General features: G+C 44.5%; 5 protein-coding genes across 7 annotated transcripts; 2 read left to right on the forward strand and 3 right to left on the reverse strand.

Annotated features, from left to right (window-relative positions):
* Positions 1-4,555: 4,555 nt before the first annotated feature.
* Positions 4,556-13,701, reverse strand: LOC137785691 (E3 ubiquitin-protein ligase pellino homolog 2). 2 transcript variants are annotated; one of them, XM_068577138.1, is made up of 7 exons: positions 13,371-13,701; positions 9,431-9,560; positions 8,912-9,013; positions 8,281-8,478; positions 8,000-8,185; positions 7,712-7,917; positions 4,556-6,977 (listed from the first exon to the last, which is right to left on the reverse strand). In XM_068577138.1, exons 1-7 carry the CDS (start codon positions 13,448-13,450, stop codon positions 6,593-6,595), a joined length of 1,287 nt encoding a protein of 428 aa, XP_068433239.1. In that variant the 5' UTR covers positions 13,451-13,701; the 3' UTR covers positions 4,556-6,592. The 2 variants fall into 2 exon arrangements, with proteins under 2 accessions (XP_068433239.1, XP_068433238.1); XM_068577137.1 differs by having other exon boundaries at positions 7,706-7,917.
* Positions 13,702-23,342: 9,641 nt separating this feature from the next.
* Positions 23,343-26,197, reverse strand: arf6a (ADP-ribosylation factor 6a). The gene is made up of 2 exons (XM_068576955.1): positions 26,014-26,197; positions 23,343-25,873 (listed from the first exon to the last, which is right to left on the reverse strand). Exon 2 carries the CDS (start codon positions 25,100-25,102, stop codon positions 24,575-24,577), a length of 528 nt encoding a protein of 175 aa, XP_068433056.1. The 5' UTR covers positions 25,103-25,873; positions 26,014-26,197; the 3' UTR covers positions 23,343-24,574.
* A 1,861-nt stretch (positions 26,198-28,058) lies between these two features.
* prpf39 (PRP39 pre-mRNA processing factor 39 homolog (yeast)) lies at positions 28,059-35,276 on the forward strand. Of its 2 annotated transcripts, none has more exons than XM_068577244.1 (15): positions 28,059-28,214; positions 29,065-29,502; positions 29,731-29,921; positions 30,034-30,159; positions 30,338-30,456; positions 30,628-30,795; positions 31,122-31,305; positions 31,720-31,827; positions 31,940-32,104; positions 32,551-32,677; positions 32,870-33,138; positions 33,308-33,492; positions 33,591-33,674; positions 34,343-34,454; positions 34,620-35,276. In XM_068577244.1, exons 1-15 carry the CDS (start codon positions 28,202-28,204, stop codon positions 34,710-34,712), a joined length of 2,382 nt encoding a protein of 793 aa, XP_068433345.1. In that variant the 5' UTR covers positions 28,059-28,201; the 3' UTR covers positions 34,713-35,276. The 2 variants fall into 2 exon arrangements, with proteins under 2 accessions (XP_068433345.1, XP_068433346.1); XM_068577245.1 differs by having other exon boundaries at positions 33,591-33,665.
* Positions 35,277-35,705: 429 nt separating this feature from the next.
* On the forward strand, positions 35,706-37,807 carry faua (FAU ubiquitin like and ribosomal protein S30 fusion a). The gene is made up of 5 exons (XM_068577139.1): positions 35,706-35,818; positions 36,269-36,350; positions 37,000-37,144; positions 37,421-37,476; positions 37,578-37,807. The coding sequence occupies exons 2-5, from the start codon at positions 36,276-36,278 to the stop codon at positions 37,701-37,703; spliced, it is 402 nt and encodes a 133-aa protein (XP_068433240.1). The 5' UTR covers positions 35,706-35,818; positions 36,269-36,275; the 3' UTR covers positions 37,704-37,807.
* Positions 37,808-38,508: 701 nt separating this feature from the next.
* fkbp3 (FKBP prolyl isomerase 3) lies at positions 38,509-40,530 on the reverse strand. Its single transcript, XM_068577144.1, has 7 exons — positions 40,411-40,530; positions 39,904-40,005; positions 39,685-39,780; positions 39,454-39,589; positions 39,289-39,356; positions 39,101-39,198; positions 38,509-38,857 (listed from the first exon to the last, which is right to left on the reverse strand). The coding sequence occupies exons 1-7, from the start codon at positions 40,513-40,515 to the stop codon at positions 38,803-38,805; spliced, it is 660 nt and encodes a 219-aa protein (XP_068433245.1). The 5' UTR covers positions 40,516-40,530; the 3' UTR covers positions 38,509-38,802.
* Positions 40,531-70,387: the final 29,857 nt, after the last annotated feature.

Below are 70,387 nucleotides of genomic sequence, written 5' to 3' on the forward strand. Positions count from 1 at the left end.
GCGTTTAACTGCGCCCGTTTTCACCTGCGCTGTCCCTTCAACTAAAAACTAAACTATTACTATTATTAACTATTATTGGACGTTTTGTCTTGCACGTTTGATGATGTTAGGCTATCTGTTATCTTGCATATATTTTCTATATCATAACATAACTGAACAGTGCAATGTAAAGTTTGATAATGCAGTACAGCAGACCGGAAGTAAACTCGGACCAAAGCTATGAATTAAAAAAGTATATATTCAATATATGTAAAATAAAAAAGCCTTGAGGTCTGGATCACCCAATGCAGAAACAACCAGAAAAAAACATATTAACATGTACTATATTCTGTGGATTTTAAATATCTAATAATAGTTAGTTGTTAAATCATACTTTATGTAATACTTCCCACCTGAGGGCCTTAATTATGCCTGCATCACATTGCCAGGAATAAGAACTGAGCGGTGGAATACTGAATTATAAATAATTCAGCAAAGCGTATTCAAATGTAATATAGCCTGAAATACAGGAATCAGCTTTTATAATACCCACCATGTGCAACTTTTTGATTATTTAATGTAATTGAGAGGACATGATGACCTCAGCGTCACCTTGCTCTAATGCTGTAAGTGAAATTTAAAGCTGAATTAAATTATGTATGTATATACAAGTGAGATGGGGGTCATGGTTGGATAAAAGTGGAGTTGGAAAGTGAAGGAAATATATGATCTCCACATGACAGGTGTTGAAACAGATGTGCTCACACGGTGACGCGTGATGGCGGCCTCCATGGCGGCGGAGTGGGAGACCACGAGACGGTCCGGATTACCGCCCCACCGCCACAACATCACCTCCCTAACAGGATAACACCGCATAATAAACTCCATAAAATAATCAAACTTATTACAACTCTTAACCCCCGTTTAATACATTCTGCTCAGCTTACGTGTGCCGGCATTCTCCGCGAGTCGAGGCACAAAAGAGAATAGTCTTATAAGACGAGAGAACACAGGACAGCAGCTTGTGATGCCTTAATATTGGCTTTAATTGGATTTGTAAATTATGTGGCTAAATTAACACTTTCTACGGCTCACTGACTTAGCGAAATGTGTAGAAGGGAAGAAAAAGAAGTGAAAGTCTTAAAGTTAATTAATCGTCTGAGGCCCCCCAGCTTAATTAAAGTTTCCCAGTGTTTGTAGTTAATGGGTGGATTGATGAAACAATGGCACAAACGCCGCAGTTACCTCCAGAGTGAGTCCGCAGAGAGCAAGATATCTGAGTCGTTGATTAACACTCACACACACACACACACACGACTCAGATGCCTTCACATGCTCCTCACGGGCTTATACACTGTGTCTGTATGCATGCACGCACAGAGACATATGCATGCACACACACACACACACACACACACACACACACACACACACACACACACAGTCCCCTTCAAACTTCCCAGCCACAGATACCCGTTACTCCCCGTTGAGGGTTTCACATTAATTAGCTGGGATCAAAACCTACAAATCCCTCCGCTGAGAATTGAACTGTATTGCTAAACCCTGCCTCCATCATCTATGCTACGTCCCATGACACACACACACACACACACACACACACACACACATATATATATATATATATATATATATATATATATATATATATATATATATATATATATATATATATATATATATATATATATTTATATATATATTTATACACACACACACACACTGAGCATGACTGGACCAACCTGCAAGAGTGCCTCGGGGCAGAAAATAGCTGCTGGGCCTCCATTAACCCCCGATCCTCCTCTACTCTGTGCAGCATGTACACTATTATCCTAACATGGTAATATATAAATAACAAAAAAATAACAGTAGGATTTGGACAGGTACCTCTTCAGGGCTCTGGTCTGTACCAGGCAGCAACCTCTGGGTCTTGAAGCTGAAGTGTTGCATTCTCTCTACTGGCCAGCAGGGGGCGACGCCTCGGTTGCAAAAAGAGGTCAGATCTTATAGAAGTCAATGAGAAAATGACTCTACTTCTCACTTGATTTATTCCCTCAGTAAACATTGTAAAGATGAGTTTATGGTCTCAATCTCTAGTTTCAAGTCTTATTCAAGTCAGCATGATGTTCATTTAGTAAATGATGGTCCATTCAGAGTCAAACAGACCATAAAGCAGGGGATGCTTTAGGGCGGGCTTACTGTGATTGACAGGTTGCTACCACCAATCTGGGAGTTTTCTGTGATTTTGTCCTACAACTTTAACCCTTTCACAGTGTATCGTCAGTTCATATTTAATTAATTATACATTTTTTGTAAATTATTTTGTAAAGAAATGTCTCATTGAGCGGTTTGCACTTTGTGTCACTTCTGGTTGCAAAAAGCCAGGATGGGGACGGTCAAAGTGAAGAAATCGAGGCTTCAAAACAGTCGTCCACCAACTACCGTGATGGCGTCCACTTCACGGTACAGATATTCATGTTTTTTTGGCAAATTCTCTACGATTAGGATATGTCAAGCTTTAATGGTCCAGAGACAAGCTTACCTTCTATTATCGGGGCCTTTAAGCAAACACTACAACAAAATGCTTCCATGAATAATTAAGGACATGCATCACTTATTACAACTTATTTTATGAAAATCACATCTTGTATCTGAACAAAAACCAGAATGTACTTCTGTTCAAACTGCATCTCCCATAAAGAGTTTCAGCTTTTGCTTTTCTCTCTCACCGCCTCTTTGGAATAAATGAACTGGCACAGACAGACCCATGAAATAGGTTTCATAATCTTTGAAAGAAAGGACAAAAAAAAAAGCTTCTTCCGCACGGATCAACGGGGAAATAATGTCTGAACGAACTTCGGAGTAACGGCAGTCTCTTCAGGAGTCTTTCAGCAGGAATCCTGAATACTTTTCAAAGAAAACAAACTTAAATCGTTTCAATTGCTGTTTCAAATCAGGCGTTCTGTGATTTTGAAGCGTCTTATCACATTTGCGTGGTGATCAACATGACTGCCAAAACTGCTAGAGGTGATGCAACTCAGGAGTAACCTCATCATCTTGTGTGTGTCTGTATGTGTGTGTGTGTGTCCTGCTGTCAGCTTAAGGGCTAGTAGACAGCACCCTCTGCTGGCAGCATCACATATCACACACACATTTATTTTTCTGCTTAATAAATACAGTAACACACAATACATTCTGGTCATTTTAGTTTTTTTTAACAGGTTTATTGACATGTGTATAGCGATTGTCTGTGCACCGGACGATTACAGAAGAATATGATATAAAATAATACAAAATGGCTGTACATGACACGGATGTATTTTTAAAAAAAGGAATGCATTGTCAACTGTGAGGTTTTACGCTGTATACGTGTCAGCTACTCGCTCACCTGGAGGAAGATGAGTTCATTAGTTGAGGAGGTTGAGGTTTTGCCATCTGAAGTGAAGCTCGGTGGAAACACAAAATAAAACAAAGAAAGTTAGAGAAAAATGCTAATGACGTAACTAGTGGTTTAAAACAACCTAAAATACTGTGTCTGAAGAATTCACCAACACTAAAATCTAAAAACAAGGAAGAAAATTGCATATGGACACCTATAACCCGGAAGGAGGGTGGTAAACGAAGAATAAAATAAAAAGGAAAATGAGCTAAAATAAATATACCAGCTTATAAACTAGAAGCCGGTGAGTGGTGCTGCAGCGGTTCTTCCATCCACATGCCAATGGCGTCACATTAACTTGTTGTATATGTCGTCTTCCAAAAAGCAGGAGTCGCTGGCTTTGGCGTGCAGCTGATCCGAGATGTTTCCATCGCCTGTGTGTGTGTGTGTGTGTGTGTGTGTGTGTGTGTGTGTGTGTGACCCGTATGTGACCTGGACCTGTGGCGACCTTCCCCTCCAGTATGTGTCCTGCACGGTTTGGCATTTCCATGAAATGATGACTCTCACACCTAGTTTTTGGGGTTGTTTTTTTTTTTTTTTTGTTGTTGTGAAAACTTCTCCCGGCTCCCCGCCGTTGTCTCTCTTAGCTACGGATCTTAAAATCACTAATCCTGAGCTACAGTAATGATCCAGGGAGTTTAAATCTTGTATTTAGACGTCTGAAAAAAATGATTTAAAACAGCAGCTCGGCCTTCAAATCACTTTAAAATGTTCCGTCGGTCTAAATACAAAATGGAAACGTGGACTCCTTTGTGCGGTGAATTGGTTTTGGTGGAAAACATTAGCATAGTAGTACAAAGTGGGAAGTCTCATTCACAAACGTCACGCATCTATCAAGTATGAGGATTTTTTTTTGTGTGTTTTCGGCTCGCTATTTTTTTTTTTTAACCTTTTTTCTTTTAGAGAAGTCTTCCAAAAATAAACAAAAAATAAATGCTGCAGTTTTTTTTAACCAACCGAGGGCTCGGGAAGACATCTTGGACGAACGCTCTCGGCACGAACAGGTCGGCGATCAACCGTGCAAAAAGTTTCCGAGTACGTGTAGTGTACATACTGTATGTGTACGTTCAGCACATGCAAGCTAGACACAATTCCCATGTAAGTGAGTGTGTGTGTGTGTTTGTTTTTTTTAAATCAATTATACATCTTCCACACTTGAGGCTATTATTGAAAATTATCTGACTTTTTCGACACCAAAGCAACAACCATAATATTCAGTTACAAAAATAGTATCACAATATAGACCATTCAATATGAGCACCAGGGAAGGCTAAATATAGCCCGAGTATTTGGCTACATTCATTGTCTGGGCAATGTTTTTTTACGGTAGCGGGTGTGTTAAGTGTGTGTTTGTCAGACACAGTGTTGGCAATGTTTTCTCACTCACAAGCTCTCCTAAGCTCTACCACACGAGAATACTTTTCTGGAAACATACAGAACTTGCTCACACTGAGTAACAATAGTTAAACTAAAACCAATTATCAGTTAGAAAAATAGTTGTTTTTTTAAACACTGAACATCGAAAAGAATTCCTCCCCGCCCCTCCCAGAATAAATCCCGCCCCCATTTCCTAACAAAATAGTTTTTCTTTGAAACGACAACGAAAAAAAGAAAAGAAAAAAGGTTATCTTTTGAGGTTATGCAAGGTCAAACCTTTTGGAAACACTCCACCAAACGAATACGGACCCTGTTTAGCATAATTCGGCAACCAGAAGTGTGTTCAAAATAACAGTAGCGATGCAATGTGTCCGTTTATTTTGTTTTACGACGGCGCAAAACGCGCTCGTTTCTGCGTATTCGAATAAATGTCGGGTGTTTTCATCACTGATTCAGTTGCTCATCTTTAAAATTCTAATGCTTTGGTTACATCACACACACGCACACAAACACACACGCACACACATACACACAACACCACATTTTGGGAATAAAATAAACCGTGATATTGAACACGCCTCTGGTTGAGCCCTTAACCTGGAGACCGACCCCGCCCGCCCGGCTAAACGCAGCACGACATCGAGCTTATGTACGAGGCTGCTATTATTGCTGTAGAGAGTTATGAAGTGGGGTTTCCTTTCACCCGGTTTTCCTCCCCGGCCCGTTGCTCATCCTCCTCCGTCTGCTTGGTAATCGGCACAAGATGTAGCCCGAAAGAGGCAAAACCGTTTTGCGTGTAGTGTAGAGGCCGTCAAGAGAGTCTGCAGGTTTTCATTCCAACCGTATGCGACACAACGTCTCATGCTTCTATGTAAAGAAATAGAGATTCACCTCGTAAACCTGCCGGCTGTGTCAGCCGACGGAGAGGAGGAGGTCCAGGGTGCGACTCTACAGAGAGACGAGGTGTGAGAGGTGAAGACCGGACGGGTTATCCTGTTTGATGAGTGGGCAGCGTTTCACGGCGGCTACAACGACTGACGTTTTGAGAAATTAAGGAGCGGTATCAGGCCGAGAAGTGCAAGAGGCGGCTGTTCACGCCGAGTTAAGGACACACTGGGGGCGCTGCAGGCGAGCGAGGCGCTGCAGGTGAACTGAGTAAAGAAAGGGGCCTTTTTCCTTTTTCTTTTTGTGCAAAAAAGTTACTCGTCATTTACAGACATGGCTTTCTGAGACACACAAACGATCCGTGTTAAGATCGGTTTTGTCGTTGGACGATGGAGCGAAAGTAATCGTATTTTTTAAAATAAAAATATTGAAAAAAGGGGGTTTTCGAGCAGCATCGGTGGAGCTCCTGCGTATGAGTTGTGGTACTTGTGAGGGCCCTCTCTCGTTGAAGGTCACGAGTGAAATCAGCTGAGTTGTTGGAATGAAAAACAGCAGACGGCATTGATTATTCTCCAGATCTTCTTACCGATCAACAAGCACGGAGAGAGAGAGAGAGAGAGAGAGAGGCGAGAGAGAGAGAGAGAGAGAGGGAGAGAGAGAGAGCGAGAGAGAGAGGGAGAGAGAGAGAGAGAGAGAGAGAGAGAGAGAGGGGGATGAATGAGGGCGAGGATTCAGGTTTGGGGCTCCATTCGGTCACGACGCGGGACAGCGTTTTAGTCAAACGCACTCGCTAGAACGTTTAAAAAAACAACTCCTAATCAATGAGCTATCTGAGTGAAGCTTTGGGCGTCGTGCCGTTGCTGCAGTAGCCGATTGCTGAAGGGGTGGGCGGGGCTAGTCGATGGGGCCCTGGAAGATGAGGCGCGTCCAGCCGGGGGTGCTGAGGGCGGCGGAGCAGAAGGGGCAGACGGGTCTGAAGGCGTGCGTCCCGTGGGGCAGCGGGGTCTCGGCCCAGTACCTGGCTGTCCTCTCTGAGCAGACGTGGCCGCACGGCACGAAGGCGTGGGTGGGCGCCCCGGCGTCCACGTACACGGCCGGCTCGCAGCCCAGCCACAGGGGCACGTAGGGGCCCACGCTGCGGCACAGGGGACACTCCCGGCGGGTCGTGGAGCCCTCGCCGTCCCGCGGCTCCGCCACTCCCTCGGACCGCTGGCCCCAGTCGTGGCGTCCGTGGACGTGGCCGCACGTGAGGTAGACCCAGGGCTGGCGCTCCTCAAGGCTGGAGGCGACGGAGTCAGTGTTTCAGTTTATGTTTTTATTAAACTGTGAACATTTCGAGGCAGAAAACTATGGTAGCCTGTTTCCGGCACTTTTTTTAAAATCTCATAATTATGACTTAATTTTCTCATAATTATGACTTTTCATCTCATCATTTGGATTTTATATCTCACAATTATGACTTTTTATCTCATAGTTATGACTTGTATCTCCGAATTGTGACTTTATTATGTCATAATTTCGACTTTATATCTCATAATTATGACTTTTTATCTCGGAGTTATGACTTTATAGCTCATAATTTTGACTTTATATCTCTGAATTATGCCTTTTACCTCTGAATTTGGACTTTTATCTCATAATTTCGACTTTATTATCTCATAATTATGACTTTTTATCTCAATTTTTATTTTATATCTCATAATTATGACTTTATATCTCATAATTATAACTTTTCATCTTTTTATCCCATAATGTCGACTTCATTATCTCATAATTATCACTTTTCATGTCATAATTATACATTTTTATCTTATAATTATGACTTTATCTCATAATTTCGACTTTATATTTCCTAATTTTGACTTTTTATCTCATAATTATGACTTTTCTATCTTTTTATCTCATAATTTCGACTTCATTATCTCATAATTATGACTTCTATGGAAACAGGCTTCCATAGAAAAACCAACATGACCATCTTGATAGAAAAGTATTTTTGAAACATACTCCCACCTGTGGCTGCGTGGCAGGCTGGGGAAGGCCAGCGTGCTGAGGCCGACGGGGCACTGCGGCCGCGACGCGTTGAGCTCCTGGCGCAGCGCCTCCAGGTGGCGCAGAGTGGGGGCGCGCATGAGCCCCTCGCCCGTGCGCCACAACAAGGTGGCGCCGCACAGGTCCACCAGCGAGCCGTCGCGCAGCGCGCTGCTCTCACCCTCCGCCTGAAGAGAAAGGTTCACTTATCGAACCCCACAAACAACTTTACTGCAAGGCCTTGAATGGGACGGCAACGTGGTGACTCACCAGTTTGCCCCGGGTGGGTCCGGAGCGCGTCTCGCGCAGGGCGTACACATCCCCGCAGACGGAGATCTCCCTCCACAGACCCTGCTTGGGGTCCTCTGGGAACCCCTCAGGGTGCATCACCAGCACGCCGTTGGTGGTCAGGCCGTCCATGTGCCCGTCCGGGTTTTTCCATTTGGTTGCTTTCTCCTGCGGCGGCCGAGACGCAAAAGTTCATGAATGTTTTTACGAATCACAACCCCCCCCCCCCAAAAAAATACGCTAATCTGTGCCAGTCCACTCACCCCTAAGAAGATGTTTTTGGAGGAGTCGAAGCCGGCGGCGTAGATGCGCGCCGTGTACGGCGGGCTGCGTTCACACACCACCCTGCAGGCAAAACGCGAGATGGTGCTCGGAGCGATGGAGGGGTCCTCGCCCTCCTTCCCCCCTCCGGAGGTGTCGGTCACCACGAAGTCAATGGGACTCTCTGTGGAGCGTCCGATCTGCCGGGTACAGCACAGAGAGGCGGTTCACTGCGGTTCATTGACATTCCTGGATACGTTTCAGCAAAACAAATGTCTTTTACAATGAGATTAGTGCTTTTTTCCTCCCTGTGATTGTGTTTTTTATCACCGTGGGTAAAAGATGCGTCATCACTCGCAGGAAATTAAATAAATACGCGATGCTATTATAAGATCAGAACTTTGCCGTGTATAAAAATAGACTTCCTTGGAGATTTTCACACACAAGTCTTCGCTCCTTGTCTTCAACGGTCGCGAGAGAACCGAAAATAATCGACCTACTGTAGAAATTCCTTTGTTGGCGTTACATAACGGCGTATTTTTGGGAGAAGCTGCGCACGTGAGCGCAAAATCTGGGATTATTTTGTCTTGTAAAAATGACCCCCGGCGCTCTCGATTCTCCTCGGGTGGTTACCTGGAACATGTCTGTGCTGTTGTCGTGGCAGTACTCCACCACCACCGTCTGGTTGCGAGACAGAGTGAAGGAGATGCTGTGCTGCCCCCTGCTGTGGACGGCCTGGAACAACAACGGCAGAATAGCACAGGTGACGCACTCTTCTCGACAAGTTTTTTGATTTTTTTTTTTGACGGAACAGACATCAGAGTGAATGCTAATCAATCATTATCATCCATCCGCATGTTGGCAGACACACACACACACACGTACATGTAGGATAAAATAATCTTCGGAAATTGCAGGATTACAGCAGCAGACATGTAAAGTGCACACAAGAGACACACAGTAAAATAAAATTTAAAACAAGTAATATAAATAAACAGTAGAACAGTAATAAAAAACTACATGACAGCTCATACATGGCGTCATGCTTAGTCATTCTTCCTCTAGCTCATTATTAAAGGACAACAGGGAGTCACAGGAAGGAAACCAGATAGACGCACACACACAGATAAAGCAGGAAACGCACACGCGTACCTTGCTGTCCTGCGGCGTGTTGAGGATGTGCACGGCGCTGGGTTTGACCCCGTTGGCCTTGGCCCTTCGGTACAGAGCGAAGCGGCTCTTTCTGCGCCCGCGGTCTCCGCTCGGAAGAGAGCCATTGTACCTGCAGAAGCAAAAGAAAAGAGGAAAATGTGAGCGCAATAGAGGAGAAGACGAGCGCGTTGAGAGAGCCGAATGGTGGCAACTCGTGCCGCTGGTGAGCGACCACTTGATCTCACTCAGCTTGTACTTGATGTTCACACTCGCTGAAGCGCAGCTCACTCCTCGTCTAATCTCTTCTTTCTTTCTTTTTTTTTTACAGTAAAAAGCATTTTCAACAGGATAGATTCACTCAAACGACACCAAAAAAGGTTTAGCATTCATTAAAAGAAACGGACATGAGAGTTCAGATTATTCTCATGAGGGCAGTAGAAACTACACTAAAGAGTTTTATGATTCAATATCAAACCCTTTACGTCCCATTTCATGTTTGAATGGAAATTAACGAGGTTTGATGTTAAAACTGGCTAAAATACGGACTATTTATTTATCAGTTTGAGTTCACACAGGAGGTAGTTTGCTGGTTTCAGCAGAGCATGAACCTTATTAAAACATATTTAGAGGATAACCGGCGGGCAGGAAGACTTTGAGGAACAACAGCGCCTTCCTTAATGGCCTTCAGACTTGATCGGATCAGAGGGATCTGTTCTGCTCGGTCTCACAGGGGCGGAAGAAACCACCAGTGTTCAGTGTTTAGGACCACAAAAAAGCGTTGATCATAATAAAAATTGATTCCTTTGTTAATGCATAAAATGGAAATGCCAATATGCTGCTCATCAGAGCTCTTCAAATGCATAACAAGTCCTTGGATTTCTTTATTTTACATTATTACAAATGAATTTTTTTTGCTATTAGTGTGTGATGCTGGTCAGACTACCGCAATAGTTTTATGACATCACTTGACAAACACTAACAATAAAATTGACTTAATTAATCGTTCGCTGCAGCCCTACTATAAACAAAACAGCAACTAAATTATTCATCTGAACGAGAGCTAAAGCAATTTGTAAATTAATCGATCAGCAGAACATTAATTGCCAACAATTCTTCAGTAATGTGTTATGCAACATACACAAACTAAATGATTGCTTGCCTTTTGTGACGGTAAACTGAATATCTTTGTGTTATGGACTGCTATTCAGACAAAAAAAAAATACACTTTTTATTTGTGACTAATTGCACAAACAACCTGCAGATAAATCAATAATGAATGAAATAAGTTGTAGGTCTATTCTGAACACGAATAAAAGTTGGAATGAGTTGGAGCTCCACATACCAGACAAAACTTGGAAAAAAGTTACTTTTACAAATAAAATACCGGATGAACGACAGTTTAAATTGTATTCTCAAATATATAAATGTTTTCTGGTGGTTATATTTGTGTGCGTCCGTGTGTGTAAGGGAAGTTTGTTGACATTATGCATTTTTAATGAGCTCCACTTCCATGAATCACACTAGCAAAAAACATTTTTTCCGTGGGGAGCAACCCTGAGGCCAGATCAGATCAGCAGTCAGCAGCATGTTGGTAATAGGATCGAGTGCGTTAGCTTGAAAAAAAAACAACCTTCAAACAGGCAAGATTTCCTTGCGATAATCACAGAAGAGCTACTTGCTCCCTCCATGAGCCGGCCCCACAGTTTAAAACTGGATCCCGAAGGTCTGGGGTCAGGAAAGGAAGGAAAAACATGAGGACGGGCTTCTGAGGGGCCTGGTTTTAAAAAAAGGCAGAAGCTATGAAATGGGACCACGGATAAGAGGGCACTGGAGAGAAAATCCGCTTATCGGAGGAGGAAAAAAGGTGGCCAGCGCTTTGACGGAAACAGAGACAGAGAATAAGTCTGAAATAATAATAAGCCTCGTCATGAACAGCGAAGACGGGGAAATGAAAGCTAAATGAAGGGCAGGGTGGCGGGGGATGAGAGGGTCGAGGGTAAAATGCCAAGGGGACGAGCAGCTCCACGAGATCTGCCAGGGCGGTTCTGGATCCTGCATCACGCATGTGCGCACATCATAAAGCACAATATGAAATATTCACTCTTTCTGCCCCTCGACACAGAGTTTATTTTCGTTGAGGGCAAGCCACCGAGGAGGCCCGCCTCTGTGAAAAAGTCAGCACTCAGCAAAACGCTGGGAGGCTTGCAGGGAAGGGACCGGGCGAGAGACGAGGGGGAATGCGACAGAGACAACGTTAAAGGGTTACGGGTGAGAAAAGAAGGTGTGCCAGGTGTGGGGTGATAAATGCGGAGCATGGGAGGGTGTTTGCATCGCGCCGGGCTGCTGGACGAGGCCAGCGCTGTACAGGCTAACTAAGGTAATGAGCGATGGCAGGCAGCCACTGCAAAGATCACACGGCCTGCAGTGAAGCAGGCATCGACCACACGGGGCATGTGATCATCAAGCCTGACAGATGCAAAGTCAAACCACACTCGCACAAAACAGGTCAGGGAGAGAGAAAAAAAATGCATGTGTGACAGGTAGTCGAAAGAACAGCCGGTTCTGAGTGCGGGTGTCTGACAAGCGAACTGGTCAATGTGTCAAACTGGTCAAAAATGAGTTTCCCATGACACTTAAGCCTCGTTTAAAAACCACAGACATGATGCCTATCGCAGCCGGCAAGCTCGTGGCCGTCACACAAGACAACGCCAAACCTCAACATTCGCTAGTTTTCAAAAAGAGCTCATACGAATGCTTGTTTTCAAACCTCTCAATGAGGCGCTTTAGCCCGTCGTGGCACCAGCCGCGGAGACCAAAAACCTCATAATGGGGCATTAAACGGCCAATTTCTCACTCCGGTCGGGGAGGATGTAAAAGGGCCGCTCTGTTCAAACGGTCAGATGATGGCGAGGACGACTAATCAGTATTCTGATGCAGGCAGGCCTACAGCCTCCTCACTCCATGTTCAGCCGGAGGGGAAGAGATAGGCCATTAGGTCAGTTATCTTTGGCATACACAGGAAGCTCTGTGGGGGCAAGAGGGAGGCCTGTGTAAGCCTGGATATGGCTGACTGTGTGCATGTGCATGTGTGTGTGTGTGTGTGTTGTGGCATTTCTGCTCCCTGCAGACCCTGCACAGTGTGATGCTGCACAGGGGTGGAAATGCTGTGGAAGCTGGTGGCTGTCATCAGCACATCCTGCCCACTGTAGGGGGGCTTTTCTCCGCCTCCTTCTTTTCCTTGGTCATCTGGCAGCGACGTTTATTTATTCATTAGTAACATATATATATATATATATATATATATATATATATATATATATATATATATATATATATATATATTTATACTTTATAAATAGACACATATGAGCAGGACTCGTGCATTTTTCAGACAGTGATATCATCGCCAGCCCTACTTTTAGCAACCCCAGGATCCAGCATAGTATGACATCATTGGGCTTTTCAGCCTGAACAATCCACCGCTGCTTACCCCCACTACAACCATTGATGAAAAGGCAGCTACATCCGTAGTTGCCTGTGCTATTGCCAACCCCAGATACACATACATATACTAGTATTGTGTTGCACCTTTAACACTCAAACGCACCACGCTTGATGTGGAAACAATACGGCGGCGTAGCCTCAGAGGATAATGCAGCCATTTGTGACACAAAGTTAGTTTGTAACACAACCACACAGTCACAGACGGGTGGTGTGCGGCGGTATTGTGCAATATAAAGGCGAAAAATAGGTGTTACTATGATGGATTTACTCTCCGAAATACGATAAGGAGGGGATATTTAATAAGAGCAGTGGATTAAACGTGAACTCACACGTCATCTGTTGGTTTATTGTGTCGCTACAGATGAAACGTTCATTTTTGCCGTCCGACACAATTTGTACTATTGGGTTTTTTTTTTGTTTGTTTAAAGAGACTTACCCCAAAATGACCAATTCTCCGTATTTTACCGGGTCTTTAACGGGCACATCATCGTCTCCGTCTCTTTTCGGTGAATTCATCAGACTGGAGAAGCTCCAGGAGAAGAAAAAACGCGTCCGGCGGCAATAGTGGCGAGAATAAAACAAGGCTAACACACGCGAAACTGACGGGAAGTGATTTGGGTTGTAGTCTACCAAAGTTTGGGCACAGTTGGGCAAAGTTTTTCCAGACTTCTCGCTGTTTGTTTTATTGTTTTAATCCCGTGAAGGCGCATCTTTTCGTGGCTTTAATGCCAGAGAGTGTAGCTAGTTGGTATCGCCACATATCTGTTCACTAGCATTGGATACAACAACGGCTAACGGCAGGGAGTGGGCCGTACCATGTTTAGTAGGGGTGGTCGGTCAAAAATGGATCTTTAAAAAAAAAGAAATGGCGAAATTATCTATGTAAAAGGAGAAATGTTTAAAAGTCAGAGAATATCGTAAACGTGACTGGGATAATACAAATTATTCATAATAACATTTACAACATTTCACTTAAGCGCGGACCCTCCCACGGAACAAGAAATGGACGCGGCCCTGACGAAAAATCAGGCTCCCACTGATAGAATAAAATGAGGCATTTCGAAATCCAGAGGAAGTGCCCACCTACGTCCCCTGGCATGCACAGGATGTATTGGCACATTTAAAGTTAAATGGCAGGCCGTTCGGTGGTATGCGTGGGAATCATAAAGCTCTGAACGCGAGGGTCATTATGGAGTCTGACGTAATTAGATGCTTTGGGTGGGTGGGCGGGTGTAGCAAGCAAGGATGTGGGTCACCACTGCGCCCCAGACGAGATCCCTTCTTTTCTCCCTGCCTGCATTTCATGTGGGAGTGGGGAGACAGATATAGGCCGGCTGGATCCCACACTTCCTTCTCTCTGTCTGTCTCTTCCTCTCTCTCCCTCTTTTTCTCACACACTCTCTCTCTCTCTCTCTCTCTCTCTCTCTCTCTCTCTCTCTCTCTCTCTCTCTCTCTCTCTCTCTCACACACACACACTCACACACACACACTCACACACACACACACACACACACACACACACACACACACACAGAGGAGTGTAATATCTGTGTACTTATACTCATAGTACTGTGGCCACATGAGGGCAGTGCACCTCAGTTGCAAAGTACAACTTTCTCGCTTATGAAATTGGTCAACTGTAACTATTTTGGCTCACGTGTATGTCTAAACATCAGCTCTACCTGTTTACTGAACCATTAACGGCCACTGTTTTTATGTATTTTTTGGGGTAGCGCTTTGACCTGTAAATTTTTAGAGTACTATGAATGAATGGGATGGAGGCCTGTACAGATACAGCAGGCCCTGTCACATAGAAGAAACATTTTTTCCTCCCAGCAAACCTGGTTTGCTGTTCATTGTTATTTGATGAGATGGAAAGCAAAGCCTTCGCCGCAGGTCCTTTTGGACCGAACACAGAGCTGGGGTGTCAGTAACAGAATCTGTTCAGTCGGCCAACGTCAACTGGAACAGCAAGTAGCCTACCTTGTGATCTTGGCGGGGTGGAGTAACATGTAGTGGCTTGCATGCAGGGTGAAGCACAGAGGCGCCGCGCGGTGCTCTACAATGACTCTCCAGCGCGGGGGTGACGTTGGCCCTTTGATATCCGGTATGTCGGTGTCATTTATACATTTGCCTGTGCAAATCCTAAGGGCGTTATCCGAGTGATTTGATATCAGATTCAAAATGGAAATGACCAGAGCTTTCCCTCAAACACATTCCTGCAGCTACAGAGAGACTGATAATGACACTGGAAAAGGGGGGGGAGGGGGGGTTGATGACTCATGAATGATCTTCTGCATATAAACCAAACAACCACACCCTTGATCTACGAATGACAGCCCACTGAGTAACTTATCAACCGACTGGAGTGCTGACTCACCTCATGAGGGTATAGTACTGTGTGGATCAGACGTTTAACCTCTCACATACTTTTCATCTTAAATACAAAGTAGAAACTGGATGGACCAGATGTGTGTGCATGTTTGAGTGAGTTTCTTTCCCACTCTGGGATTAGGGTCACACCCTTCTTTCTCTCTCCCTTCCCATGTTCTTTGTCTCTTTCTTTCTGCCTGTCCATGTTTGGCTGATTTCAAGCATTAAAGTACATATTTGGCCTCCATCATGCAGGAGGAATCTTCAATGCTCCCCTTAATTTGTGTGGATTATTTACTCAGTCAAACCAGGAATTTACAGTGTAAAAAAATGCTCTGAATGAATCAAATTCCACCTCAAGAATTTAAAAAGAGAATAGCTTTTCACAAAGGTCATAAAACATTACAATGGATTGCTCAACCTGCAAAAGGGGAAGATGTTTGTAATTACAGATTGGACGTTTTGTTGATAAACTCTCTTTCTTACTCATCGTCCACAAATAGGCAAGGACACTGTTTATATAGAGGCCGTCTGTCCATGATGTCATCTGCTCCTTTCATCTGGATCCCCGCGCAGTTGGAGCGATAAAGAGAAGCAGATGTAATTAATGAACGAAAAATTGGACATGGCAGTTTTGATTGACGGCCACTTTGTTCTACGATGGCCTCGTCAGCCAGACAAATGCTCCTAAATTGATCGCAGCGCGAGGCCTGGGCCGGCATGCACGTCTCGCTACTGTAGCTTAGTATTTATATTTGCAAAAAAACACAATACTGACATGAAAAAAAAATGTCTGCAGTACATTGCAATATAAAATGTCCGTTTATGGCCACTTGCTTTGACATTTATGTCACCGGCATGCACATAAGGGCTCTAAAAAGCCAAATTGGATGTGTGGCCCACTTCGTACCCCCGCCGTGTAGAAGAGCACAACCTTGTTGTATCACACAAATCGTCTAGAAACCATATTTGGTGAGCAAATCACAGATTGGGTCATATGCCTAATTGTGGACATGTGGAACGCATTACTTCTGCTGTCATTATGCAGCTTACGGCAGGCTGCATCTCAGGTCGAGCAGAACATAGAAGATCATTTATAAGTAGACGCTCACACAGACTGTAAACAAACAGGCACCTTTCTGGAAAAACTCGACTCTTAAAATGTTCCTCATGACGGGGGATCCTTGTGATATACCCAAATAAAGCCATGATGTACACTAAGAACAGAATCCTGAACGCATACCGTAAAATGAATGAAAACCAGACCTTTAGCATGCTTTCACGCTGTATAACGGCATGAAGCCGCGAATGCTTTAGCATTTTTGCATCAGGAGCATGTTTCACACGGCGTTCACGAGGAATGTGGCGTCCGGATTGTTTCCATCATTCATGACAAGAATGCCTGAGCGTCAAGCTTCAAGCATCAAGCCGTGAGGGTAAAACACACGGCCCTGGACCGACTTCCTCCATCTGGATTTTGCTCGGCGCCGCTTTGCAAAAGGTGGGAGCGGATATTCGAGGTACGACGAGGAAGGGACGGCAGACGAGACAGTCAACTCAGACCACCTCGATGTGCCACGACCATCTGCTGCCGAGTCTTTGTCGATGTTGCCTTGGAGACAAGAGCAAACGAAGAACAAGGTATTTCTGTCGTTGAGCGACCCCCCCACGTCTCCCGTCACCCTCTGTTTGAAGTGGCAGCTCAGATGGATTGAACACCTGGATACCAAACAGAGCAACACGAGTTGTTCAGATCCCCTTAATGCAAAGATCCAAATCAAGCCACGATCTGTGATATGTTATGAGGCCACGCGTGAAAAACACAAAGGCAGTGTCCTTACCTGCAATGCACGAGTGCACATATGCCTGCTGGGTGTGTGTTTGTCTGTCTGTCTGTCTGGGTGTGTGTGTGTGTGTGTGTGTGTGTGTGAGAAACACCATACTCTGTCTCCTTGAGGAGGCGGCAGCCGCTGACACAGAGCAGGCATGATACTGCAGATGGCTCAGCATATTCCCATTCCTGGACACAACAGGCTCCGCTGGGCTCCCCACAGGGAAGACTAATTGCATACACAAGCAGGTTTGTTGCAAAACACTGAAAATGAACGGCGTCATAAAAAAACCCCATTGTATACAGTGTACATAACGGCCTTTCGCCGGCACACAGTCACACACACACACGCAAACACAGTGTATGCGGTTCACAGCTTTTTACTCCACATCTTGATTGCACATCATGACGTGGTTGGAAAGAAGATCATGTGAGATCATGTGAGATGCAGGAGACAATGGCGTCCTTCATTGACCTCGTCCACACGACATTTTGAGCCAAAGCCCAGTCAGACGTGTGAAAGATCAACCGCTGTAGTCGATTGCTTCAGGCAGAACACTTTGTGTGTTTCAATTTGAAGTAATCGCAGTTAACTAAAATACCTGAATAAATGCAGGGGACTGTACGCGAGCTCACCCACCATTACGGCTCAATACCAACACTCCCCAACTGTCCTCTTCAGAGAAACAGGAAACTCCCGGCGTGGAATATGAACCTGTGGTCGGCTTTGGAGCGCAGCGCTCCTTAAACACTGACTAGCGAGCTGGGACGTTCTCCTCTGATTGCCTTCAGCACACCGAGTCCCTTCACAAATCATTGAGCAGCACCGCGAAGCACCTGCCAGCAACCTGCCAGCAACCTGCCAGCAACCTGCCATACATGTACACGACCCGAGCACATGGGCTACACACACACACACACACACACACACACACACAGACACACAGCTGCCGGCGTGAGCGGCTCACGTTGAAAGCAGATGGCTCCTCAGACGGGTCATTAATGAGAGCCGGCGTGGAGGCTGTGTTTGCCGCCGGGGCTATTTTTGGGACGTCGTGTTGTGCGTTATTTAGGGATGAAAGTTGCGTCGGTGACTCTATTTCTGTGTTTGTGTTAAGTGGGAGGTCGCCAACAGGCCCCGGAGAGAGAAAAGAGAGAGCGACATTTAGAGTAATTGGCTCCCCGTCCAGTCTGACAATATTCCACGGCAGGCCTATTAATAATTACACGACGCGTGAAGGGCGGCCTTTGACCTGAGCTCAACGGATTTGGTTACCGCAGCTTTTAAAGAATCTGTAGAGGCATAGTGACACTTGTTGATTCCCCCGGTCAACATGAAGTACCTGAAGGGGATTTACTGAGATAAAAATAACGTTCATTACACTCTTCATGGCCAAAATCCAATTGAAAACAGTCAGGCCATCTGCATATAGACTGTCTGAGGTCTCTGTTTTGTCACTCCATGTAATTACGATGCTGTAAACCAGACACATCATTTACTTTAACCCCGCGTTCTTTTAATTCAGACCGAAGATGACACGCTGATTGTACTTATCTCTGCAATCCTGTTAATCTCTTTTTATTTTGTTATCTCAACGTGACCATCTGTTGCTGCTGGGGTGTGTCGTGGGTCTACACAGGAAGGTTACAGCATATGTCACTTCCTGTGAGAAATGAAAGCACAACTCAACATGCACCAGTTTAGGTATTTATCTGGAGAGAAAGGTATTTTTGTACACTTGAAAAGCCTGTATAGCTTCCTGTTATTAACGCTGCCGCTCAAAGGTTTGGGTGCTCCTGACACACGGTTGGTTTGTTACAGTCAGACGAGAAGACGACTGCATGCGAAAGCATGAAATTGTTTTTCATGCTTTTTAGCTTGTAGAAAGTCCTCTCCACAAGTATATGTCATGAAGAGTTTGTAGTAAGTGGTGTACACAGAGAACAAGACACTGGGAGGAAAATGATTCATAATCTCCCCTAGCGTGTAACGCTGAGGGGGACATGGACTAAAGTTTTAATCGTTTCATTCTTTTTGTATTTTAAATGTAAAAAACACATTTGGCATCTGAATCATACTCTCATTGTCTCCGTTAAAATCTTTATAGACGAAAAGAAGAAAAACATCAAAATAACAAATGACTCCAAACTTTCTAACAGCAGTGTGTACGTCTCAGTGTGCTTCGTGCTAACTTCCTGTTAATCATCTGTATGTATTGTTTCCACACATTTTTGGCACACAAAAGTTATCACCGGCGCATGAAAACAAAACTGATCGCACCCAATCAAAGATATTTACCGTGTATATTAAATGCATCGCGTGAGAAAAACATCAGCGAAGCAACGTGAATATCTGTCCACCAGGTTTTCACTGTTTCAAGCAAACATAAGGTCCCTCTGTACCTGCTCTTCTCTTTCTCACACACCCACACACACACACACACACACACACACACACACATACTTGTAATCCTGGACCGATGGGGACCTCTTTTAGGAGGTGCCGCATGGGGACCTCGATTTCTAAATTGAATACCAGCATACTTTATACACACACACACACACACACACACACACACACACACACACACACACACACACACACACACACACACACACACACACACACACACACACACACACAGTAGGAGAGAGAGCAATGCGTTCAATGCAGAGCCTCCATTAATTACATCTGTGAGAGTGAATCATTACTGCTGCACTCGTCCCTCCCTCTGCACAACTTCTCCGCCGAATGCAAACACCGGCCTCGGGGCTCTCTGTAATTATTCGCACATTGTCCGAGGCGGAGGGAAACGCTCTGTGCGACGGATTCTGAGAAGCTCACAATCGCCTGGGAGCTGAATGTCACTCTGCACGCTGCTGCTTTTTTTTTATTTTTTTTTTTTAATTTTTTTTAACGACACTGTTTAAAAACGGGCTCCATGACAACCGGGCTACTTTCTGAGCCGTGACTCCGGCCCATCCAGCCATTCCTAAAGTGCCTTTGTGTGTGTGTCAATAGTGGATGTTGTTCGACAGGAAATGCCTGTGAGGATGATCATTTGGATCAAAAGACAGAGTTTTTGGTGGAAAAGTGTGGAAAACAACAGTGACGATGGTGATGGATCGAGTCCTCGGTTTGAGAGACGTGTCATGATGGCCTTTGTGTAATTTACATGATATTTCCATAACACATCATGTGCATGCCAACATTGATAAACCCAAAGCTCCCAGAGAGGAAAAGCTTAAAGGAAAAGTTATGTTTTTTTAAATAAATGCACTTTTCACTTTACAAAGTTAGATGAGAAGCTTGATGCCCCTCTCGTGTCTTTCTGGTGAATGTAAAGCTACAGCCAGCTACCCGTTAGCTTAGCATAAAGACTGGAAACGGTGGAGGGGGGAAACTAGCCTAGCTTCGGCCCAAAGGTAACAATATGACGACCTGAAACAGCACCTCTGAATTTCCCTCATTAACATATTTCTCTACTTATATATAATGCTAGTGTATACAATAATATAGTATGCAACATGAAAATCTTCCATCTTTAAAAAAAAAAAAATACAATTACACTCTTTTTATCAAACTCTCCACCAGAAAGTGTATTTACCAAAATGATAAACTATTCCTTCAACCCCAAATAATGAAATAGTAAATATATAACGGGGCGTACTGTATTACAACCACACATTCATAACTGCAAAAAAACTGTAGTTAACCTACAGACCTAATTCTGTGCAACTCTGCACCTGCCAGTTGAACCTTTAAACACACATTAGTACAAAGATGGTGAGAAAGAGTTTGAGGGTCTCGGACTCTGAGCCTTTAAGATGTAAAGTGGCACCGTCTCTAAAATCCCCAGCTCAGCGGAAACAACTGTGGGCAGAGAGCGATGACTCGAGACCTCGCTATGTGACAGTTAGTGTAGGTGTGGTTGTTAACAGAAACACAGTCGGTGCTAGCCCACTTACATGCACGACTTCGGGGGAAACAGGTGAATATTTCCGTGGGTTAGTTTGTGTGTGTGAGTTTGTGTTGTCTTTCTTGAAACATGAGTTCACGAGTCGCCGTCTGCCTCCTGCGGAGATGCACGTGGTCCGTGTGTGTGTGCGACGGTTTCCTGGTTCTGTTGAAGAGCTGAAGTGAGATTAAAATCAAAAGAGGAACGCCTGACTAAACACATGACACAGGAACCGCCAATGAGCTCCATTGAAAAAGTTGTGTGTGAAACCGCCCCCCTTCAAAAAACAGCAACACACAATGGCAGCGCACAAACGCTGCAGGTCTGCTCGGGCCTTCATTCAAATGCAACACTTCCGTAGTAAGCTTTCAATGAGTGGGTGTGTGTGTGTGGCGGCGGGGGGGGGGGGGGGGGACTCGCATACGAAGTTGATGATGAAGAGGAACTGAAAGACATAACTCATTCATCGAGCGTCAGAGTAAGTTTTACTGTAACTTCTCCGCTGGCAGCCGACTCTCCTGACGCAGGTTTTTCTTTTTGGCAAAAAAAAAAAAGAAAAGAAAAACCCGCCGTGGAGTTTAAGGTCGCGGTGACAGCGCTGCGACAGTTCTTGAATCGTCGACCTTTTTACTGAGGGCCGCGGGGTTTGAGCCTGACAGCGTTTGACACCAGCCAATGTCTGCGCAGTGGCTACAAAAAGGCCTCTCTGACACGAGAGCGCCATGATTCACCGGGCCCGGCGCTGACGTTGCAAAACTGTGTCCCAAAAAAAAAAAAAAAAAAAAAAAAGGCGTTAGTAGATTATACATTCATTTCCACATCCACAACGGAAGCCGTGAGTGGAGAAATCAGAAGCAAACAAGATGGTACTTGACACAGCGAAAGGCACTGCCCTCAACTGTTCAAATAAAAGTGGGCTTCGTCACAATAGGGCCATTTGAAAGCGATGCTTTTTACTCTCTCTTCCCCCCCCCAAAAAAAGCAGTGGGATCGAGCAGTTTCAGGAGAGATAAAGGGCCTCGTGGCCCTGGCGCGTCTATCTGCATGTCCTAGTCCTTCACGCTGGACTCGTGCACGGTGCTGCTTTCCAAACAGCAACAGGTCAAACTTCAGATAGGCAGCGACAGAACAAACACCACATGAGCAAACTGAGCAAATACGGAGAGGGAGAGAACAAGCATTCCTCCACTGTGACTCTCCTGAACACGACTCCAGGGACACGTTAGGGGGGGGAGAAAGTAATGCCTTTAAAATGTTACATTTTCAGGATATTTGAGTGATTACAATGCTTCCTCATGCAGAAATAGACACAAACCTGCACTAGAATTAGAGCGCTGCCTGCTCGTCTTTACAGTTCAACCTGACACTTCCTCTAGCGCCATGACCTCTATGACTTCCATGACAACTACTTGTCTTCTTTCAAGCGTTTCCTGACCCCACACAGTGATGTCATTGCCCACAATGTCACATCCGCCTCTCCTGACTCGTGCGGAGGGGAAGCCGACCGAAGACACGCAGCTTCTTTCCTTCTACTCTCGCGGCTCGGGTACACGGGGAACTCTAAAGCAGCGATACACAGCGGGGAGGGGGGGTGGGGGGGTTAAACAAATTAAACATGAAAGGATTTTAAAAAAAATACATTTTAAATTGTGACCTGATCTCAAGTCTGCCCCTCCATGACGACGCATGTATATCCCCCCCAGAGGGGCAAGATGCCAGGCGGGCAGGGACCCATTGTGAGGCTGTCAAACACAACCTCAGCAGTTACACAAGCTGCAAGACACTCATCAGCTTCTCACTGACCCAGATTTACTCTCCTTATGAGGAAATTCTCCCCACAATGGAAGATTTATATCGCGCTGACGATATGAATCTTGTTGGAAATGTGTCATTTCCATTTAACGGCACCTTTTTTTCCCCAATAGTTTCAGCTTTTTGACTTTCACCCCTCTGTGGTAAAATATCTGGACCATCTCCTCTTTACCGCTTTAATTTGCTTTCTCTGTGTAGAAAATGTCAAAAGCCACCCGAGGAGCGTCAAAGCGTGGTTTACCTGACAATCAGGGCTCTGAAACTGGAGATCTCATCACTTATTCACAGCCAAATGACTCACATGTGCAGAAAGCTAACGCTACGACTGGTCCGTCTTTCAACAGCCTGAACTCTCGCTTCCTTCTTCTTTTTTCACAAGCGTAACTCTTTCAGAAGTGAATCGTTATTGAAAAGGCAGTTACTTCCGTTCTGATCTGGATATATTTTTTTTTATTATTTCATCAGCATAGCAACAAAAAAAAAGGAACAAAATAATAAAACAGAGATCTATGAATTATAAACAGAGATTTGATGTGAGTCTGTCGGACCTTAACAGGAGATCGATGATGATGGTGATGGGTAAAGAAATGAAGAAGAGCATGGTTGCAGTCATTGTAGCACCTACATTGGAGACGGTGGGAGGGTGAGGGGGGGTTGGGGAACTTCGTAAACATTTGCTGAGGTCCAAAAGTCAGTCACAGAAAATGTAAATGTGCACAGTCAGCTCGTTGTGACCACTCCCTCTCCCAAAGGGCAAACTCAGCCGTTGAGAACACACCTTCTGCCGCAGTAGCGGTCTTGATTTTTGGGGCCACCTGTAACCCGGGTCCCTCTGAAGGCAGCTGAAACTACAAATACTCAACAGTAATGGAAGCACTGGGAGAAACAAAAGGTGGCCAGTAATAAGACTAGTGGTAACAAATTCAGAATCTGAAACAACAAAAATATATATCCATATCAAGTGTGTGTGTGTGTGTGTGTGTGTGTGTGTGTGTGTGTGTATCCAGCGTCCACAAAGTGTCTTTCAAAACGAACCGCCACACTGGACATGAGTACGAACACATTTCCTCAACCTTTCCAATACAATCTATTTTCAAACTTTTTTGTGTGTGTGTGTGTTTTCTCTTCTCGAGGTTCCTCATAATACACATTCGTTCAAAAATGACGGCGGCAGTTTGAGCCGTGAAAAGTGATATGCTGATGTCGGCCGTGGTTCCTGGAGTTTCGCATCCTTTTGGATATGCAGCTGGGTCATGAATACTGGATAAGAGCTAAGCGAGGGCTAAAACGTATACAAGTGCGTCCCAAAAAACCCTAAAAACAAAATTATACCAACAAAAAAAAAAAGCGTATTGTATCATTAAACAGTGCTGATTATACAGAAAGTGAACCAAAAAGAAGAAAAGATAGAAAGCTACCCAAAAAAAATAAATTGTCTTTTCTTTAAATGAAATCTGGGGTTACATTGAAGTCGTCATTATCAAAAAGAAAATTAAACAAAAATATAATTGCTGCTCTCTTTGATATACACTCAGTAGAGAGGTCGTGGTATTAATTGCTTCAGATTGCATTTTTTTTTAAACTCATGTTTTCATTCTCAGCTACTTTATTTTTAATTTTTTTTTTTTTTGCATCCAAGTGTCCAGGCTGGTGATGGGAGCAACATTAAGATTTGTAATTTGAGGTGAGCCAGGTCAGGCCCTCGTATAGTCCATCCCCTGTTGTCGCGCACGAGGGCTGAACGTACCAATTCCTATCTCGGATCCGGGTCAGGCCCAGCTTCTCCTGGATCTCGTGGGGCTTCATGGCGTCGGGGAGGTCTTGTTTGTTGGCGAAGATCAGGATGATGGCGTCCCTCATCTCACGGTCGTTGATGATCCGGTGGAGCTCCTGCTTCGCCTCGTCGATCCGGTCCCTGTCGGCACAGTCCACCACGAAAATGAGCCCCTGGGTGCCCGTGTAGTAATGTCTCCACAGGGGCCGGATCTTGTCCTGCCCTCCGACGTCCCACACGTTGAACTTCACATTCTTGTATGTGACGGTCTCCACGTTGAAGCCCACGGTGGGGATGGTGGTGACCGACTGTCCCAGCTTCAGCTTGTACAGGACGGTGGTTTTACCGGCGGCGTCAAGTCCAAGCATCAATATTCTCATCTCCTTGTTGCCAAAGATCTTTGAGATCACTTTGCCCATCTTGTTTGCTGTGCATAAATACTTTGGAAGAGGAAAAAAATGGCTTCTCTTATGAGAAAGTTGCTTTTGTTTTTATATATACACAACTTGAGAAGCTACAGTCTCAGTGCTGGTGGGATGGGTGAGAAAGCCCTCCACGTGACGACACACGAGTGTCAACACTCACTCCAAAAAGGCGGTGACTTTCACGTTAGTGCAGTTGGATAACGGACCACTGCAATTAGCTGCTGTAGGATAATCTGAACCCGAGCATTCAATGGGAGCAGTGTGTGTCCTCGTAGAATTGGGTGGGGATATATTTTCATGATCCACTGCCCTCCGATGCAGGAAGAAACAATATCACATCCCCTTCTCGTGTCAAAACTAGCACGTTGAGCACAGACTTCCGTTTAAAAAAATCCACATTGCAAGTCTTTCTCCGCCGTGAAAAAGCCGTTTAGTCCCCAACGTGGACTTGATACAAAGTAGCGTTCTTCTTTTCTTTCTTCTTCCGTACAGATCAGGCCCTGTCCGGCCCGGGGTTCCCACTTCCTCCTCGGCTGCCGGCTGTCCACACTTGCCCTGAGCCAATCCCAGTCGATGGATTTTCAAAAAAAGCACGGTGGTGGTGGTGGTGGTTTGTGTGTTTTTTTTCTTTCTTTCTTTCGTTTTTTTTTCCTGATCAAAACACACCCAAACGTAAGATCCCCGGTTCGTTTCTGCGGCGGGACATCCAGAAGGAAGCGCTTTTCAAAAAGGTCATTGATTCATCCGACTTTCTTCCTCTACCCCCTGTGACACAAGAGCGGTTCAGAGAAGGGAGGGGTGTTAGTAACGCACAGAGGACAACTTTGGATCCGACTAAAAGACTCTCTCCGCGGGCGGAGAGGCGGAACAAAAAGCGAAAGAAGACGGGGAGGCGGGATACGTACCTCACGTCTGCGGCAATCATCCCCCAGTCCCCCGGCCGTTTCTCCCCTCTCTTGCCGCTCTCTGTCTCTCTCTCTCTCTCTCTCTTCCTCCCTCTCTGTCTCTCTCTTCCTCAGCCGTTCAGTTACGGCGGTGCTGTGTTACCGGAAAAGGTGCGGACCCAGATCAGCCGCCACTTCCTCTACACTGCTCACACACACACTGGTGCTGCGTTCAGGGACTCATCGTGAGCTCGGCGATCCTAAAACGCAAAAAATAGATATATATCATCTGACTATAAGCTGCCCTCTCATGGTTATATTTGATCTGTTTTGGTTCTTCGTGTTATATATATTTTTAATCCTTATATCATTGTGATGATGCTAACTATCACATGTATTGATGCACGTGTTACTCAATAATTTCAACATTTTGTGCTTTATTATTTTATAGAGGTTTATGTGTTTTGATTGGTCTGATGATATCTTACATGAACATAATATACAAGTGAGATATAAAAAAGTTTGGTTAATTCACATTTAAGATCTTTTGTATTTCTTTACTTTTCAAAGATCCTCTCACTAGTTTAAAAACATTATCTTGTAAATCAAACCACATCCAAGCAGTCCCGATAAGGGTAAACCCTAACCCTCTTTAACATCAGGGTAACAACTCCAGCAGATTTACTTCCATCTTTTCCTCTGACTCTTACATCCCCAGGAATTTTTTCAAACACCCATGCACATCTTTTTTTTCCTTTTACAATACACTTTCTACTTTTATTTTGTAATGCATACTTGTTCTAACGTACTGTTATCTGTTGTCGTTTATCATATTTTCTATTTCATTTAAATTATTTTATTGTTTTATTCGACGTCTATGTTAGAGTCAAGTTCCTTGTATTTGCAAAGTACATGGGCAATAAATTATTCGGATTTGTGCCACATACAGACTAGCATGTCACGTCAGAACACATATTGAGTTACTTACACTTTGACAGCTGGCTGATAATCAAATAATCAGGTAAAATTTTGAATTAGCTTTGTTAACCTGCATAATTAATCATTTAAACCGCATTCAATAAATACATTAATTATAACTTAATAAATGTACAATATTTAAACACAGGAAACATCTTAAGTCAAGGGTAGGCACTCAAATTACAAGATTTACGACTGTACATAAATGCACCATACGCCATTTCGCATGCGCGCTTGAAAGCGGCTGAACTGCAGACTGGCCCAGTAGCTGTAGCGGTGACGCCATTTGAGCTTTCTTTATGAATTAAATCGCCTCTAATACTGCGTCTGCCACATTGTTTGAATAAAGAGCTGTGCGTATGAAACAGATGCCAGGGTTTAGTGGGCCTAGCGATCTCAAAAGGGGGGGGGGGGGTTACAGCCGGGTCTTTCCGACATGTCTGAATCATTCATTCAAAACCGGTTCCAGTGTGATTACGTGGAGGTTGTGAGTCTGTGATTGTGAGCGGAAGGGCATGGGGAACCACCTTCTTATAACCAGTCTCTGGGAGCCACGGTGTCGCACACTGCAGCGAGCAGCCTATTATTTGAGACATGCTTATTAAAAACTTGATTAAAAAATACAATTAACAGGACATAGCATGACCCGTATGTAGCATTAAGGTACGATCGGCCCATGTGAGCAATAACACAATCCATAAAATACTGATTTCAGTCAGATGATATATCATGATTAAAACAAAACTACTGGTTTGAGTAGAGATAAATATGCTGCCCATCGCCACTGTGAAAAACCTTTAATAATGTAAATTCAGTGTCATTATTACCATGTGGAATATGTTAAATTATGCATGCAGATATATAAATGTAAGTCTTTATGAAGTCGTCTACCAATCCTTCATAACCGTTGACTTTAGAAGTCATTCTCACGAACAATATCAACATATTAACTGTCATGATGTACACTGAATTCCTTAGTTAACCAGTAGACACGTGTACGTCCTTAATTGTTCCGCATTCATATTCTTGTGAGTCGTCTTTGAAACTTTATTCTAACGTTCTCGCCGCAGTCAGTCACACGTGGGCGGGGCCCTTACACCGCGCATGCGCACACTGTTTCTCGGTTCTTCCTCTAAGATAAGTATGGTGGGCGAAGCGCGCCTGGCCATTGTAGGTTAAATTAAGTGACTTCGAAAGCTGCACATAAGTTTGCAAGGTTGACCGAAATCCCATGGAAGACACAGGTAAGACCCTTAAACGTATATTTATCAATGAATTGGTGCGCGGCGACGACTCTCGGGGCAATTTAGGAGCGAGCTAACGTGGACGAGCCGCCGGGTGCCGACTATCAACTGGAGACGGAGGCAACTACGTAGCACGTTGTGGTTGATCTAGTTGGCTTAAGGTGGACGAAATTGAGAGTCAATCGATTGTTGTTGGGTGGACTTTGTTAACACCACGACACACGACCTCGTATAAATTAAATTAGTAACGTTAGATAAGATTAACTAGTTAACTAATCATACTCTATTTCCCGTCCAACGGTTAAACCTATGGTCGGCTGGTATGCTTTTCAGGAATTAGACGCCAGTCAGGGCCCAACTTCTGGTTGAACTTTGACTGTGCAAACATTCTACCGGGTGCAACATGGCCTCGCACGGTCACCAACGGCTAAAGGCTAACGTTTCGATGCAGACGGAAACGACGTCACTAACACGAACGTTAAGTCGGTTAACGTTTACCGTTTAAGTTTAGGATTTAAGGCCACGCGGACAACATAGCGTTGCATTATTGTTTTTGTTTTGTGAGTTGACGTCGAAGCTAGAGCTAATGTTTGAACACGGAAATGCTGTGTTGCAACAGCCGCGGCTTCCAGCGAGCTGACATTTTTTTTATTTAAAAAAAAACAAACTTAATTCTGACTAATTTTTAATTAATTATACTTACTTTTAAAAAAAATCAACAAATATTAAAACTATTCCATTTACAAATGCCCACTGCGTTTTACAACTGTTTTTCTTTAAAAAAAAAAATAGTTGCAGATATTTCTATTTATTGACTCTTGTTGTAATAATCCATCCTGCTTTTCAACAGATCTGCATCTTTCCGACGACACTATTACTGGAATGCTGGACACTGAGTCCCCTGTCATGGAGAGCAATGGGGATGCCTTTCTGCCTGACCTTCCTGTTATAGGCCAAACTTCTGACTGGTCCCCTGACCAGGTTACTCCAGAACCAATGAACAACATCTTGCCCGAGGACTCTGATGCGTCCCAGGATGCTCCACTGCAACAGCGGTCTCCAAACGAGGAGATGGATTCCACTGAGCTGAGTTCTGTGGAGAAGGCTGTTGAACAGTTTCAGATTGCCAATGCTCAGCTCTTCCAAATTGAGCAGCCGCCACCTCCACCGCTACCTGCTGAAGAAGAAGAACGGCCACAACAGCCGGCTGAACAAAAAACAGAGTCTGAAGAATCTGAACTAGACGGCCCGGAGATGACCGTCAGGCCAGAAGCTGATGGCAGTCAAGGTAGTCTAAATGATTATTCATTTGTTGCTTTGTATCCAATATATATTAGGTCTCCTTACATGGCAACAATAGATAGATATATTTATGTGGAAAATGTTAAAATTTAGCATTGACCATGAGATGGTTTACAACATAAATGCAATCCAACTAATTAAACTGATTTATTACCAATGCCTTGCTTTATCTTCCACGTATTAAACCTTTGGGATTTCTTGTTTACTTATCCAGGTGGGACTGAGGCACCACAGGAGACCGATGATGGCATGGAGCTGGAAGAAGCACCCAAAGAGAGCCCACCAGAACCAACTGTTCTTTTAGAGCCAGAGCCGAGTGAGTTGGAAAAACTCTTCAAAGGATGTGAGGACAACCCAGAAGACTTCAATGGCTGGGTCTACTTGTTGCAGTTTGTGGAACAAGAGGTAAGAGAAAACATGCAGTTTATTCAGATATGTTTTTATGTTACTAAGATTAAACAGTAGGATTACTATACGAAATGGTAAATCATCTTTTTGTTGTTTGCCTCTCTTTCAGAATGACCTTTCGGCTGTGAGACGCTCATTTGATGCATTCTTCCTACGTTATCCCTACTGCTATGGCTACTGGAAGAAGTATGCTGATATTGAGAAAAAGCACGAGAATATCCAGGTTGCAGAAGAGGTAAATATAAATGTCCTATGGACACACATTCATTCTTTTCTGTAGTTTAGTCTTTGAGGCTACATGACTTAAGACCATGTAGTTCAAACAGCAACTGTTATTAGTCAGGCATGAAACATGAAATGAATACAGTAAAATGAGTCCAGCCAATGACAGGCTTCTTTTGGTCTCTGTTAAGGTATACAGAAGAGGCTTGCAGGCCATCCCTCTCAGTGTGGATCTGTGGCTCCATTACCTAACCTACATCAAAGAGAACTCAGACCTGACTGACCCAGAGACTGAGGGACGCATTAGAGCGTAAGTAAAAGACTCAATATCATTATATAATATTTTTTTCCCTCGTGTTATGTAACTCTTCCATATATGACAACAAATGTGTTAATCTCCCTATTTCTTTAAGCAATTTAGGTTTACCCAAATATTTGAGACAACAAAAAGTTGACAATCTTTCCTGTTTTCTACCATCAGGGCCTTCGAACACTCGGTGCTTGCAGCAGGCACAGACTTTCGCTCGGACCGTCTGTGGGAGTCCTATATCGCTTGGGAGACGGAGCAGGAGAAATTGGCTAACGTCACCGCCATCTATGACCGAGTCTTGGGAATCCCAACCCAGCTGTATTCCACGCACTTCCAGAGGTAGAGGAAAAACTGTATAAAACTCTGGTTGCAGTAATGTTGTCCTTCTATCGGTTCCTTTTTTATAGTCAAGAGATGGATGTCCGTTGTCCTAGAAATATAATTATCCTGTAGCTTTGTAAGATTGAGTATTCTAAGCCTCACCAATTATATATTTTCTATTATACTAACTGAACATCAAGAAGCCCGAAAGATGCAACATGTATTCGTGTAAAAGTTGTCGCCGACCTTCCCGTGAGTCATTTTGACTCGAATTACACCTACGTGTAAAAGTATTTTAAACTTTTCTTTGAGTGATCTTATATACCTGTTTTTAATCTTTGCAGGTTCAAAGATCATGTGCAGAACAACAACCCCAAGCACTACTTGTCGGAAGAGGAGTTTGTTCAGCTGAGGCTCGAGCTCTCAAAAGCCAGCCTATTGGCGATGATTGGCGAGGTTGAGGAGACGCCCATTACTGCTCAGGACGAGTTGCCACCTGGTACAGATGATCTCGTGGACCCTGCCAAGGTATGCATCCATTTGCAGGGAAGACACATTTACAAAAAAGCACTGCTTTCAGGGGTTGGCAGGAGCCTGCCCGTTCTCCATGAGATGGCAAGCTTTGTTCAGGTGTGAAGAGGTGTCTTTATGTCAGCAGCCAAGCCAATGAATGCCAAGGTGGATTCAAGTTGGCATCCACTCAGGGAATCGCCCTAAAACTAAAAGGATCAACTGAGGCCCCGGCACCTGCACCCACTGGCTGATATGCAGGGTGCATACATTCCTCTCCCCCTCCCCAGGCTTCTTGTCTGTGGCAAGCTCATGGTGATGTAAATCCTCGGCTGCAGGACTCGCAGTTTCTACATCAAGTGGAGAATGTGATCTGGCAAGAATACTCGTGGGTGTTGACCATGTTTTTTTTTTTTGTGTGTCTCTATGTAGAGGGTGACCGAGATTGAGAACATGCGCCACAAGGTGATCGAGGTGCGGCAGGAAGTGTTCAACCACAACGAACATGAAGTCAGCAAGCGCTGGGCCTTCGAAGAAGGGGTACGTGTCTCGTTTTCTCAACTGCTATGTTAATTGTTGGAAAAAGTGTTGCCTTTCTATCCTTTAACAATGATAAACATTTATATTTCTTTCCTTCTTTTTTTTTTTTTAGATTAAGAGACCATACTTCCATGTCAAAGCCCTAGAGAAGACCCAGCTCAACAACTGGAAGGAGTACTTGGACTTTGAAATTGAAAATGGGATCCCTGAACGCGTGGTTGTTCTTTTTGAACGATGCCTCATCGCTTGTGCACTCTACGAAGAGTTCTGGACCAAGGTAACGTGGCCTTGAACCTCTCTCTCACTCCCGCTGCTACCCTGCACTTCCCCCACCAACGATGATATCAGATCGACACAGTAAATCGTCCTGCACTCTCTTTGCGTGTAACGTTGATATTTGACTGTATCTGTTGTATTAGGGGATGGCCAGCTTGCCACACAAGATTTGACTGCAGCATTTGCCAACTACTACGTTGCATCTTCTTCGTCTCCCACTACCTTACAGAATCTTATCTAATTGGTTCCATGAAGGTGCTGATGGGTTTACACAGAAAATTTCTAAAAACGATCTTGTCAATGAAGAAATTCAGTATCTGTAACTGAAAATGTAGCTTTAAAATGTGTTGTCTCTTTTGCCTTTCTCCTCTATTCTTCTCCTCTGTTCTCCTCTGTTCTTTTTCTCCTACATTCTTTCCAACTCGCTCTGTTTTTCACTCTATAAAGTATGCAAAATATCTAGAGGGCTACAGCATTGACGGCGTGAGACATGTCTACAAGAAGGCGGCTACCATCCACATGCCCAAGAAACCAACCATCCATCTGCTGTGGGCCGCTTTTGAAGAGCAGCAAGGTGAGTGTAACTCTAAAAACCAGCATGCAAGTTGAACACGGAGACATCCCATCAGAATCTCCTTGGTAATTGGACTATGGTTATGAATAAATGACCTCTTAGGGTTTGACTATGTGAACATAACTGGCTAATATCATTTGACTTGTGTTACGTCGCGCTGACAGTATTCTGCTTTTCTTCCCCCCCCCCCAGGGAATGTGGAGGAGGCGCGTAGCATCCTGAAGTCCCTGGAGGAGTCCGTCCCGGGTCTGGCCATGGTGCGTCTCCGGAGGGTCAGCCTTGAGCGTCGCCACGGAAACTTGGAGGAGGCGGAGGCTCTGTTGCGGGAGGCCATGGACTCTGCGAAGAATGCTACTGAGACATCGTTCTATGCTGTGAAGTTGGCCCGGCAGATGATGAAGGTGCAGAGAAGTCTGAGCAAGGCCAGGAAAGTGCTGCTGGATGCCATCGAGAAAGATCAGGTGAGAACTGATGCCGAGATCAGTCAGCGAGGCCTAGACACCAACAAACTAACAAAATCATTAAATCACCTCATCTGAATAAGTGCTTCAAGAAATGGGCGTCTTCACATCTTTGGCTGTATTACACTAGTTGTGGGATGCACACTAATATATTTTTGTGGTTTTACAGACGAGTCCAAAACTCTTTCTCAACCTGCTTGAGCTGGAATACAGCGGGGATGTGATCCAGAACGAGGTGGAGATCTTGGCGTGTTTCGACCGAGCCCTGAAGAGCCAGATGCCCCTTGAATCCCGCCTCCTCTTCTGCCAGCGCAAGGTCGAGTTCCTCGAGGACTTTGGCAGTGACATCAATGTGTGAGTTTTCTTGTTACTTTTAGAGACATAGTAATAGTAGAAGTTGTGCTTTGTTCCTTTTGTCATGTTTGACGTTGAGTATTGTATCTTTTTTATAGGCTCGTGGCCGCATATGAGGAACACCAGAAGCTCCAGAAAGAAAGCGAAACCTCAAAGAGGAAGGCCGAGAACGGGTATGACAGGTGGATAATGGAACAGGGCTCGGGGTCACATCAACACACTATTTTCACTAGTTCAGTACCTTTTTCAAAACATGCCTGCTCAGAACAGGCCAAGTGTTGCAGCTTGCAGCTTTCTCGAAAACCACTCGTACATTTCACACGTTGCATCTTTGTCACCTTTTTTCCCCCCCATGAGTTTCAATGCCAGGAAGTTTAATAGTTTGTCTTTAGAAAAAAACGTTTCGATTGAAGTGAAGAAACTTCTGGTAATGTTTCATTGAGCATCCATGTGACATTAACAGACTTTGTCCAGCATGTGGCAGCAAGAGGACGTGCTGGACTCAGTCCACAGAGACCTGAAGCCCCACCCCTCTTCTGCACAGAAGTGAATAATATCGAATGTGTCCAAATTGCCCCACATTCGTGACGGCAAATGGTCAAATTCTGAAGAATTTGACCAGCCAAATGTGAAGGAGATCAAATTAACCACTTCTATAATATTTAATAGACGAAAAATTCTTTCTTCATAAGTTGTCTTTTGAGTAACTCTCAAATCAAGAATAAGATCATTTGCAGTTTGGTCATTAAGTGACAGGGACTGGCACTAAACTCGAGGATGTAACAGTCTTCCTTTCTTGGTGAACTACTGAACAAAGGGATTTTATTAACTTGAAACTTTTCGTCTCCAGCTCTCAGGAGCCCGACGCAAAGAGACAGCGCGTGGACGACGACACCTCGGGTGACCCCAACGCAGTGACCGACGCTCATGCTAACAACTCTGCATACAACAGCTGGTACCAGGTGGGTTTCTTATCCGAGCAGTCGATGGCACTAGAATAGATTTCTTAATTTGTGTCGAACCAAGCATATATGCACATTTACAATTTTATATAAAGGATATTTTGATCAAAGGGAGACGATAAGTTGATGTTTTGTCTAAGCCTGTTACTTTCTTTCCTTTTTTAGCAACAATACGGCGGTTGGGGACAACAAAACTCCTGGGGACAGTACAACCAATATGCCCAATACAACCAGTACTACCCTCCTCCCCCAACATGATGGACAGAATCCCAACATTAAGATGGAGACTCGGAGGAAAGCATCCTTTCTGACCTGCCTACATGTCTAAACAGGGCTCCTTAACATGCTGTCAAAGGGGTTTTAATCCGACCACAGAAGCTGATTTATTCCTTTCTGCTTTCATGTGTGCTAATAAAACTCTGTAGCCAATTGGTTGGAATACAACACACAGGCCTCCCTGACAGTTATGTGGATCAGTCATGTTTAATTAAACAAAATAACCCATTCATTGCTACATTCATCTCCACCACCGGCTGTTTTTTTCGGGTTCTTTAATGCATGTTATTTGTGAAGGCAGATCTTTTTTTTTCTTGTGTGATTAAAGCTTTTTAATTCTTAGGCTGGATGATTTAGTTTGGTCTCTCTCTTTTGTGTTTTAAGACTTAAACTGATAAAGGAGGCATTCATTGCTGTTCCCCTGAGTCGTGTCCACCCACCTGAAAGATTTTTAATATGTTATGGTTATGTTTACATAACGAAAACAAAGAGTTCCTCCTTTTTTATTTTGACTTGATTTCATAATAAAGAGATTGATATCCTGAAGTCTTCCTGTTCCGTTGTTCATCCTTCAATTCCTTAAAGACAAAAGAATGTAGAAAGTATTTACAGGCATAAAACATTTTTTTATATATATCATTCCTATGATATATAATTCATATTCTGTTCCGAGTGCTCATTATCCTGTTACTTTATCCTAAAGTTAATCTATCGAACAGAAGTCTTATATTACGGTTCGAGCCACGTGATGAAACGAATCCATAATTTAAAAATAAAATAAAATGTGCAAATAATCCTTCCCGCCACAGCTCGCTCATAATGGCCTGTTTTAGCTTAATAATAAATGATTGTGTTCTGACCTGATGGGCTCTTTAGCTTTGTGATGTTTTAATGCGTCATGCGAGCTGTTACTGATTTAAAAACCGTAAAAGACAGATAATTGATCCTTAAGTCATTGAAGCAGCCTCCAAAACGTGGTAGGCGTGGCCACGGCTTCCGCCATCGCTGACGTAACTCCACACATGCGCAGTGTCAACCCTCCTACAGCCCTTTCTATGCCTAGTGTTGAACGACTAGCATCAAACGAGGTAAGGCCTGTGCGATTTAACTGAAAAACGCTAGTTAAGTGAAACTCAGGCATGTTTTTGGTAGCCGAATATATAACCTAAATAACCATTCATCTTAAGTTGTACTTTATTTGGAGAATAAAGTCACATGTCGTGGGTCTTTATGCGACTTTATGAAGCGCGTGTCCCATGCGGCTAGTCAAGCTAACGTAGCATTAGCATGGTAACGAGAGAGACGAGTCCAAGCTGCCGGCATGTTGCTTCGCAATGGTTCTTCCTTCTACCTCGTCGTTTTGTGACCGGATATACTTTCTTAATATATATCACCACGTTAAATTTAGTCAACTATCTCTTAGCTTAGCTTGTTAGCTTCCACACATGATTACAACGCCACAAGTGTATTTCCGCAGGAGCAACGCTGATAGTGACTGAAGTGGTTTGTCCCCTTTTTTGTGTTTTTCCCTCTTCCAGCATCAAGATGCAGCTCTTCTTGCGTGCCCAGAACACACACACCCTTGAGGTGACCGGACAGGAGACTGTTGGACAGATCAAGGTAAATACGTGTGTACAAGTTGGAGAGAAGTCACCAGATCTTGTCACAAGCTTCATTTGAATGCACTAAAAACAACACAAAAACTTATACTACTTACTTTCTAGCTTCATTATCAACTGTGACTATTTTTTTCCCCTTCTCCAAATATTGTTAGTGTTAAGTAGAAAATTAATACTTGACAACTTTATTGTCTAGCTGTTATTAACTGTAATTAAGTTGTCAAGTGTTGTGCTTAAGTGACCTACAATGTGGATGTATTTAGTTACCTTGCAGATTCAGATACTAAAAATGAATATCATCAATGCTGATTAATGTTAATGAATTAAACTACACAGCAGTATATATTTAAATAAGATCATTTTCGTGACAATCATAATCAGACCGTAATGTATATTCTTCTCAATCGGGCCATTCTACTTGTATTAGTATGAAGTTACAAGTAAATTGCAACTTCATATTGTATTTCATACAATAAACCATCGCTTATAGGTTGCGATAACCTTCCTTCTCTATTGGAAAAATACAGACGTATTGCTTTTTCTCTTCTTCACCTGCAAGGAAATATATACATTTCATCTGAAACTGTTCGTCTGTCGGCACACTTCGGGATTCGATGACTAAAACACTTGTTCTCCGGTGTGTCCCTCAGGCTCATGTCCAGGGTCTGGAGGGTCTCCTGGTAGAGGATCAGGTGCTGTTGCTCGCCGGATGCCCACTGGAGGATGAGGCCTCCCTGGCATCCTGCGGTGTCTCAGAACACTGCACCCTGGATGTAGCCGGCAGGCTGCTGGGAGGTCAGTACACAGATGCCACACACAATTTGGGATTATTTGACCAGTCATCTACTAAAAACACCGTGGGGACAGATATTAAAAGCCGTGTTTCTCTAGTACATTTAAATTGTGACTGAGCATGTGACACATCTTTATTTCTGAGTATACTGCTTGTTGTATGAGACCAGTCATGATACCCAAGCCCTTATTTGCCTGGTGACATTATGGTCTAAACAATTGGATAAGCTTTAGTTTGTCTGGGAAATGTCATCATGAAGACTTTCTTTCCCCCCTCAGGTAAGGTTCACGGCTCTCTGGCCCGTGCCGGAAAAGTGAGGGGACAGACACCCAAGGTAAGAGCTTATGCTTTTCTTCCTCCCCCAACCTCTTGGATTCAAGCATACATTATGATCTTGGAGAACTAACGGAGGCCTCTTCCTGTCATGTCGTCCAGGTTGAGAAGCAGGAGAAGAAAAAGAAGAGGACTGGCCGCGCCAAGCGTCGCATCCAGTACAACAGGCGCTTTGTGAACGTGGTGCCCACCTTCGGAAAGAAGAAGGGACCCAACGCCAACTCCTAAGTGCGCCATCTTCCTGAAGGAGAAACATGATCACCACCCATCTGTTTTTACGTCAAAAGTTATCCTGCTGTACAGAATAAAACTTTGGCTTGGACAAAATAAAACTGATTTTGTGGAGTCTCTTGTAATTAAAGTAGTGTCCTTACCATTTGCAGGTTTAGTTGACAAAGTATTAATAGTAAGAACAATACAACTACAGGGTATGGTATCTGCTGGTAGGTTCAGTTTTTATATTTGCCTTTGTTATATTAAACTCTGGAGATCGTTACCAGTTATCAGAGCAGATGAGTCTTTAATTTACAATGTGCCTTTATCTAAATTGGCTTCAGCTGTAAAGAGTTAAACTGAGTACTTGTAAATCTGAAAGCAGCACAAATGTAGTTCTACCGTTTTCCTTTTAGTCATGCGCATGAATTAAGTTGTACAGTTTTAAAATAACTAATCACTTAAAACACAATGACAACCATAATCTGGCCGAGTAGTAAAGCAGTCATTTAGCGGATCAGTGGTTCAAGCCTCGGAATCTTTTGAAGGGGAATAAACAGGCTTTCCAACAGTAAACTATTGCCAAGAAGCATTGTTACAATTGAGAAATAATCTAAACACAAATTACCAAACTGTTGGAAGTTTAAGTGACAACATACGTGTCAATTTAAAAGGTTCTGACTCTTCGGCACAATAATCCAGAATTGCTCCCGTAGCTGTGCCTACGGTGTATAAATGTTAGTCCTGATGGGTGGGTGCTGCATGGTAGCGTGTGAATGTGCATTGAGTGGTCGGAAGACAAGTAAATAAAATTGCTGCATTCAAGTCTCTGAAACAGGTTTATTAATCATTTACATTGTAGATGCAAAAGAAAAGACAGAATAAGGTTTCAGGGTGTCTTGTATATACAATATTGACAAACCATCACATCTTAACCAAAACGCTGTAATAACTGCCTGTTTCTAATAACGTGGGGGACGAAGGAGACAAAGGAGGAACAGAACGCTTCAATTGAAAAAAAAAATTACCATCTTAACTTCTTTACAGCAAGGCAATTCAATATTTTCTTCCCCTCTTAAACTGCGGTGCGTGCTGGCCAGCGAGCAGTGGGCAGCTAATCCACAGCCACCAACTCCACCTCGAAGATCAGCTTAGCGTTGGGTGGAACTCTGGGAGGAGAGGAGGTTAAGGACTAGACGGATGAACACATAACTTCAGTAGAGGAGACGCTCCCAAAAAAGGAGGCTTGCCACAACAATACCCAGAGCCGCACAGAATACCTGACAAACCTGCTCACGCGGGCTTAGTCGGGATTTTCCTTCACCGGAAATAAACTGTGTAGCACCGTGTTGTTTTGAAAACACACATTTTACAAAGTGAAGCGAAAAATCCAGCCAAAAAAAAGAGGATACTTTGCGTCGGGGAGACCCTTGCGTCCGTAGGCCCACTCGGGTTCAATCTCCACCCGGGCGGTTTCGCCCTTGCTCATGGTCAGAATGGCCTCGTCCCACTGCGAAGGCAAAAGGAGACAAAGTGTCACTCACACACAAACAGACACACAATTCAGATTGCAGAGCAAAACGCGAGTAAGATGCCTCACCCCTCTGATGACTCTGCCCATGCCGATTCTGAAGGTCAGTGGTTTGGTTTGCTTCTTCTTTCTTGCGGCTGCAGAGAGGGAACGGGTTTGAAACCCAAAGACGGGATGTTTTATAGGATATTCAATTATGACAAGGAAGGGCGAGTGATGGATTTTGGGTCATACTTGTGGGGATGTTGGTGTCGAAGACGGTTCCGTCCTCCAGGCAGCCGGTGTACCAGCAGCTCACGTTCTCGCCTTTCTTTGGAAAGTTGCTCTTGTCCCCCTTCTTCAGCACCGACTTGAAGTACTTGGGCGGCCCCTGAGAGAAGCGATGGAGGAGAGAAGAGGTTAGAAGTAGTATGGATATATGCAAAGTGCAAAAATCAGACAAAAATCTGACAGCCTCCTTCATACCTCGTCCACGACCTCGACGTCTTTGGGCTTTTCTTCAATTTTCACAGTCCGAACCTGCTCGGTCACTTCCTCAATTGGTTCTGTGCCTTTAAACCTCTGTAAATGGAAAACAAAAACACACACACACACACACACATGAATGGGTTTGTTAGCGACCCCAGACCGCGGCAATAAATCTGCGGGCTTTGATGTAAACTGCGCAACAAGACCATCACTTACTTTGCTCTCGAAGAGCTGATTGTAGGCGATAATAAGTTGCTCTTTCTTCGCCGTTTTAGCGACATTTTTAATGTTTCCCAGCAGCTTGTGTTCGTTGAGGAACTGAAAGGACAAATGCAAAAGGAAAAAAAGGGGGGAAAGTTAGCAGATGCACCGTCTCAACATCATCACGTGTGCCGCTGCGACTCAAATTCATGACGCGTTTTTTTTTTTTTTTTAAAGGCTAATTTACGCGGAATCCACGTTAAGCGGTAAAACGCGACGTGTTTCCGCTCCGGGTTTTGTGGAAATAACGAGATAACGAGCCGCGCGGGACCGTTGAACAGACCCCCCCACCCCCCCGCATTGTTGTGCTCGCTTTGCTGCACGATGCTGGAACACAGCAGCGATCCTGATGCGGCTACGCAGAGCTAACCACGCAGCGTGCCGCAGCTCAAGTGAGCCGTCATGTTTCATCTCGCGGATATGCAACTTTCACCCGCGACCGAAGTGACATGACAAACGTACCGAGTGTGCTGCATTGTCCTGGATGAACTTTATGATGTCTTTTTTGGGCAAATCATCACTTTTGAGCTGCTCATCGCTCCACTCCCGTGTTGGTTCATCCGCCATTTTGAGAGGCGAATTACTTAAGATTGTCCCTCCTGGCGCATCTTAAAACCTGTGCCCAAAACCGGAAAAAATGTTTTTTTTTAATTATTATGACTGTAATACCACTAATATGACTCTAGTGGTATTTGTTTCACAATATAATTGGATTTAACTCATATTATCAGGTGATATTCTTCATTATGCAGTAAGACCTTTTAAAAATAGCGAAGAGCTCATTACGAGACAAATTAACTTATTTAAGTCAAGTATTAAATTATTAAAACATCTACAGTATACAACGTAACTCTAAATGAGCATGTAGCCTTTTTTTAAATCCAGGATTTAAATCAGTATTTGAGCAAGATACGTCTCTCCAACCCGTGTGTCTGCCACCTAGTGGATAATTCTATAAATACACAAATACACGTTTCAATGAACTGAAAACAAATCACATAATAGAAGATTAAAAAAAGGAATATTTTACAAAAAAATGACCATTTATGAGTGACAAAGAATGACATTTCCTATCATTGTGAATTATATTTCTATCAAATCCAACTGAAAAATGTGAAATTATTTAAATGAAATATTTTCCTCCTTTTTTCACTGCAGTATACTAGACGCTCAAATAATAAAAAAAGTTGAATTGCATTAAAAGTTTATTTGACAAAAAGGGAAATAATGTATTATACACAGCCAACATTTTCATTGTGCCAACAAGTGTTGAAAATATTGAGAGAAAAAAATTGGCTCCACGTGCTGTACACGTCAAACTTTTTACATTTCACAACTTTTATAACTTTCCCCCGCAGCCTGCAGAGTGAAACATATCATTCTTTGGGGACTCCAGGAACTCCCTGAAGGAACTCCCTGGTGGAGAATCCTGTGCTATACGGACCTTTTCAATGGAATTATTTCTCCTTTTTTCTCGTTTTTTCACCTATGTAGTTTTCTTTATGTCATATTCATGACTTACAATACAATGTTTTTTCCAGATTTATTTTATGACGGCTCTCTGGCCCGTGCCGGAAAACTTTATGACTTTTGTCCTATACAACAACTTTTTTCAACTTCCTATACTTGCATAATGTTTTTACATACTACAACGACTACAATTAGTTTCATACTATTTCAATGAAATGCTATAACATGACATTAATTACAGTTTTATAAGGTTTTACTATACTTTCACTTCTTTATGGCAAAATAAACTATGACTTTTTAACGACTCTTAAACTCATACATGTTTTTCAAAGACATTTTGACTATACCAAGACTTTTTAAATGACATGCAATACTACGGCTTTAAAACACATATTTAACTAAACATTTCCCATAAATACTCTCTTGCTGTATTTTGTCTTACTACAAAATCCCTCAACGCATCTTGTGTGTGTTCTTTCAGGCTCGCTGTGTGCGTCCCAACAAGACACAGAAACACGGGTTACACAAAGACACGAGCGAGCGCTTCACGTGTCAGCTTCATCACATCTTAGTTCGCAGCCTCTCAGAGTCATTGTGTTGCGTGTTGGACTGGAAGCCTCGCCTCCTATTCACCAATAACCTTCAAAAGACGATGCCTTGCCACCACGACACCCGCAGCGCGGGGGTCATGCAGAGATCTGAGCCTCGTCTGCTGCAGCAGTTACAGTGGGCGAGACGCTCACGCGGAGGAGGAGAGGGCTATTTATTTCTTTACAGGAAACCTCCCAGGCCTCCTCTCCTCTCTTTTGATGCCTGTGAAAGACAGACAGTCACAACACCACAAACTATTGAGGCACTTTCATATAAAAAGAACAAGCAAAAAAAAAAGGAATAAAAAGGCCTCCGCTGCCTTTTAATATTGAGATGTGATCGACGTCTTGCACACTTTGTGTTCATCACAACTGTGAGTCTTTGTCATCACTCACTACACCTATTTCAAATCCCTCTCATCTCTCCATCTCTGTCTTTCTTTGATTCTCACGCCGCCGGCGTTTTTGTTTGCTTCCGCGTTTTGGAGCGGTGAGAGTGTCTGTCTTTGTTTACGAGTGTCTGGATGAAACTTGAGCCAAAGGAAGTTTCAGGAGGGAAGAAGAGAAGACACGGGCGACCGAGGAGCACGTCTGTTTGCGGCGTGTCGTGACGAAAGTGGCCCGGTTTCCTGGGAATGCAAAGCTGAGGAGCTTAAACGAGCTCACACAGCCAGGAAGAAATCAGATCGGCTGCAGCTCCTGAGAGCCCTTCATATCTACAGGTTACGTAAACAAGTTACACACATTCTCAAAGACGTGCCTCTCCACACAGAAAGTGCAAACAATTGTAATCCTCACGTAATCTTTGCTGAAGAATGTCCTGAGATACACTCAGTACACACAGAAACAGCCGGGTGACCGTGTGAAGGCTTTCATTCAGCATTTCTGTGGATAACTATACATCATAAGAGAGATACCATGAAACTTAAAGCTTCCAAAAGCAGATATTTCTGACACATAATGGAAAAAAAGGAGCAAACAAACTGCATGTTTGTTGTTAAGCTGACACTATTGGCAGCTTTTCTGTATGACTGTTTAATCCTGAGGTTAATACTACTTTCTGGAATACCTCATCGTGCTTCACCGATGTCTTATAATTTGACATATTGTCATCCTATTGATATTGGATCAGTTCAGTTGCTGTGCGCATACAAATAAGGATGAATACTGTTCAAAAGCAGACTTATTAATATCTTCTCCCAGAGAACAAACACATGATCAGCCACGTCAAGACGATATTGAAATGTTTTTAAGACGAAGAGGGAAGTCCACTTCACCTCGAAACCTGCTCTAATCACATTTTACCACATTGACATGTACCTTGACATCATATGCATGTTTACAGATGTGTAGATATGAATGCATGAATGTATTCAATGAGTTTGCTTGTAAGATTCTTAACGTGGGATCCCCATATTAGCAGGAATATCGTGTGCTGATGGTTCTACCAAATAATGCAATATTTCTTCTGCAGACGTCACTGCAGTCCCTACGAAAAAGGCCACTCTGACAGCAGTTGCCACCCGCGGCCTCAAGGGGGCAGTGTGCACACGTTGTTGATGCAGGTGAAGCGCTTCCTGTTCCGCGTTGACAAAAGATTGATATTTTCAATATATGATGTTTACAATAAGGCTTGGCAGGAAGGAGAACCGGCTGTGATTCAGCCCGTTGAAGAGCACGAGCATAATACTTTCCATAAACAGTGGAAATAAATAAATAACAAGTGCATGGTGAGGGAAACAAAAGGTGTTTACGGCTGTACGATGCACTATCTGGCTGGATAGTACGTAAGTGTTCATGGCTCAAACACATTGTGTGCATCTGTTTTTAATGTGTGTGTGTGTGTGTGTGTGTGTGCAAAGAGAAAGAAGTCGGCAGCAGCCGCTCTGTGCTTGCGTGCATTCATTTGTCGGTTTCCTTGCAGAGATTCTGCAACAGTCACCTTGTAACTGCACCTATACACATGTACTGTAGCATGAATTGAATCAATAACCTTTTGTTATGTCGTTTAGTGAAATCAGTGTAAGTACAGGAGGAAATTCAATACAGCTTTTCAAATCCATTCACTTGCTTGGCCTTGGTTTTCCTCATAAACTCAAACGTCTATTCACGACAAAACGCCCGGAGGTGGAGTTTGATTGTTGTTGTTTTTAGTTTAAAGGGAAGAGAGCAACGAGGTGGGGAAGTGAAGAGAAGATCATCGGTTGATGGGTCATTTGTATCATCGGTGTATGAACTAACAGGGAACTCACCAGAGAAATAACATTTCTGTACCCTTCAATGGCAGCCAGGAGGAGACCGGGCCTTGAAGATATCATCCACCCAAACATCTGCCAGGGAGCAGCTTCCACACATCCCCCCTTCCTGATCACACCAGTGGAATTAAAGGCTTTCATAATAGAAATCATCCCTCAGTGGCCTTGCTCCACTGTGGATAATGTGTTTTCTGCTCAGAGTCTAATAAGATCCCCCTAAGCCATATGGCAAGCTGAGTTCACCTGCCGGCACATCGGGGCTGTGCGAACGCGTCTTTTTCAGCTTCATATAGAATATGAATTACACGGCGCTGAGCCTCACATTTCACGTGATGTATAGGGGGAGAAGCTCAGAGGAGATCACAGGTCAGCAGCTCCACCAACATCTGCAGAGCGAGAGCGTTACAAACTGTCCACGAAACATCCACTTACACAACCGTGTCTCTCGGGTGGAGGGGGGGGGGAGGGGTGGAGGAGTTGGATTACAGTGCGATATGGCAGGTGGGCTGATCAATACGGAGTGCAGCATTGCACACAGTCGCGCTCCTGGTGGTATCATCGTGCAGCGAGGAGCTCTCCGTCCAACAAGCTGCACCGGGGCTCTGGAACGCTTCCAATCCGGAGCTTTAGCCTGCAGATCTGTAGTCTCAGAACTAGCCCACGCCTTCCCTGTCAGATCTAATCTCTTGGCTGCATGCCGTGAAATGGGGCTTATTAAGAGTTTAACTGAGATCAGCTCAACCTCGATCAGAGGCATGCAAAAGGAAGGGAAAAAAAGGGGGGGGAAAATCACTCACCTGAAAAATCTCAGAATCAGAAGAGCCGGGTGGCATAAGGGGTTGGTATCAGTCACCAGAGGCTTTGCCGTACGCCGCTACGTGCTCCCTCTCCCTTCTGTCTCCGAGATGCTTCATCTGTTAACCGCTAATTAGAAACCAAAGAGAAAAGATGGATCTGAAGTTTCAATTGGAACTGGTCCCAGTATGATATCTCTCAGGCAGACGCTTAAAGGGACAGACATCATGAGCCACATGCTCCCAAAAGTCTTGTCTCCTCGCATTAGCCTCACACTGTCGGTTTAAACTTAAACAATGAGACTCAGACCTGCATTCAGAGAGCAAATTATACATGTAAAACACCGCATAATAACTTCCCTGTCGAGAATGTCCACAGCTCACAATTCACTTGTTCTTAAACCATAAAAATGGCTGATAAATGATTGCTATAATGAAAGGTTACTTCTCACACACAGCCTGAATTCAAAAGCCGTCGTGTAAGTATATGTACTGAGGAGCAATTACATTGCGGGCTCACTGAGATAATGTAACGTCGTCTGAATTATGTTTTCCATCCCTGCTGGTTGGGATGGCAACGTCTGTTTAGCTGTGCAGAGAAGGACGCATCGCAGCAATTGTTGAAGAAAATGGCAGAAAATCTTCTACAGATATTCACGGTTCACGGAGGATGAATCTTAATGACGTTGGCGATCGGCTCGTACCGCCGCGAAGTTCAAAATCCTGGTGTCAAATGAAAAGTCTGAACAGATAATAGATGGATTACTCGTCTCCTCAGGATGAATTGATCAACTGCGACAACCTGAATGAGCCTCTGACTCCTCCAACACAATCATCTGGTGAAAAAATGAAAGTTTCTCAAAAACTTTAGTTTACGACTAAATAATTCTAAACGTTTATTCCCAGCAGCTCAGCTGTTCTTTGGTATTAGTGCTAATGTGTAATTATGTTAATCATGGTATTGTAGGCTACAGGCTAAACAGCAGCATGTGAGCATTGTTAGCGTGGAGATGTTAGCATGGTGATAATAACATGGTTATGTTTGCATGAGGGTGTTAGCATGCGGATGTTAGCATAGATATGTTAACATGGAGATGTTAACATGGTGGTGTTAGCATGTTAACATGGAGGTGTTAGCATGGAGATGTTAACTTGGTGATGTTTACTTCCAGATGTTAACTTGGTGATGTTTACTTCCAGATGTTAGCATAGATATGTTAACATGGAGATGTTAGCATGGAGATGTTAGCATGGAGATGTTAGCATGGAGATGTTAGCATGGAAATGTTAGCATAGATATGTTAGCATGGAGATGTTAGCATGGAGATGTTAACATGGAGATGTTAGCATGGAGATGTTAGCATGGAGATGTTAACATGGAGATGTTAGCATGGAGATGTTAGCACGAGATGTTAGCATGGAGATGTTAACATGGAGATGTTAGCATGGAGATGTTAGCATGGAGATGTTTGCATGGAGATGTTTGCATGGAGATGTTTGCATGGAGATGTTAGCATGGAGATGTTAGCATGAAGATGTTAACATGGAGATGTTAGCATGGAGATGTTAACATGGAGATGTTAACATTGAGATGTTAGCATGGAGATGTTAGCATGGAGATGTTTGCATGGTGATGTTTGCATGGTGATGTTAGCACGGTGATGTTAGCACGGTGATGTTAGCATAGAACCTCGAACGGCCGAGGGAGCCGTGCGAGAGCCTTGGAGCACATAGAGAGCCTTGGAGCTGACTCAGGGCCGATCAGATGCATTATTAATGTCATTGATTCCACCTGAGCTTCTCCTGCTTTGACAATTCAAAAGGTCTGTTGTGAATAAGGTGGATGTCCTGCTTTTTGTGCACCCAAAATCCCCATCACCTGTGTGTGTGGTTAAAAAAAACACTTTCCTGCACTTACATTTTCCAACAAAACGGAACGGGCGAAACAACGATTAATTATTCATTTCTAGTAGACGGGGTTGTGCAGCCTTCCACATGAAGCACCTGTGTGTCAACACGTCACAACAACAAAAAGATACACCGTGCGTTTCCCATTGACACCTCACACATGAGTATGAAACACACACACACACACACACTTGCCCCTGAAGAGATGCTTTTCTCACCACTTCACCCAGCGATCCTCCCCGGTCGTACAGCCCGAGATCAAGGCCCCATCTCCTCCGCTCTCTCTCTCCCTGCACCTCAACTCAAGGACCCATCACCAGCTTGGATTTGTGTTTACCAACCTTGGGATGAGGTAATACACACACACACACACACACACGCGTGTGTGCACCAGTGTTACGCGCTGTAAACTCATGAATGTCTCAACGGGACACCTCGGGCTGCATGTGGTCGATGCGTGGTGATAGTGGAGGGAATGCTGATCGCGGAGAGCTTTTTGAGTCAGAAGCAGAACTAAGTGACAGTGAAAGGCATATGTCAGGACTGCATGGTTTGGATTATGAGCTTTCTTCTCCGCTTAATTTGATTTGAATGCCACGCAGCATGCTGGAAAGCTAGTATTTTTGATTTCACAAGAGAGAGAGAGGGAGAGAGCGACGAGCCGCCGCACACATTTATTACTTTTTGGATGGTGGCGTTGTTTTTAATATTTTCTTTTGTACACCGTTTGAAAATGTAATAATTTTCGTTGGCTGAATATATTTCACGGTGATACAGACTGACATGTTGACAATACTCAGTTTCATCGAGCGGTGCGGATTCACCGTCTGCATCAGCCTCCAATAAAATCCACGCCAGGATGCCCGACATGGCCTGGCACGAAGCTTCTACTCGAAAACAGTTCAAAACGTTCGAGCAAAAATGTTTTTTTTCCTCTCCTATGAAACAAAAGATGTCCTCGGCTTTCCAGTAAAACACCGACGCTGTGCCTTGAAAACTTGGGATGTAGCGACTTTCTGTCCCGTCGGATTGCATCTCAGAGCGATCCCTTTTCTCTTTTTTCTGAAGGAACACAGACGCACACGGGCGCGAGGTTTTGTTTTGTGTAATTGAAAATGGGATTGCATCTTCCCTCCTTCAGAGGCTTACACCGCGGCCGCCATTTAAAATACATCACGGCCTCGCGGAGAGAAGACTTATTGATAACAGAACATGTTCCTTATGTTTAGTATTTATGAAACTCCTCCTGAAGGTGATTTCTAAGCCAACATATCTCCTCTTAGAGGTGAAGCACAACAGGATAGACGGGTGAACGTGTGACAGAAGGTTTAATGGAAGCCATGAACCCATTATGTTGTTTGCAAATACTATTTACCTACTTTGTGGGCAGATTTCTGTTTTTTTTCTTTTCCCTGAGTGCACATGCATGTGCTTGAATACACCTTGGAGAGAGATGACTGGAGGAGGAGGTGCCGGAGGGGAAGGTGTTTGAGAGGTTGGAGTGCTGTGTGTTAAATCCTGTGCACGCTCAGGGTTGTACACACCTGGTGCCAAACCACGGGACATTAAAGCCCCAAAAAAAGTGACCAGTTTTATTTATTTTTTGTTCCAGTGCCGCTTTCCTTCCCTGTCCTTTTTTTTTCCAGCCAGCTGAGCCACTCAGGCTCAGAGTTTGATCAGCATGTGAAGCCTGACACGGACACGGCACCATGCAATGAACATGAAAGCCTCGACACACACACACACACAGACACACACACACTTATTCACTCAGGCAAACAGATGCACCTATCAACACACACTTTTTCTTTTATGTGTCTGCCTCTTTAACACTCTCTCGCTCCTCTTATGTTCGAAAAGGCTTAAAAACACAACTAACAATTCTCACTCACACACACACACACACACACACACACACACACACACACGCTACTCATTCGCACTCACACTCCCATTCATCTCAATAATGGAGAAGAGGAAAGTGCCAGTCCCACATCGTCCCTGGCATTTTTCACCACCTTGCATTTTTTTGAAGGCTACCGATCTGCCGAAAAATTCAAGAAGGTCCTTCTCCTTTTTAAAGAGGAGGAGCACAAAAGGTCGTGTTTGAATAATGAATGTGCGGGGAATGAACTACGCGCATGAGTTTTCCCCCCAAATGTTCTTCAGGTGGGCCAGACGGTGACCGCCGGTTCAACGGGCGTCGGAGACACTCGATGAGCGACAAGTGGAACTTCTTCGTCTCGGAGAATAAATTACTCCAACAAGGAACCAGGAAGTGAGTCTGAATGGATCAACAAACACATCGCTACAGCTTACCTTTCATCATACTAGCATACCTTGTTAGATTTGTACAAGCTCAGAGAACTACAAAGAGGTGTTTACTGTTGAAATCCCACTTTGTGAAGCGTAGTTATTAACAGAAAGGTGAAAACTTTTGCGTGAAAAAGTGACAGTAAGATTTTTGAGGTTACGGGTTTTATGTAACTACATAAACTTATTTATTACGGTATTCTTTTTTCCGGTTTGGATAGATCTCTTCACTGTATTTTAGTAATTTAAATGAAGTTAATCAACGTTGTGGTTTCAGAGATCCTGTAGGAAACGATTTTATCATTTCCTTGTCTGATGATGGGTGCAGCAGGTTTTTTTGGGGGGGCTAAAGGTTAAAAAAAACAAAACAATATGTGCACTTTGTCAAGGCCTGAATACACACCAAACCAAACAACATGAGAGTGCAGAGAGAATGGAGGGTGACGGCAACGACAATGCCGATGAGGAGGAGGAAGACTGTGATATCATGGCATTGTTCACTGGTATCAGTAGAAGGTCACACACTGTTCTGGCACACACCAAAAAAAAAAGGAGAAGAAGAAAAAAAGCCATTATCTGGAAGGGTGAGATGGTCCGGGGGGGCTCCGGGCTCATCAGTGTAAAGGACAGGAGGCTGCAGACGGCAGATACAGAGGGCCGGCCCGGCTGTCCCGAGAATAACAACCACGGCAGGTGGAGGCGCCATCAGCAACGGGCGATCTGGCGTCCTCTCTGCTGGCGCAGACCGACACGGTGCCGTTCTTTTGCAGTTTGTTCCTCAACATGTTGTGTTGAAAGCTGGAAGCGGGGTTGAAAGATCATGTTTCAGTTGCACTTTATAATAACTGCACACTGTGTAGCATCAGTAACGCAGCAAACACTTCATTACTCATCTATAAAGCACCGTTACAACATGAACACGCATTCTGGGTTAATAAGCGTGATTATTATGCGCTTCATGATTGTTTTTCATACTTTATAAATGATGGATTCCACACTTACTTACCTAACGAGTAGTAACTAGTTGAATTATGATTTGCAATATTAAAACACGTTTGTAAAGTGCATATCTAAATCATTATATGTATAAATAAATGCATGAATAAATGACTTTCAAATAACACTTCATAAATGATCTTATTGATCATCTATAAGTCCTAAATAGTTATTACTTTTATTTTATTTTAATATCTTTTTTTATTTTTTATTCCATCTGTATATTTTTTAATATATATTATTCCATCTATATATTTTTATTCCATCTGTATATTTTATTCCATCTGTAAATTAAATATTATTTTTTTACTGCTAATTTTTTTCTTAAATCTTTAATCTGTTTATTACCGTTCTACTGTTCATTTATATTACGTGTTTCTTTATCTTAATACTCGTGAGCAATGCTGCTGTAATCCTGTAATTTCCCCACTGAGGGACGAATAAAGGATTATCTTATTTAGAAATTCATTCATAAAGTATGAAACGCATAATAGTCAAGTTAATTAATCAAGAATGAAACATTAATAACTGTGTTTGTGAATTGCTTACTAATGAGTTGCTAATGAGTGAACAATGCTTTATAATTGATGAATTAAGTGTTTATTAAAGCTTTACTGATGCTAAACAGTGTGTACTTATTATAAAGTGCAACTCTTATTTCTATGAACGTACAGCCTTGTTTAAAATATTAAAAGCGCGGTTACTGTCAGTGTTGTGTAGAACAATCCTTCTGTTGCTCAGTGGTAGTGGAGCGGGGGTCGTCCTTCCATCAAAAGGATCGGCGGTTTGATCCCCGGCTCCGCTGTAGCCCGTGTCGTTGTGTCCTTGGGCAAGACACTTAACCCAGACTTCCCGCCGCAGGCTGCGCCGGTGGTGTATGAATGTTAGATGGTTACACAGACGGGCAGGTAGCAGGTAGCAGGTAGCAGCGTGTGAATGGGTGAATGACGACAAGTGGTGTGAAAGCGCTTTGAGTGGCCGGAAGACTAGAAAAGAGCCATACAAGTGCAGTCCATTTGCCAATTTTCTGGTAGCCGATATCATCACAATGTTTTGACCTTGTATGTTTTTTTTAAAGATGATACTCTGGTGTATTTGAAAGCGGTGAGTGCTTCCGCGCTTCAGTTATTGATTTGTTTGCTCAGAGTAAAAGCTAGTACGTAGCATGTGAGGCTTTAAAGTAGCATTGGAACATTCTTTGGCCACTAGGGGGCAGTGCAACAAGCATTCAACACTCCTTTGATCCCTTTACTAAGCTGACATGGTGCAGCTGGTAGCAAACAGTTGGCTATTTATACATCCAGCAGGCCAATAAGAAAGATTAGCTTTCAATTCAATTTGTTTTTGGTCACCTGGCGAATGCAATTTAAATACTCACCGTGTCCTTTTTGGCTTCGGTCCGCTCTCCGCCAACTCCAGAGGAAAAAGCTTGTGGATCTTAAGCGGCCAAACGCTCGATAACTTTGTGTTGTGTTTCATCCGAGCTGGAAAACCGCCCGCGTGCTGCGTCTGGAAATTAGGTTGAGAGCGGCGAGAGCGTAAACATCGACGGTGCAGCGGCTGCACAGGGACCCAAAAGATGTCAGGGGCCATAAAAAAAAAAGCCCTCCGGCTGTGTGCTAACAGCGAGCGAGCGCCCAAGAACAACAGTGGACGCTGCTCTCGCTGAATCTGTTGTGCACTAATGTTACGTCATGTAAACAAACTACGGAGGCTACACCTCCCAGCTCTCTGGGCCTACAGGCTTTTATTTGTTATCATGAAGTAGGATCAAGGGTTTAAAGCAAAGTAACTCTTGCTTCATATATGTATACGTACACCATGTGTACTGTGATAACTTTCGGCTGCTGTCCGCGGTGCTGATGAAAGAAACAGGAGTTGCATGGCGAGATTGTTCAACGTGGCAGAGCGATTGTCTGCATCTCACTCGTCCAACAGTGTGCGTGTGTGTGTGTGTGTGTGTGTGTGTGCGTGTGTGTGTGTGTGTGTGTGTGTGTGTGCTCGAGACAACAAATGGCACTGTGGCCAATCACAATTATGTCACGCTGCCGAGCGGGAATGAAGGAAAACATTACCGTCGCAAAAGCCCAAAAATGAACTGAAAAGATGTTAAAAAAGCTCCGTAGAAACGAGGAGATGATTCTCTTTGGGTTTGTCACAAAGAATGACACCTTTCACATTTTAAAGGGAGTCATTTTATTCATTGTTAATATAAATACGGGTAAGTGCAGCTTTAAAGTCAAGCAGTCACTCCGCGAAGATGGTAATCTTTGCGTCACCTTGATTCTCTACTCCGGATTCAACATTGGAGTCGCGAAGGTCCCATGATGCGTTTCACTTAACTATTTAGCACCACAGTATGTTGCAGTTTAATAAACAGTACGCACTTGAGGAGCCTAAGTGTGAAAACGGCGTAATCAGCAATCTGCAGAATGGAGTGCTGGCCTCCAGTGGACGAGAGCATCTGCTGAGGAGTGAGTGATTCTCTACATTAAAATGAATGAAAAATAGAAAACAGACAGGAGGGGAAAAGTGTGTACGTGGTGGCGCCTTCAGGCTCAGACCAGGATATAATTCACCCGCTGACAGGAGTTATATATCGTGTGCATTAAGTATCCGTTTGATCACGCTGAGGCTGGCGCTTTTTTCTCGCAGGTGAGAATAAGAGCTCACAACGTGCGTGGGGTTTCCACTAAAAGTAGCGGGTGAAATCATCAGCTGTTTGACTTTTAACTGTTCGTCTTTGCGTGATCCTGTACAGAGGTATCAAAGTAATGAAGTGGAATGATGCAATTTTATGTGCAACACCCCCTCCCCCCTGAAGGAATATGAAGCGAAGGCAGGATGGAGCTTTTGCTTTTAAAAGGCTTGAACCCGCTCCCTGGTGAGGCTGCATTCAGCAAGACAAGACTACAGCTCATCCTAATTATTTCTAACTGATGGGCCAATCCATCAAGAGAGACAGCCTGAAAGAGGGAAGAGGAGGAAGAGGAGGAGGAGGGGGAGGAAGAGGTGGAAGGAAACCAGGAAGGCGGGAAGAACTCACGCTGAGGCTGCACCGCTCTTCCTCTGCCTCTGTCGCCTTTCTGTGTCTGTTTTACTGTTTATCCTCTTCCCCCTCTCCCCATCTCTTGTTGCTTCCTCGCTTTCCATCAGTCGCCCCGTGCTCGCCACGAGAAGACGGCGCGCCGTCGCTCGTGTCTCCACGTGCACGGCAAGGTGAGCCGATAACACGAGCGCACGGAGGCGTCGTCGCCGCCGTAGTTTATGATGCACAAGCCAGCGTACGGAGAACCTATTTAGCTTTATTCCTCATGTGAGGATTGCATGACAAATGTCCTCAGTCCGGGCACATCGGGTCATTAAATTTAGATTTATAAGATTGATATCAATACTTATCAAAACACTAACGCCTCCCCCCGCCCCCCTCTTACGCCATCGAAGGCCCTGGGCGCCCATTCACCCCCCCCCTCGTGAAGCGAGAGACGAATGGACCCGGAGGATGGACACGAGCGAGAGGAAGAGAAAGGGATAGATAGAGAGGAAAAAAAAATGTCCTCAGCCACATGCGGCGGAGCGCGATTCTCCATCGCGGCCTCAGCTGACGTCTCCCGATAACAATGCCGAGGGATTAATCAGTATTCGGCGCGTAGCTCAGGGCGGCACTAGTCCTTTATCACGGCAGCGGCTGCGGCCTCCTCTAAAGGTAAGGTTAAAATGGAGATTAGGCTTTGTTCCTGCTCACCTCCTCTAATGAACCTTATCTCCCCCTCACTACCCATCTCTTCATTCGGTTTCGCTCACGCAGAATAACACACCTCCTGCACCCCGCTCAACCCTCTCTGGAGGAAAAACAGAGAAAAGCTCTTTTGTTTTTCTCTGTCTCTCTTTTGAAGTGCGGCGGGCCGGTCACCCTGTTGTCTCCTTCATTTCCGCTTTCAGTCATTCACGCTGAAGCATCGGAGCTTCTCCTCCGCTGAGAGCCGTCGCTCCGTCCGACGTCTAAACAGAGTGTGCAAATCCCCTGACCGCGGACTCATTCGCTCATCGTGTTTACCAATTGCTTCCCGCTTGCATCCGAAAAAGAAAAAGTCAAACTCATTTCTGCAAAGCGGCGCAGACGCTCATGTCCACAAATCAATTTAATCGGACTAATTTGAACACGCTGCGGCGAGTCCGATGCCGTCAGTCTCGCACGCAAAGCTCAATTACTGCAGATATTACAGAGCAAACACCTTAAAAGGTAAATCAATAATGTGATTGTGTTGGAACGCGTGTGCCAATTTAACCTCAAGCATATTTTAGCTTTGGGAAGTTGGATCGATTGAGTTAAAGTTAGAGATTTATCTATCAAACTAAATGAGTTTGCACCACACAAACGATTAATTCTTAAGTATATATGACAAAGTCTTGCAAGTGTTACTGTGACGTAGACAACCTGACCAACGATAACTAATATTCACTGGCTAGCAGTGAACCTAATAATACTTTAAATGACATGTAACACAAGACGATACCTTTGAAAGGAAAAACCAAATAGTTTCAGTTAGGTGACTGTATATTCCCCCATCACGACAATGCAAATTAACTTTCTATACAGACTTACAAATAATGACTTCATAAAGGCTATTCAATAAATAAATGTCCTTTAAATTGAATGTGTAACACTGATAATTACAATCATGATAATAATAATACTTATCTTCGTTGTGACGACCATCATCAAGCTGAAGAAGAGCTGCATTGAATCACACTTCAGTGTTCTTAAACATGTAAATACACACACACACACACGCACACACACACACGTTACATGGAGAAGAGTAAAAAACAAACAATCATAAGAGATGTAAGAAGGGTAATTTTACAGCGTGCTCAAATATTAGAGAAAGCTATAATTTTCCCAAATTTCTGTCATTGTCAACAGTTAAGAAACATTTCTTCTCCCTTTTTTTGGAGTTTTCTTCTGTTCAAGCTTCTTATTTCTCAAAATGATAGAGCTGCTAAGGGGCCAACCCGATGAATAATGAGGCTGTTTGGGACAATTTTAGCTTTTACCTATCTGCTCTTCAAAGACAATGGTTTCCCTTCCAAGAGCCCCGTCCCAATGTATTCATTGTTTCTCCATTCGACTGAGCAATCCCCCTCATCCGTTTCTACATCACATTCATGTCGGCTCTTTACCGAATGCAGCGGTTGCTGATTTTAGGGAATAACTGCAGGGCCATGCATCACAAGCGACAGCATCGGGTGTGATGTGAATAAAACAGACGCTAAAAAGAGAGGAGAAACTGGGGAAGATGCCAAAACAGAGATTTCTTTTGAGATACTTTTGCAACCATTTCGTGCACAGTAGTCACTCCAGTGGCCAGCGAGAGGTTTTCATGTGCATATGCATGTACATCAACATGTACTCACCACTGCCAATCCTTCTTTGATGGAAGAGCCTGGAAGGAAAGTCTAAATGTGGTAAAAACTAATAATATAAATTAAATGTGTTTTGTTTGTGCAACAAAAACTATCTTTCAAGTATTGTTGTAGAAAATGTTTATTTAAAAATCAATTAGTTCATAAGGACTCGGGTGTGTGTGTGTGTGTGTGTGTGTGTGTGTGTGTGTGTGTGTGTGTGTGTGTGTGTGTTTGGGAGGTTTGCATTGCATTGAACAGAAGGCTATTAGCTTGGACATGTTAACATATGAAACATAATAGTTTAACAGAATAAAACATATATATTGAGTTTTAACAGTATTTTATGTTTTCATCGCTTTAGTTGAAAATTAAAAAACAAATGTAAAAAAACAAAACAGTGGACATGTTTAAAGAAAGATGATTACATTTGTCTTCAAGTCTAAAGAGGAATAAAAACACGACACAAAGTCTGGGATTGTCATAATTTATGCATTGAAGGTTTAACTCAAATGTTCAAATCACCATTCAAAATGTTCACATTATCATTAAAATAATAAGAATTAAAAAAAAGCATCTGTCTTATTTTTAGCAGAACTTTCCTGCGCTTTCAAGAACTTCTACAAGTTGATGTTGTGATGAACGATTGGTGAAAAGTTGCCTCTAAACGCAACATTAGCATTAGTTTGGAGGCGTGTCCATGGTCACCTGATGCATTTTAATGACTCATGTTCACCAGCTAGCTGCTAGCTGCTAGCTGTCTGTCATTTAGTGCTAGCTGCTAGCTGTCTGCCGTTTGGTAATAGCTGCTAGCTATTCACCGTTTGGTAGTAGCTGCTAGCTCTTTACCGTTTGATAGTAGCTGCTAGCTGTTCACCGTTTGTAGTAGCTGTAGCTGTTCACCGTTTGGTAGTAGCTGCTAGCTATTCACCGTTTGATAGTAGCTGCTAGCTGTTCACCGTTTGATAGTAGCTGCTAGCTGTTCACCGTTTGGTAGTAGCTGCTAGCTGTTCACCCTTTGGTAGTAGCTGCTAGCTGTTCACCCTTTGGTAGTAGCTGCTAGCTGTTCACCGTTTGGTAGTAGCTGCTAGCTATTCACCGTTTGATAGTAGCTGCTAGCTGTTCACCGTTTGGTAGTAGCTGTAGCTGTTCAGCGTTTGGTAGTAGCTGCTAGCTGTTCACCGTTTGGTAGTAGCTGCTAGCTGTTCACCGTTTGGTAGTAGCTGTAGCTGTTCAGCGTTTGGTAGTAGCTGCTAGCTGTTCACCGTTTGGTAGTAGCTGCTAGCTGTTCACCGTTTGGTAGTAGCTGCTAGCTGTTCACCGTTTGGTAGTAGCTGCTAGCTATTCACCGTTTGGTAGTAGCTGCTGGCTGTCATCTGTTTACCGTTTGGTAGTAGCAGCTAGCTGTCCGCCGTGTGGTGCTTGGCAGGTAAAGTAGAGCAGGTCTACCTGAGAAAAGAAGAAGGGGAAACAAACTGCCTCCTCTGGCTGGAAATGGCGAGGATGAGAAGCGTAGAGAAAACTGTAAAATTGTTGGCTGTAAAACCAAAACAATGAGCTGCGAAATGCAAAATGTCTCCAAAGACTCGGGGAGAACTATTCTTCTGTGGGTTTGTCACGATGAGGGATTCCTCTCTCACATCCCACATAGTCACTTGAGCCGTTGTTATAAAGGAAAATGTTTGTCGGTGCAGCTTAAAGGACGGCTCTTTCCCCAACGCACGGGGAGACGGTCACTTCAACTCCAATTCTACCCAAGTCGTCAGCTTACAGGTCTCGGGGAGTTGTGCCGCTGATACTTTTCATAAAGCCTTTTGTGGCTCCGGAGGGAGCCGAGCAATACGCTGATAAATTGCCTCCGGGGATCAAATGATGTAACTTGAGGCAGAGTCGGCGTGGAGCTGAACACTACACATTTCAAATTGAAACATATCCTGATTTTGGATCTGTAGCGACGGTAAATGGTTTAAGTATATATTTTTTTTCCCACCACAGCTGCTTCTGTTCCCACTGTCGCCGTTTTATTTTTTTTTTTTACAGCCAGACTCTATTCTGCCATCATCAATGAGCTCATCTGATCCTATTTCAATTCCTAACCTTTCTGTTTCATCTGTCTTCACGGCGTGTATATATATCAACCCGGCTCCCTTTTTTCTTTTTTTTTTTGTGCGGCTGAAATGTAGATCTCAGGAATTCCCATTTGCAGAAGAAAAAAAAAGTAATGGAGAAAAAGAAAAATAGCGGCGGCTTCGTATCTTTCGTACGTGCGCTGTTGTTCACTCCGAATCTCAAGTCATTTCTCTGCATGAATGGCCTCTTCTAAACCAACGGGCTTTAGATGATTTCTAAATCGCTCGGTGTGCTTTTCGCTCTCCAGATTCTCTCTCCGAAAACCGCTCGGATCCAGAGCTGGCACGACACATCTGTATGCACATCTGCCAAACCATCCCGGTCTTCTCTCTCTCTCTCTCTCTCTCTCTCTCTCTCTAACACCCCTCCGCCCACCCCTTCCTCCAGGCCTAGACTCATTTGATTTGGGGTGTAATTGCGGGTGCAAATCTGTGGCAGGGTGTGGAGAGGAGCGATTGCTGTGCTCCACTGAGTGCTGAGGAGGAGATAGAAGAGAGAGAACAGTGCCCGAGAGAGTCCACGCCGCCATAGCTGGTTACCTAGACTCTCACCTGGCTCCGAGCGCACTCCAGTGCCAACGGGAAGCCGTGGGGGTTTGGCTTCGCCAGTTTAAGTCTCTGTCTTTTCTTTGCTTTCTCTCTCTCTTTCACACTTGACTCCCTCTCTTGCGGTAGCTTCTTCTTATTCCTTTTCCTCCTTTTCCCGTCTCTCTCCCACGCTTTTTTTGCTCCTCTTCATCTATCATATAGATCCCATACCGAAAACGTCTCTCTTTCTTACACGCTCTTTTCCACAGGCATGCGTTTTCAATTCGCCGTGGACTTAGTTGCTGCAGATTTATCCCCCGCTCGGGCTCGAGTTACCAATTACCACGCCAGGTGCCCTCGCATTTTCGATTTCACAATCACTCGGCTCCAAAAAAAAAAAAAAGAAAAAGGTAAACCCAAATGTGTGTGAATGCATATTGCAGACGAACAACAGGACGTCGCCTCGTGGAGGGAATCAGTCGACCTGGAACACCGGGAACAGTTCGTATGGCTTACTTGACTTGTTTTTTGGACAGACCAGATGTGCAGCTTCTTGTCATTGTGTGATGGTGTGATGATGTTTAATTTTTACCACGGCGGCTACGGCCTCAGCACTGTTACAAGCTCTGCAGTGCGAGCGAGTAAAGTAGTCCCTCAAACTGAAAAATGACACCAACAGCCTGCTAAAACCCATCAGCCTCCTGCGGGTCCATGCCAACGTATTAAACAGAGGCGTAGCCTTTAATTAAAATCCAGACACATAGGGTATAAAAGTGAAGTGCCTATGGACAGAGGAAAACATTAAGCTAGCTCCCCTGCGAGTAAAGACCTCAGCAATTAAGCCCCAACATGCCACAGTACATAGCAAATCAGGTGCAGTTGTGTTATGAGGCTTAATTCACACGACATTGACACGCAGAGTCTTTTCCCCTCAAATTAGCTCCCATAAGAAATGATCTGACGCCTCGTTAAGTATTCTGAGCGAGTGTGTTTTCGGTGCGGTGAATATACAGACGCGCCGCGGCCTCGAGATCCACGCGGGCGGAGATTCAGTAGGGAAAAAAAAAAAAAAGAAAAGACGCTCCGGGGCCTTCAGAGGACATGATTTATTCAGGAAGTGAGTGGAGCAGCGGGGGCCACGGGGGCCTCCCCTGCCATCATTTAGGTGCACGCCGGCCGCGTCATTCATCCTGCCCCCTTTTGTATTGATTAATTCATGGCCCTGATTAAATTTTCACAAGTTTGCCAATTGTCCTTCACGACGTCTGACTCCCCTGTCGATCCGGAGCCGGCGGGGACGCTCTGGAAACACTTACTCCCTCGTCACAGGTCTAAAAAAAACTCTGAATATCTTACAAATTGCAGCCCATTATATTACTCTTTCTTGGTTACCCAGCGAGAGATAACTTAAATATTGATGGTATGGTAATCCATCAATAATTGCGGGCCGCTGGGCCGGCAGTCCACACATGTGAGCAACGGAGAGTATCAATTAAGCAGTCAGTGGTGTCAGTAGTGTCTGTGTGCAGTGATTCCTTATGGAAGGTGTTTTGCAGTACGTTTGGGCATTAAAAAAAAAGTGCATTATGGGAAACGCGGGCTGTCCAATCTCCTTAGGGGTGAATCTCATCATTTGAGCCTTGAAGAAGTAGCGGCGGCAGGAAAAATAATTTAAAGGGATGCAAATGGGAAGATTTGTTAAAATAATTCCGCGTGCAGACACGATACAGAGCAGGAAACTCAAGAAAAAAGCTGCAATTCGAGACGTAAGCTGAGTGGAGTGCAGCTCTAAAACCGTCCCAAATGACAAAAAGTGAGCAAACTGTTTTCCCCCCGAGTGGACGATGCACTCAGCTGTGTTATCGCTCACGGCTGCTACCTGTTAGAGGTCAGTTAAGAAGAGTGAAAGAGGAGTCGGGCCGGCCGTCAGTGGTGTTTTGAAAAAGCGTCCCCTCACAAGCGGCCACCGAAAAAATATTAAAGCAGTTTGTTGCAGGAGAATGTGAGATAAGCCGCGGACGGACGCAGTGAATCACACACACGCACGCACACACACGAGGGATGGCGTGCTTCTCCCGGTGGGAATAATTATTTAAGATGCTGGACTGCGGGTTGAGTCACCTTATTACACAATGACCACGTTGGAGGATAAATTAAACTTTCAGGTTTGACAAAAAAACTGATGACTTTGTGAGTTCACAAAGTTTCCCCGAAGTAACAGCTGCATAATCTCCAGTTACTCTTTCCGCTGTTTCTTAAAGCCGCGGCGTCTGAAGCACGAGGAGCTCCTCGACGGTGAGAAATCACTTTCATTTCTTTGTAATGATAGAGTGAAACTTACAATTATTTCCTCTCTTCTCTCCACCTGATTGCCTGTTACGCACCAGCACACACACACACACACACACACACACACACACACACACACACACACACACACACACACACACACACACACACACACACACACAAAGAGTAATAGAGGGAGCTTTGTTTTTTCTTTTGTGAAAAAAAAAAAACTAGCTGCTGCTGCTGGAAAGTGAACGGCAGAGGCCAGAAAACTAAAAACAAATATCCAGAATTGACCAAAAAAAAAGTTGTTTAGAGTTTGATATTTTCGTGTGTGATGTACAAGTGACCTGTTTCTGTCTTTCATGACAGTCATTTGTTCATTACTAAATCTGGAAACCTTGTGAAAATCCTCCCGCGGTCATTTAAAGTCCCAGCATGCCCCATTCAGACAATTTTTTTTGGCATAAATACATAATTTTTCCATTTTTTCAACCGAATGACACAGTTTTTCTGAATGAAACTCCTTCCTAACAGGCCAAGACTTTTTTTTATTGTGATTTTTGTTGCAGATTCTGATTCTTTAGGTCCTAATCTTTCCAAAAAGGTGTCTTATTGACGCTCTAGGAGGCTTTTTTGGGGAATCTCATGCCGGATGTTCATAGTTATGATCAAAATATCTTTTTAAAAGTGATTTTTTTGCAGATATACATTTTTTTCCCAAGACTTTGCTGAACAAACGCATACAATAAACACAAATATTGGAAATAACACGACTACGACGACTCAAACACAGGGAGAAAGGAGATCTCGAGCCAAAATTGGTTTCCACAGTTTTCTCTCATGTATTTGTGAATCCCCCCAAAAAAGACGCATGAATCACGACAAAAAGAAAAAAAAAGCTCACAGAGGAAATGTGAGATCTCGTCCTCGCACGTTAAACATCCCTCCTTTCCCTTCAGAGAGCAGACGCGGCACAGAAGCTGTCGCTCGGGTGTTTAATAAGAGGAAGCGCCGTCCCCGAACCGCAACCCTAAAATTAGTCACCACGTTCAGTTGCCATGGAGAGCATCAGGAGGGGCTTTTGTCTGCGCGTCGGGGAGAAGCATCAATCCCACCGCCCGGCGATAAAAAGCCGCTGGATTAGAAACGAATGTGCTGAACGCATCGTTTCCATCTCCGTCTGATTGTTTTCTATCCTCCACTTGGTTGTGATGTCCCTCCTCACTCCTCTCACTCCGTTTCCTCCCTCCTTACTACTACTCTTCCTTGCCTGGAGGGGGGGGGGGGGCACGCTCTCCTCTCGCTGCCATTTTGAAATCGGACCGCAACCTTTTTCCTGTGTCACCGTGTCCTCGCTTGTCGTCTCCTTCCTCGCGTCCTTCATTTCCTTCACTTTTTTCCCCTTCTCGTTTTCTTCGTCTTTTGTTATCCCCTCCCTCCCCCTCTCGATTCCTCCTCTTCCTCTCTCTCTCTCTCAGATGAAGGGTTGCATGGCATCCCCCCTCTCCCCCCCTCTTTCGCGAAGGCGCCGTCCCCACTGTAAACGAATGAGCCTGTCACACCGCAAACAATCTGCATTCATCATGTCTTATCTGGCCGGGCCGCCGCGGCAGCAGCCGTGATACCCGGAGCCCGAGCGAGCGTCTGGGCCTCCGTGGCGCCGAGGGTCAAGGTCTACACGCCGCGAGGAAATATCGCGCCGGCTCAGGGCTTATTTGGTGTTGGATTTAAGCATCAGGAGGAAGAGGAGGAGGAGGAGGAGGAAAAGGAGGAGGACAGGTGGCTTGACTCATCCTTGATCCAGGATAACGCTCTTCTTGCTCTTTTTTTCTTCTTCTTCTTATTTGTGACGCGACGGTTTGCTGACCACGCGCGCTCATGATCCGCACAGCCGCGGCACACATGGTAACATCTGGCGGGATAATGGGATAACCGGAGTCTGAAAACCTAAACATAAACAGGTTTAAGTGCCTTGCTTGAGGGCTTATCATAATTAATTGTTGAGATGAGCGAGGAGAGAGCGCCGCTTAATCACTTTTTCTCCCTGAATTCCTCCTCCAGTGGCAGGATTCGCACCAGAGCATTTTCATTCACATCTCCTCTGAAAAAATAATAAAATCAGGCCTCGCTTTGGAGGTTACAGATAAAAAAAAAAAAAGAAATGCAAAGAAAAGTTTTTAAGAAGCGCTCAGCCTCACGCCGAGGCACAGCGTGCGTCAAATGAATGTGTACGGCGACGGCTTTTTTGAGGGGAAAATATAGTTTTTACATGAAACGACTCTTATGTGGAGGAGTCATTACGACAGACAGACACACGCGAGCTGTGTCTGTAAACAAAAAGCTTCACGACGGAGCCGGAGTATCGACTCCATGATGAATGCGCGTTAAAACCGTCGTAAAAACGTATCAATATTCGTGGGGTTGGCTGGTAGTTTCAGAGGAGTTTATTGGATCCAATAAAATGCTGTTGCCCTGATGTGAATTTGGACCCCCGCTGTGCCGTAATGGTGCAGAATAAAAACAGCAAAGACATTTTTTTTTCTGATTTTATAATCCATAATTCATCACGACGCAGTAAACGGCGATAAACCCTCCACTGGATTTTGGCCTCGAAATATATCGGCAGTGACGTCGGGAGAAGTGCGCACGAGCGGCTGAGTCTGAACGACGGCGTCGGTTTGAAAGGTCGGAGAGTCGCCGACTCCACCTGCGGCCCCGCCGGCCGGGACCCTCCGGGCCTCCGCCCGATCCCGAAAGAACCGGCTTGCGTCTCGCGGGTCACCGCGCTGCACCTCGCGAGCCGGCGGCGGCCACTCCATCACCGGAGACAGCAGCGCTGCGCGGCAGCGTGGGCGGAGGGCGGTGTTGGAGGTCGTAGCCGGCCGTTCCATCTGGGAGGAGGGGGGAAACCGGAGAGAGGTCAAAAGGTCGCGTGGATCGGTCAACAATACACATAGAGCGACACATAGAGCGTTTTCTAGAGATGACTGCTGGTGTAATGATTAGAAATACTGTTGATCGATGTCTGCAGCTGACTATGAACACATACGTTTATGTTTACGCAGATTACTAATAATAATTAAAGCCCGAGCAGACTGCACGCTGTCTCATCACAGTCCCATCTTGCAGTCGCCCATCGCTCAAAACAAAAAGGCAGACGTGTGTGTTGGGGAGCAGAACAAATAAATAAATCTCCCCCACTATATGTTTATAGCACACTCTGCCAAACAACTTTCATTTCCTTCTCTTTTGTAGCCGAGTGAATTATATATAATAACCTTGAAGTGCCGAGCAGGAGTTAATATAAGTACACTGCTCGTGCTGTGACTCTTTTCCTTGCATGTGTTCTTTTTCATTATTCAAATTGCTTCAAGGGGAGTTTGTCGCTGCGGGCGTGTGGTGTGTGTGTGTGTGTGTGTGTGTGTGTGTGTGTGGTGGGGTCATGCAAACACCTCACCAGGAGGATCTGGCTCCCAGCTTGCGAGGATACGCACAAGTTAACGAGCACCTCGAACAATGTTGCTCTCAACAAATTGAGTTAACCTGCATTTTTAATTCAATTCGGCCTTTGATTGAGTTTTTTTAACGCTGTTTTTTCTTTTCTTCTTTCCATACAGCCGCATATGCATTTCAACAGGAGACGCCTCCATTTTGTATTTCGGCTCATCCGGCTCCCCGCTGCGATTCGCCCAACGATGAACGCCGATAACAGTAACGACCGCTAGAGTTTCTCCTCGCGCTAACGCCGGCAATTCAATGCGTCGCATCCGCTCACTCCATAAGTAGGAAAAAAGCACCACGAGGGACGATATCTAGAAACAGCGGCCTTCTGACGTTGAACCCAAAAGCAGCTCCTCCTGACGCTGCGGCTCTCCGGCAGCGAGCCGCGCTCTTCCTGACGGATACGGACGCCGCTCCGCTAATGCGTATTTAATCGCGTGAGCCATTATGATGCTGGAATATTTCAATTACATACATGCATTATGCTTCTCCTCGGAGGAACGGCTCTGTGTTTAATTCGATTTCTTATAATTACTGTAAAATTAATTTTAATTGTTATATCCAGTCCAAAAAACGGCGTCTATATTCTCCTGCTCCCCGCGGAGAGGTGGATTTTCATGTGGATCATTTTTGAAACATTGCAATCAGCCTATATTTGGCTAAATTAAGGGGGAAATGGAGTCCGACTCGATAACTTTGTTTAAGCAGAAGTATGAAGGCGGTAAGTGCTCCATTAACCCACTTTGCAGCGCTGGAAATCTCCTCGCTGAGGGCTAAAGACTCAGAAAGCAAAGTGGCTGGATTTGAATGTGAACAGGGAGCTCGTAAACCTTTTGTTTTACCAACTTGAGACAAAATCCTAAGTGGACACGTTGTTCCTCCATCCCACTGCTTGTCAAGGACATTATTGGTGTCACAGCAGCCTGAACATTGGCCATATTTATGACAGTCGGCTGCCTTTTTTTCTGCTTTAAAATGACACCTGGGTCTGTGCTGCCCACTATGAAACCTGCCTATTAGAGGATGAAATACTGTATGTCCCTCTCTCTCTCCCTCTCTCTCTCTCTCTCTCTCTCTCTCCATCAATGGCTCCCGTTGTCCGAAATGGATCCAGTCTCCGGTTCCTATATTTCGGGAAATCAGGAGACACAGCCGCCTCATAATTAGATTTGCTTTTTTTTTTTTTTTCCCTGCGTGGCGGCAGTCTCCTCCATCTAATCTATTTATGCATTCCCTCTTTCAGGCCTCATTGAGATTCTATCGCCTTGTATTTGTACCCCCGCCTGTCAAAAAAAAAAACGGCCTTCTTACTTTTTTTTTATTTTTTATTCCCTCACAATTTTGGGCTCATTTCACTGGCGGAGACGGCCGATGATTGCCCGCTGGTCTCATCGCAAATGCAATGTGCTGGAACTTAAGAGGCTTCTCTCTCTTTCTCACTTCTCTTCTGGTTATAAGGCTGGAGAGTGAGCGAGCGAGTGTGTGTGTGTGTGTGTGTGTGTGTGTGTGTGTGTGTCCATGTTTGTTTGGCAGGATGAGACATATGCTTGGCTGTGGGATGTGTTTGTGTTTTTGTGCATGTGTGCTCATGTCCTTCTGTCTAGTATTGATGTGGGCATCAATAAATAGTATGTAGGAGTGAGAGAGAGTGTGTGCATGTGTGTGTGTGTGTGTGTGTGTGTGTGTGTGTGTGTGTGTGTGTGAGGTGTAGGGCGGTGGTGGTGGAGGAGAGGAAGAAGCCGGAGTATTAAAGTAAGATTAACTTTATCGATCCCATGCAGGGATAATTGGTTATTGTAGAAGCAAACATTAGCCGATGGATGTAAATGCAATAAACTCAACCTGAGGACGTGCGCCATCGCAAACAAAATAGATCTTTTTTTTGGGGCTTAAATTCATTATCAAATCACACACTTGTGCATTTCTGAGAGTGGCGAACACGTCATGTGCAGTTTTCCGTCCCAACGCGTCGCCGTTCTTTAAACACCAAATACGAACTCAAAGTAAAAAAACCATGTCATTTCTTTTTTAATATTCAGCCAAAAGTGACAAAAAGCATAATGCTAACAGCTAAAACATCGTGTAACAGCAGCACAAACGGGGGAAAAGGTCACACGGTCCGTTATACAGCAACGGATTTGAATTTTAATGTGAAAATGAGGCCGGTAACCTTTTGCTTTAGCAGCGTGAGACAGAAGTTTCAGACAAATCCTAATTGGCCATGTTGTTCCTCCGTCTTCGACCATGTCAAGAATATTATGAGCGGCGAGGAGGAGAGGGAGAAGCTGCAGGGTTGAAGTAAAATTAACTTCATTGATCCCTGGGAGGGATAATTGGTTACTGGAGGAGAAAACAATATGGATGAAAACGCAATAAACTGAAGATTAATGCCCCAAAATAGATGCAATCTTCGCTTCTCAAATCACAGATTGTTGTATTTCTCATTTCAGTATAACGCCAAAACATTGTGTGACAGCAGCCCAGGCAACACAGCAACATCTATAGTGTGCTTACTTACATTATATCCACTATTATGAGTCACTTCATCTCTCAAAAGTTAGTTTCAAGCATTCATTTTTTTATTATTCACACTGGAGACACTGCACATTTGGGGTTATGCAAATAGAAAGAGATTTCCCAAATTACAAGCACAGGAGTGCATCGTTATCGACCACATTATCAGATTTACAGGTGGAAGCAGCAGAGTTTGGGAGTAAAGCTGCACAGGAACTAGTGTGTGCGTGAGTGTGTGTGTGTGTGTAGCTGCATGCCCGAGTAGCTATGTACATGTTATTTGTTCACTTGAAAAGGAGAGAGCTTCAAAGTAAATAGGATCCAGGTGACTTGAGGCGTTTTTTCGTCTGTCTCAAGTGTTTCTCCCCGTCGCCTGTCAGCAATGAGACCTGTCGCGGTTTGTTGCCAATCCCATCAGCGTGAATGGCAATGTCCCCAGAAGGGCACGGCGAAGCCTCACTGCATCCGCACAATAAATTACCCCCGATAACAACAATGAACGCCGTTCCCGACAAGTCGCTTGCTATTTCATCATTGTCCAGCTGACACCGTCTCTGCTGCCAAGCTAACGACGGCCCTCATTCAAACCCAATCAGGCTTTTTGTGTGTGTGTGTGTGTGTGTGTGTGTGTGTGTGTGTGTGTCGGGAAGCCATCTGCGTTGAAGGACATGAAGAAAGGAACTGTGAGTAGAGGTCACGGCCCAACTGGAGCGATCCGCACGACGGCGTCCTCGCGCTGCGTTCACAGCGAAAGCGTTGCGAATGGCGCGAAATTTCCGCAAAGGCGGCGCGAACGGCGCCTTAATCGCGCAAATATCTCTCGATTTCGCCGAGCTGTGTGCGGCTACGGATAATATTATGAACCCAGAGGCGAGGGCGTCCGGTGGTCAGACGTTTAAACAAGTATTAAGCAGAAATAGCGGTTATTTCCATCGTGGATGGCGGAAATGAGAACTGTTTTTTACAGAGTTAAGCCATGGAGATAAGCCACGCCCCCTTTCCAGGGCAAATGAATAAAAAATGTGCTTTGCTTTTGGTGCGAACGTCGCATATCAGGTGTTTAGTTTGTGTAAAACATAAAACAATGTGTGTTGTTTTAGGACTCGCAACTGGATGGCTACATGTTTCAGGTCCTTGGGAAGATTAGCTTAAATGCTAACGGAGCGGTTTCAGCAAAAGGAAATGTATTAGTGACATTTTAACAGCAACAAAACACAACCCACAACATGAATATCCGTCTCTACCTTTAATCAAGGTGCACAACCTCAGACGAAACACAGCCAGTCGCTGGAGAACAGCGCTGTTAGCTATTTATAAACGTTCGCCTTCCCTGTTGAATCCCAAACACCCGACAGCAGCCGTGCTAATTGACTCTGCGTGGAGTGCAACAAAAAAAAAAAAGCCGGTCGGTGTGACAGCCACGTTTCTGTGACGCTTGTTTCCTGCGCGTCGTGGCATCTCTTGGGCGTGTAGCGCCGCGCCGCTTCCTCCTGAGAGCTGCTGGGTGACGCCGACACGGTGAATGACGGCCCGCTCGCCGGCGCTTCCTCTGTCGCCGCTCGCTCGGGGAGCCAACGAAAAACTGAACCGTCTCTCAGCGACCGCGGCGCCCTCGCCTGTTGCCGGAGGGGTAAACACAGCCGCCGGTTGGTTTTAATTTAACTCTGAGCGCCTGTGAGCCCGAACCACTTGACTGTTGTCTGCATCACATTTTAAGTGCACTGCATTTGACAAGTGTTCACTTCCTGTTATCTTCACCGTGACGCCTCGCAGCCCCTACATGTGACGAACATGTGATCTAATCGACGGGTTTGCAGAGACGTGTCCATGTCTGTGCAGCACCTTGAACTCACACCTCGCAATACTTTTGCAAATAAGATCAGAGCAATTTAATTAGGCGGGGAAAAGCCGCAGCAATGAAGTCATTAAATTAGTCACCGGTGCGGGGCGACAGCGGCGAGGAAGCCCAGTCATTAACCCGCGTGTCTGAGACGGGCGACGGCTTGATGCCGCCGCGACCCCGGATGTCCCGACCTTGTCCAGAACACTTGAAGTCTCGTCTAATTGGCAGAGTTCATGAGAATAAAAACACACAAAACGTGCCGCATGCGCTCGTTTCATGTGAACTTGTAAAACGGTCAAAGGAGCGCAGGTGCAGCCGAGCCCTCTTCTGCATTCCTTCAACTTTACACGCCGTTAGCGTGCGATATATTTATTGGATTCCCGGCGAAGCCTCCGGGAATAATCCAGCCGAAACAACTTCTCTCGTTCGGGTAATGTATTCCCTGTGATCGCGAGCAAAAGGAACAAGCGCTGCATTCGCGATAGCCGAGGTTGACCGTCCAATAAAAATAAAAAAACACTCCCGAACAGCCGGAGGTTCGGCTCTTTAACACACAGCTTTCTGTCGGGAACGTCTTCATTGGCTGTAACCCGTCGGAGAGGAGGAGATTCCCATGTCTAACCTTGAGACACTTCTCAGGTCTTAAACTGACCCGGCACAACCCGAACATTCAAAGACATGAAGCATAATGAAGAATATCTACAGGTTCAGAACGACACAAACATTCATGGCCTTTCACTGATGTTTCTTCAACGAATTGCTCCTCTTTGTTTTTCCTGCAACCTGAACGCGGCGGAACGAACGCAGAATATATTTTGGTATTTACCCGAGTCGCCTGTGGATCAAGCAGCCGATCTTCCTCTGAACCAGCTCTGCAGCACTCGAACTCGCGCCGTGCCCCCGAAAAGCTCAAGCTGGGAAAAAAAAACCAGTGAAGAGGAATATAAAAATATATCTTCTTTGCCTTTCAAATGGAAAAAAAAAAGCCTGAGCTTGATTGCAGAAATAACAGCGTCACCTCGCCAACCCTCGTCTTCATCTCGTCCAACAGAAGAGCGTCATTAGAGGATTTGTTTTCTTCTATTCTCATGCGACTTTGGTGGGAAACATGAAATGGCAATAATTGCTTTTACCCGTCAACACATTCCAGCTCGAGGACGAGCTGGCGTAGAAAACATCCCCGCTGTCTGTCTCAGAGGGACGAGGGTTAAACTTTGCATGTTTGCATGTACGCATGGTCGTCTTGTAGCGTGTTTGGAGAGCGATAACGCACCCTCATGCGACACCTCGATGCGGAGAGCCGAGAGGAGAAAACGCAACCCTTCAGATCCAAGAACTCATCCCTGCGTCTTCACTTCAGATTCGCCTGAAAATGCTCTTTCATGTGAAGCCCCAGTGAGTTGAAAACATGACATCTTAAAGATTTAACATGAAGAGTCTGAGCGGGACTTTGTGTTTCTGTTCTGGTCTTTTGACACGATATCCGTTTTGGGTGGGTAGCGCTCGTGGCGTGCGTTTGGCTGACTGCAGCACCCGTGGGACTGCGCCTCGCCGCCGGCATTGTCATTCTTCATTGATCAGAGGGGGGAGAGGCTAACAAGGTCTCCGGGCTACGCGCCTGCTGCTAGAAACCTGCTCCCACCGCTCGATCCGAGCGAGGCTTCAACGCCGCCTCACACGAGGCGGCCCCCGTCTCATCCAGGGACTACGATCCCCCGAAAGGGAAATGAAGGTATACGGCAGCGTGGCTCTCATTTTGAAGGTTTAGTTATCTTCTATTGGTTGTGAGAACACGACGCTCACGGCTGACATGAGGTTGCAACGGTTGAGCATCATTCGGCTCTTTCTTTATCCACTAATGAGGCGACCCGAACTGAACTGCATTGCTCATGAAGGCTGG

This window comes from Clinocottus analis, unplaced genomic scaffold (genome assembly GCF_023055335.1).
Source record: "Clinocottus analis isolate CAN_PGR_092001 unplaced genomic scaffold, fCliAna1.0.p SCAF_15, whole genome shotgun sequence".
NCBI classification, from domain to species: Eukaryota; Metazoa; Chordata; class Actinopteri; order Perciformes; family Cottidae; genus Clinocottus; species Clinocottus analis.

Bases quoted from the DNA above. Each gene is read 5' to 3' on its own strand.
- faua (XM_068577139.1), top strand. From the start codon at position 36,276: ATGCAGCTCTTCTTGCGTGCCCAGAACACACACACCCTTGAGGTGACC. The intron at 36,351-36,999 runs GTAAATACGTGT...TGTGTCCCTCAG, and splicing joins AGACTGTTGGACAGATCAAG to GCTCATGTCCAGGGTCTGGA. The intron at 37,477-37,577 runs GTAAGAGCTTAT...CATGTCGTCCAG, and splicing joins TGAGGGGACAGACACCCAAG to GTTGAGAAGCAGGAGAAGAA.
- fkbp3 (XM_068577144.1), bottom strand. From the start codon at position 40,515: ATGGCGGATGAACCAACACGGGAGTGGAGCGATGAGCAGCTCAAAAGT. The intron at 39,357-39,453 runs GTATGACCCAAA...CCCTCTCTGCAG, and splicing joins CGACACCAACATCCCCACAA to CCGCAAGAAAGAAGAAGCAA. The intron at 38,858-39,100 runs GTATCCTCTTTT...CTCTCCTCCCAG, and splicing joins AAGGGTCTCCCCGACGCAAA to AGTTCCACCCAACGCTAAGC.
- LOC137785691 (XM_068577137.1), bottom strand. From the start codon at position 13,450: ATGAATTCACCGAAAAGAGACGGAGACGATGATGTGCCCGTTAAAGAC. The intron at 8,479-8,911 runs GTAACCACCCGA...TGTACCCGGCAG, and splicing joins ACAGCACAGACATGTTCCAG to ATCGGACGCTCCACAGAGAG. The intron at 7,918-7,999 runs GTGAGTCACCAC...CTTTCTCTTCAG, and splicing joins GACCCACCCGGGGCAAACTG to GCGGAGGGTGAGAGCAGCGC.
- arf6a (XM_068576955.1), bottom strand. From the start codon at position 25,102: ATGGGCAAAGTGATCTCAAAGATCTTTGGCAACAAGGAGATGAGAATA.
- prpf39 (XM_068577244.1), top strand. The intron at 33,493-33,590 runs GTGAGTTTTCTT...TCTTTTTTATAG, and splicing joins TTTGGCAGTGACATCAATGT to GCTCGTGGCCGCATATGAGG. The intron at 34,455-34,619 runs GTGGGTTTCTTA...TTCCTTTTTTAG, and splicing joins CATACAACAGCTGGTACCAG to CAACAATACGGCGGTTGGGG.